General features: G+C 44.3%; 1 protein-coding gene, 1 long non-coding RNA gene, 2 other non-coding genes and 1 pseudogene across 5 annotated transcripts; 3 read left to right on the top strand and 2 right to left on the bottom strand.

Moving 5' to 3' along the window:
- The first annotated feature begins 16,095 nt into the window (after positions 1-16,095).
- On the top strand, positions 16,096-16,219 carry LOC124658618. The gene has a single exon (XR_006989326.1). It is a non-coding gene; the product is annotated as a small nucleolar RNA SNORD14 (small nucleolar RNA).
- Positions 16,220-16,713: 494 nt separating this feature from the next.
- Positions 16,714-16,810, top strand: LOC124658629. The gene has a single exon (XR_006989336.1). It is a non-coding gene; the product is annotated as a small nucleolar RNA SNORD96 family (small nucleolar RNA).
- A 6,503-nt stretch (positions 16,811-23,313) lies between these two features.
- LOC124654175 lies at positions 23,314-25,834 on the bottom strand. 2 transcript variants are annotated; one of them, XR_006988242.1, is made up of 5 exons: positions 25,710-25,834; positions 25,160-25,293; positions 24,584-24,647; positions 24,320-24,501; positions 23,314-23,673 (listed from the first exon to the last, which is right to left on the bottom strand). It is a non-coding gene; the product is annotated as an uncharacterized LOC124654175 (long non-coding RNA). The 2 variants fall into 2 exon arrangements; XR_006988241.1 differs by lacking the exon at positions 24,584-24,647.
- Positions 25,835-54,730: 28,896 nt separating this feature from the next.
- LOC124657521 lies at positions 54,731-56,337 on the bottom strand (annotated as a pseudogene).
- Positions 56,338-58,451: 2,114 nt separating this feature from the next.
- On the top strand, positions 58,452-60,227 carry LOC124654174 (probable flavin-containing monooxygenase 1). Its single transcript, XM_047193198.1, has one exon. It carries the CDS (start codon positions 58,452-58,454, stop codon positions 60,045-60,047), a length of 1,596 nt encoding a protein of 531 aa, XP_047049154.1. The 3' UTR covers positions 60,048-60,227.
- Positions 60,228-72,089: the final 11,862 nt, after the last annotated feature.

Genomic DNA, 72,089 nt, shown 5'->3' with positions numbered 1-72,089 from the left:
ACCAGGTCAGGTTAAGTTCTGTACCCATGCATGGCCAACTACACCAAATACATGCACGTACAAAGAAGCTAGCTTAGGGATACTCATGCAATCTAAAGTATATACTTCAAAATGTGTAAAAAATCTGAAAAAATATCTAGATGTACATCTTAACATTCTATGTTCAGACATTAAGTTTTGCAAAGAAATGATGTTTTTTTATGGGTTGTGTAAGAACGAAAATTTTCGGTTATCCAAAATAGCTAATCATGGGACATGTTTTTATCTTTTTATGTAGGCCACATAAAATGTCTTTTTCACGAACTTTTCTCAGTGAACATAGAATATCCAGATGTACACCGTGGATTTTATATTATTTTCTATGATATTTTAGAATAACTTTATAATGTCTTTTTTCACAAACTTTTGTCAGTGAACATAGAATATCCATGGATTTTTATCAGTTTTTTACATTTTAGAATAAATTGAAAATGCAATTTTCTTAATAGGTGCATTTAGAACTATGAGTCAAACTACCGAAACATTGAGACCTAGATTAGCTAATACTCGCGCCTAGCTAGCTTTACCGACACATGCATTACTAGTACTACTAGTTGTCATGCACAAACAAGCCATGTCCATGATGTTATCTCTCCATCTGGATCCTCTATTTTTCGGGCATGCAATGATTAACATCCAATTTAAATACTACTAGAGATTAGCAAACTCACAATAATAATAATAAAATATTTTTAAACTAAAATTAATTAATAAACAGAAAATCCCGATCATCACACCTACGATATATTATTTTCAGTACAAAATAAGAGACGGAAGAATTGATTGACCCATTGTAATCAATACTGTTAACAATGCCACATGATAATACAAACATATTGTACATGCCCAAATATCAAAAAAATATAACCGTTGATTTTATTTCTGAAATCATCATTTCATTCAAGGAAAAATTCAAACAATTTAGGAAAAAACATTTATTACTACTACATTGCCACACAGTAGCATGCATTACAATTAAGGTAAACAGTGTATATCGGAACCTGATGGTACGCAATCCATCGGCCTTCTCCCGGGACGGCTATCTCGTTCGATCATGGACTGGGCTTCCACCTAAATTTTCTTTCCCCTGTTAACCACACACGCTTGCCGAAAGAAATCCCGAAAATTTGTTCATATATAACTTCTCCCGATCCCTGCCTCCCCAATCAAATGGACCCCCAAATCATGTCGCGCCGCCGAGAGGGACCTTCGCCGGCGGATCGCTCGGTTCCCCTATCTCCCACATAGCCCCAATCAGTACCACCGTGCTGCTTCCTCCCCTGAAGGTCGTCACCTCCGCCTCCATCTGGTTCGTCTCGTGCAGCGGCAACATGCAAAATGCTTCACCCCGAGGAGATGTCGTCAGGGAGCCACTAACTAGTAGCCGGTGCAGGTGGTGTGAGAGGCATCTTAACCAAGCCGTGTAGGATACAATCCAGCTACACGGTCCAACGGGAAGGTACTAGCGACATAGGTCCCCATGTGTGCCTATTTTCTGAATTTTCTAAACACAAAATTCTTGTAATCCTTTACTATACGAAATAGTGAAATCAAATTGAACAACCGATTCATATACTGGCCATACAGGTTTCATTTGTAGGTTGTAGATATTTACGGGGTAATATCAGTAATGGTCATGATGCTAATAGCTATTTTTATGCTTCCATCATGTATGGCTTGTGATGTGTGTGAGATCCATATATTCTTGCTTCGTGTTTCCAATGTCTCTCAAGAATTATACAATGAGGAAGATGTGGTTCATATACATATACATTGGCAGCAAGCAGTGGTATGTTATACTTCTCAATTTTTAGTGCTTCCACATAGATTTTAATATGCTACATAGATTTTAATATACTTCCATGTTAACATGCTTATAAGGGATTATTCATATATTTGCTAACAAATGAATGTTTGCTTCAGCATATTATTCTACAATCTCTAGTGTCATGCTTCCGGTCTCTTTTGCAGCACAACCAGATTGTATGCTGGCTAAATTGAGGGAGATAGTGCATGGGCTTAGGGAATCTCGGAGGAAATTCATTATCAAGGTGAAGTGTTCTCCCCCGGCCCTAGCTCGTGATCTACAGACACATGGCACATCAATGACCGACTTTGTTGCCTCAGAAAGCTGTACAATCCCGTCAACAAGCGTTTATCGGGCGGCATTGGAGACGTCACTCCTTCAAAACCATCATTAGCAACAAAAGCATGTATGGATGTATGCATAGGTGACAATTCCATATATTAGCCGAGATGCACCCGACGGTTCAACATTAATTGGATCCAACAACACCCCACCATAGTAGTATACACACCATGTGTACACACACAATTTTTGGGGGCATTCCCACCCTCCGAGCCTCAATTTCCATAGAAACCCTAATCCAGTAGACCACGCGGTCTACAACATTGGCTCGGGCACCGGCAGCGGCTCCCCGATGAACTTATTCCTCCATTTTAGCTTGGTTAGGTCATAGGGGGAAAGTGGTGACAAGGATCAGCCCATATGCTCTCAAGGTTCCCTCCGTTTGGCCCCTCCCGAGAGTTCCGACCCCCTATACGTCTAGAACATTCCTAAGTGCCATCAGCGCATGTGCGTGTAGAGGACCCACCTGGGGGTTCAACATTGGATCCAACAACACCCCACCACACTAGTGTACACACCATGTGTTCGACACACAATTTTTGGGGCATTCCCACCCTTCGAGCCTCAATTTTCAAAGAAACCCTAATCCGGCCGACCGCGCGGTCTACAACATTGACCGGGCACCAGCGGTGGCTCCCGGTGGACTTATACCTACATTTGCTTTTCGTGGTCATAGGGGCATGTAGTGTCAAGGGTCAGCCCATGTTCTCACAAGGTTCCCTCCGGTTGGCCCCTCCCGGAAGTTCCCCATATACGTCGAGAACATGCCTAAGTGCCGTCAGCGCATGTGCATTGAGTCGGATTCACCTGGGGGTTCAACATTGGATCCAACAACACCCCATTATAATAGTGTACACACCACATGTTGACACACAATTTTTAGGGGCAATCCCATCCTCCGAGGCTTGATTTCCAGATAAACGCTAATCTATTGACCACACGGTCTAAAGCATTGACTGCGAACCACCGGCGGATCCCCGGTGGACTTATGGCTCCATTTGAGCTTGGTTCGGTCATACGAGCATGTGGTGACAAGGTTCAACCCATATGCTCTCAAGGTTACCTGCGGCTGGCCCCACCCGGGAGTTCCCCCTATACGTCTAGAAGATGGCTAATTGCCATCAGCGCATGTGCGTGTATCCGGACGCACCTCGGAGTTCAAGATTGGATCCAACAACAACTTACCACACTAGTGTACACAACATGTGTTCACACACAATTTTTGGAGGCATTCCCACCCTCCGAGGCTCGATTTTCAGAGAAACCCTAATCAGTTGACCGTGTGGTCTACGACATTGATTGGGCACAAGCGGCGGCTCCCCGGTGGACTTATGCCTCCATTTAAGCTTGCTTAGGTCATAGGGGCATGTGGTGACTGGGTCAGCCCATATGTTCTCAAGGTTCCCTCCGGCTGGTCCCTCCCGGGAGTCCCCCCTATACGTCCAGAACATGCCTAAGTGCCGCCTAGGGTATGTGCGTGTATCTGGACGCACCCAGGGGTTCAACATTGGATCCAACAACATCCTACCACACTAGTGTACACACCATGTGTTCACACACCGTTTTTGGGGGCATTCCCATCCTTCGAGGCTCGATTTCCAGAGGAACCCTAATCCATTGACCGCGAGGTCTAAAGCATTGACTGCAAACCACTGACGGATCCCCGGTGGACTTATGGCTCCATTTGAGCTTGGTTCGGTCATATGGGCATGTGGTGACAAGGTTCAACCCATATGCTCTCAATGTTCCCTACGGCTGGCCCCACCCGGGAGTTCCCCCTATGCGTCCGGAACATGCCTAATTGCCATCAGCGCATGTGCGTGTATTTGGACGCACGTGGGAGTTCAACATTGGATTCAACAACAACTTACCACACTAATGTACATAACATGTGTTCACACACAATTTTTGGGGGCATTCCCACCCTCCGAGGTTCGATTTCCAGAGAAACCCTAATCCGTTGACCGCGTGGTCTACAACATTGACTAGGCACCAGCGGCGGCTCCCCTGTGGACTTATGCCTCCATTTGAGCTTGGTTAGTTCATAGGGGCATATGGTGACAAGGGTCAGCACATATGCTATCAAGGTTCCCTCCGGCTGGCCCCTCCCGGCTGCCCTATACGTCCAGAACATGCACAGCCTCTCTGCCCTGACGGCGAGCTAACATCGTCAGGCCCGTGCCGATGGCAGTCGGCACATATTTCAGCCATGTGCCGACGGCAAAGCCGTCGGCATAGCTATTTTCTATTTTACCACATTAATTTTCGAAAAATCATAACTAAATAATTATAATTCATAAATATACAAATAATATATCAAAATTTTCAGAAAAATAAGTTCTATCTTGGAAAAAATATCAAACTTGGAATATTTAAAATATTTCAAAGAACCTTCTCAAAAATGAGCTATCATATCCGATGTTTTATGGCTTTCACACAGAACAACCAATGTTATGGATATAATTGTGGCATAGTTTGTGATAATGTGCTCATATTATGCACACATGTGCATCTTGGGATGTCTTACAATGTTGCAGGGAGGAAGTTTTCCATTTCATCGCACGAAAAAACATTTTTCATTTTTGAGGTGTCGAAAACGGGGTGTTTTGTGAAGCAACCACCAAATTAAAGTTTCACATTGGTACCAACACATTTTTCAAAAATACTAGACCACATAAGATGGACAATTTATTAACCGGTGTATCCGGAACCTTTCTTTCCACGCCTCATGAAAAAGACAAATTCCTACCGTATCGGTAGGAGGCCGACCAGATTTGAACTACAGGTACATGATATAATACTCAAGATTTTTTGTAAAAATCATTTTTAGATTCACAACATGCTATTTCATCGGAGATCCGGTGCAAGTTTGGCGAGCCTCAGCCCCGGGCAAAGGATCTTCATGCCCGCCGTTTTGAATATAGTTTGAAACGGGCATAAAAAATTCAAAAACGATCCAAACAATGTGAAACATTCGCGTGGTGTCATATTATGTGTCATAGTTGCAAGAAAAAATATTAAAGTTTGAAAATTGTGAACATCACAAAAAATCCTTCACAAAATGAGCTATCATGTTCGAGCTTTCATGACATTTAAGTCAAACGACCAATGTTATGGATAGAATCGCGGCATAGTTTGTGATAATGTGCCCATATTGTGCACACATGTGCATATTGGGATGTCTTACGATATTGCAGGAGGAAGTTTTCCATTTCATCGCACGAAAAAACTATTTTCCATTTTTGAGGTGCCGAAAACGGGGTGTTTTGTGAAGCAACCACCAAATTAAAAATTTACATAGGTACCAACACATTTTTAAAAAATACTAGACCAACTAAGATTGAAAATTTCTCAACCGGTGTATCTGGAACCTTTCCGTCCATCCCTCATGAAAAAGATAAATTCTTGCCGAATCGGTAGGAGGCCGACCAGATATGAACTACAGGTACATGATATATTGCTCAAGATTTTTTGTAAAAATTATTTTTAGATTCACAACATGCTATTTCATCAAGATCCGGTGCAAGTTTAGCGAGCCTCAGCCCCGGACAAAGGATCTTCATGCCCGCCGTTTTGAATATAGTTTGAAACGGGCATAAAAAATTTAAAAATGATCCAAACAATGTGAAACCTTCGCGTGCTGTCATATTATATGTCATAGTTGCAAGGAAAAATATTAAAGTTGGAAAATTGCAAACATCATAAAAAATCCTTCACAAAATGAGCTATCATGTTCGAGGTTTTATGACATTTATGTCAAATGACCAATGTTATGGATAGAATCGCGGCATAGTTTGTGATAATGTGCCTATATTATGCACACATGTGTATCTTGAGATGTCTTACGATGTTGCAGGAGGAAATTTCCCTTTTGATCGCGCGAAAAAGCCATTTTCCATTTTTGAGGTGCCGAAAACGCGATGTTTTGTGAAGCAACCACCAAATTAAAGTTTCACATTGGTACCAACATATTTTTAAAAAATACTAGACCACCTAAGATGGAAAATTTCCCAACCGATATATCTGAAACTTTTTCGTCCATCCCTCATGAAAAAGACAAATTCCTGCCAAATCGATAGGAGGCCGGCCAGATTTGAACTACTGGTACATGATCTATTGCTCATGATTTTTGGAAAAATTATTTTTAGATTCAAAATATGATATAGATGTCATATTTGGATTCCTCTCAATTTTCTAATAGATTTAGACATATTATTTGTCAAATTTTGATTTACAGATGTAAAGATATTAATTATTCCATATTAAATAAAAAAGAAAAAAATCATTTTATTTTCCATTTGAATTTAAGATTAATATACTTATTATTGTGGTTTATGTAGGTAATTGTTTGTAATTTAAAAAATAGTGATGTGCAACATCAAGTAATAAGGGTTAATAGTATTGATACGGTATTATTGTCAACAAGGTGTCATTTGTTTCATGGAATCTAGTCTAAATGGAACCGAGAAGTTAAGCGTGCTAGGGGTGGAGTAGTGTGAGGATGGGTGACTGACCAGGAAGTTTGACCATGAGTTAAATTTGACCTAATATTAAGTGTAGCTAGAGTTAAAATGGTACATGTGACTGGTTCGCGTAGTGTGGGCTCGTGGGGGAGGCTGGCTGGCTGGGAGTTGGGCGTCCAGCGGTGACCAACCCGTCTCCACAACATGTGTGGATAAAAATATATTTTCTAGCTACCGGTTATCATTTGGATTTATTTTTCTGAATTAAGGAGAGTGATTTTTTTTCTTAGTGAAAATTGATATACAACATCTCTCAGTTTTCAAGTATTAAACATGAAAAGGAAAGCTAGCACATTTTGTAGGGTTTAGGGTAATCATCATCTCGTAGGGAACAAACTCACTCACAACTTTATAAATAAAAGTAAAGTGAACCGTAAAACATCACGACTTAGTTTCACTTTCAAGTGGCCTAAATTATCCAATTTTGTGTAGTCTTCGTAAGGGTCGTGTCTACTGATCGTGTTTCCGGTTGTAATCTTGTTGGTAGTTCATGTGGGTGTGTCTTGTAAGCTATGTTCAACACCTTGTATCTTGTCGCCATTGAGGGCGTTATTAATTTAACGTCGCGCCTTTTTGACCTTTGATCTAAAAAAAAATATCCAGCAAAATCTAGCCTTTATTTGACAGACCAATAGGCCACATCATTTCCAACGAACTCCTCTTGGTTTGAGATACTACCCTAGATGAGAGCATCGTGGCACTCGCCATAACCCGCACAAGATTTCTTCGACCGGTGGCCGCTTGCTCCAGATGCAACACCGAAAATGATCGGAAAGGGTCTAGCCTCTATCGTATTTCTAACACGCTGGATGGTACAAAATCACATAAATGGCTGGACTTCTGATATTCAAAACGGCGGGCATGAAGATCCTTTGCCCGGGGCTGAGGCTCGCCAAACTTGCACTGGATCTCTGATGAAATAGCATGTTGTGAATCTAAAAATGATTTTTACAAAAAATCTTGAGTATTATATCATGTACCTGTAGTTCAAATCTGGTCGGCCTCCTACCGATACGGTAGGAATTTGTCTTTTTCATGAGGCGTGGAAAGAAAGGTTCCAGATACACCGGTTAATAAATTGTCCATCTTATGTGGTCTAGTATTTTTGAAAAATGTGTTGGTACCAATGTGAAACTTTAATTTGGTGGTTGCTTCACAAAACACCCCGTTTTCGACACCTCAAAAATGAAAAATGTTTTTTCGTGCGATGAAATGGAAAACTTCCTCCTGCAACATTGTAAGACATCCCAAGATGCACATGTGTGCATAATATGAGCACATTATCACAAACTATGCCACAATTATATCCATAACATTGGTTGTTCTGCGTGAAAGCCATAAAACATCGGATATGATAGCTCATTTTTGAGAAGGTTCTTTGAAATATTTTAAATATTCCAAGTTTGATATTTTTCCAAGATAGAACTTATTTTTCTGAAAATTTTGATATATTATTTGTATATTTATGAATTATAATTATTTAGTTATGATTTTTCGAAAATTAATGTGGTAAAATAGAAAATAGCTATGCCGACGGCTTTGCCGTCGGCACATGGCTGAAATATGTGCCGACTGCCATCGGCACGGGCCTGACGATGTTAGCTCGCCGTCAGGGCAGAGAGGCCGCTAGCACATGTGCGTGTATCTGGACGCACATGGGGGTTCAACATTGAATACAACAACACCCACCACACTAGTGTACACACCGTGTGTTCACAAACAATTTTTTGGAGGCATTTCCACCCTCCGAGGCTCGGTTTCCAGAGAAACACTAATCCGTTGACCGCGTGGTCTACGACATTAACTGGGCACAAGTGGCGGCTCCCTGGTAGACTCATTCCTCTATTTGAGTTTGGTTAGGTCATAATGGCATGTGGTTACAAGTGTAAACCCATGTGCTCTCAAGGTTCCCTCCGGCTGGCCCCTCCCGGGAGTTCCCCTTATGCGTCCAAAACATGCCTAAGTACCGTCAGCGCATGTTCTTGTATCCGGATGCACCCGGGGGTTCAACATTGGATCCAACAACACCCCACCACACTAGTGTACACAAAATGTGTTCACACACAATATTTGGGTGCATTCCCACCCTCTGAGGCTCGGTTTCTAGAGAAACCATAATCGACCGCTCTCAGTCTAAAGCATTGAATGGGCACCAGCGGCGGCTCCCCGGTGGACTTGTGCCTCCATTTGAGCTTGGTTAGGTCATAGGGGCATGTGGTGACAAGGGTCAACCCATATGCTCTCAAGGTTCCCTCCGGCTTGATCCTCCCGGAAGTCCTCCCATACCTTCAAAACATGCCTAAGTGCCATCAGCGCATGTGTAGATAGAAAACTACGATAAAAATAAGGATCACAAACATATTAAAGAACTAGACACACAATAACGATATACTTAAGAACTAGACCCACACACGAATCAAAACACTTAAATAACTAGACCCACACACGAACAAAACACTGAACACTCGATCGACACACGATGAGCTAGACACATATTAGATACACACCCGAACTCGACATTTAAATTACTCGACACACACATACTAATCATTTGTCGAAATCTTCCTCATCGATGGGGGTGTCCTCTGAAGCGGTAGTTGAGCAGATGTTCACCCACCGACCATCATAAGGGTCCTATGTTGATGCCTCTCCTTTGGCGTACTCCGCTTCATATTTGATCCTCCTCTGCCGCTTTCCCGCCCTCTTCGCTCTCCTCTCCACTAGCTTCTCCTTCAAGAATGCGCGGATAAGTGGACACACGGCCATGGCCGACAGTCTGTTTGCGTCGCGCATTGCACCCAATGCACGGACGGAGCGCAAAACAAAAAAATCGCAAAATAAAAAACAAAAAACAAAATCAATTAATTTAAACTAAAGTTCATTAAAATTAGCCCTAATTTGGGAAAATTTACACAAAAGAAAGCCCTTTCCAAGGCGGAGTGCGGGTCCGGAGGGCTCGCCGGCATGCACCGGCATGCGCAGGCGTGCCAACCCCGTCGCCTCCTCCTCCCGCTGCTCCATCGCAGCGGCCTCAAGCTTCGCCTCGTGCTTGCGGCGGAGGAGCCGCTCCTCCTCCCAGAGCGTGGCCTGACGCGTGGCCTCCTCCTGCCGCTGCGCCATGGTGAGGAACGTCCTTGCATCGACGTCCTCCTTGGCCTTCCTAGCCCCCTCCTCCAGTTCGGAAGCGTGCAGAACCTCGGCGAGGTGAGGCCATTTGGCCAGCTCCTCGAGGTCATTGACCTCACGGGACGCCGCGAGCGCGGCGTGCAACTTGGGGTCGTCGTCCTCCTCGAGCTGGGCCTATGGCGTGGCCACATGCTCATCGATGTAGAGCCACCTGGGCGGCGGCCTGCCCTCCTCGCCGGCGTGCGAGGCTGCGCGCGAGGCCTCGGCGTCGCCGAGCTGAAGAACGTGCGCCGACGCGTACCACCTTGAACCACATGTCCCAGTAGCGTCTGTTGTCGTTGTAGGCGGGGTCCTCCCGGAGGTCGCTGGGAGCTGCGCGCCGCCGCTGGATCCCCGCCAGGCGCGCGCCGCCGGTGGCCAGGATCGGCGGCACCGGAACCCGATCTTCGCTCAGGTGACAGCCGTGGGGAGGTGCATGTCGCCCCACAACATTGGGGCACTGGCCTCCGAGAAGATCTGCGCCACCACGACGGTGACGTAGATCCGATCGTGCACCGGCTGCGCCACCACGACGGTGACGTAGATCCGATCGCGCACCGGCGTCGGTGGCCCCATATCGAAAGTTGCCGGCGCGACTTGCCGGCTGCTGCCAGCCTCGTGGTCGTTCCCGCTCGGCTCGAACTCGCGCTTCAGGGCCATGTCGACGGAAGCTCGAGCGAGCGTGCGTGGGAAGTGGAAGTGGTAGTGGGGACTGGATAGGGACAGTCCGACTCCAAATCCAAATTTAATAAGACGCGCGGGCGCCGACAGGTGGGCCCTGGGAGACGAGTATGCCGGCGCTGGAGGACGTCGCGTGCCATCCGCGGTCACGCAAACCTGGCCCAGATTTAGGCCGGCTTTGCGTCGTTCCGGACACCGCGGCCATCCGCTTTTGGGATACGTCGTGGCGTTGGGCTGCGATTTTGTCCGTCTCGACCCATCCAGACGCGCGAGTGCGGGATGGGTCGTTGCGGTTGGAGATGGCCGTACGATGTGCATGCATGGATGGAGGAAGCGGATGAGGTCAACATGATATATATGGAGTTAACCAGGAGGGAGTTTCCCCACATATATGCATTATTCCATCCATCTCGTGGGTAGGAAACAAAATCCAGACTAAGGCAAGTCAATTAAACCAAATCAATTATAGCAATTCAAGTTAATTGAGGTCTGCCCCATGCATGCCGCTATTCTACTGCCAAAAAACCCAGCTCCAGCGATCGGATGGTTGCCGCTTCACCTCAAGCTTCGTCACGCGGATCGTGCCCTCATCCATCGTCTCTCCGCGTTCAACGCTCCTCCTCCTTGCTCGCAGGTACCCGCGCTTGCTCTCTATAAATTTCAACGCTTCTCTGCTCATCATCCTCCAGAAAATTTCGCCTCATCCTTCCTCCTGCCTCCACCACGAATTCCGTCCATCTTGTACCTGGTGCAGGTTTGCCGGCGAGACATGTGTGGCCTGGCATGGCGAGGACGGCCATGCCGGCAGACATGACGCATGCTGTGTGCTAGACATAGTGGTGAGGTCACACTAATGGCTGGCGCATCTCGATCGCCCTAAGAACTCAACTTTTCTTGATCTATCTATCTCGAGTACAATTTTGTTTGGGTAATAAGCTCCGTTCTTGTGGTACAGCGATCAGATATTTGGTGCTAGCTGCTGGAGGTGGGAACGGAGGTGCATGCATGTGGCTGTACAATCACTTGCCAAAAACATTCAAGTTCGTGTCTTTGCCTTGGATCTTATTCATCCCAATCCCAGCATTCATCGTCCAAAAAGTTTCTATTACAATTATGTTTAATTAGATAGGTATGTCCTCTCTGATCTATCTTTGTATGTCTCTTTCTCCATCGCACTTGTTGGTTTCTCTCAGTTGACTAGATTTGGTTTCCTACGTAGGTAGGAGATGGCATCGATGGACTTTGATGTCTGAACTTTGCACATCTAGTATGCCATAAACTGGAACAAGGGGCAAAATTGCACAGCTAGTAGATAACTGAACTTTGATGTCTGAACTTTGCAACTCTGAACCCGGCTGTCTCTCTTTGTATGAAGTAGGAAGTACATATTCTTGATCTCGGAATTCTTTGTATGAAATCAAGTTTCCATTGCAGCCAAACTATTTTATTATGCAGGTGTGGTATGCGATTACAATCTGTGCAATGGACTAGTTCTTGATCTCTGAATTTTATTATGCAGGTGTGGTAACCTGGGCTAACTAAACAAAACATTTTCTTGTGTAGGCCGGAGGTCCAGCCGAGTGCCTAGGAGAGCAGAGGTCAACCCATTCTCGTCCCGCGCGCGATCCACCGCCGATGCCGATCGTCGCCTCCGCTGCCGCGTCATCTCCCCCGACCCCTGCACCTTCTCCCCTCCACTCCGCCCACAATTTCAAGCTCACTCTCCACTATGCATCAGACCGACGGCCGCCACCCAAGACTCCACGATGGGGGAGGCGGTGCCGATGCGAGGAGGGAACCGCGGTGTTCCGTGGTCTCCACCCGGGCCGTCGTTTGCCACACTCAACGAGGAGCATCTCCTCGGAGGAGGTGACGGCGATGTTCAGTGGTCTGCAACTGGGCCGCCGCTAATGTTCGACGTCGGCGTCTTCCCGGCTGCCTCTTCGATGCCACTGTACCGGAACTCATCGACATCGGCATCCGAAGGTACTCAACTTAGGCGCGCTCTAATGTTTGGTTTTTTTTTTTGAGATCACTCTAATGTTTGGTTTTGTTCGTCAAGGTTTTACTGATAATACTGCTTAATACTGATTTGCAATTATATGGCTTATGCCTTCTCTAGTTGGTAACCATTGCAGCTGATATATACCTACTCTCAAAATTATGTAACCATTGCAGCTGATATGTGTAGTTGTCTTGTGTTGGCCGCACACATTTTTCCCCAGTAAACTTAGATAGCTGACCCCAACTTCTATATTACTAAATTTATTATTGATCGAATGGATTGCTGCCCAATGTATATATATGCTGCTTGTTTTTTATTTGTTCGTCAGCACTAGGTGTATTCAATCCAATTAACTCTTTAATTTCAATGCACAACTCTGTTTAAGCAGATGCCGCTTATTCTTATTTCTGTTAAACTTCACGTACACATACACAAGTTTATGTCATGAAGATATAATCCTGTCCTTTTGATTTATTCCTTCAGGTGTGGAGCCAAGAATTGGAGGCACAAGATTTTCTCAGTGCAATCAACTTCAGAATAACCATCAGACCTGAAGGGTTGAGTCCTTGTAAAAGCATCTCCCTCGTTGAAAGTCCTACCGTCTTGTCCTTAAATTCTAATGGGGTGTTTTTTGTTTTTAGGTTTCAATAGTAGGAGTAAATAGAAGCTCCGATATGGAGCAACACTCACCAACCGTCGGCTATCATGAGTGGTTACTTGGCTCAATGGTTCATTGTAATGGTATAGTGTAACTTTCCTATTATACTGGTGCTACCTTACGTTTTGAATTTATCTAAATTCCCATGGTATCTTGCAAAGGTCCCTCACTCTATTCCTCCTCAGTTTGTCAATCATATTCCATGTTCAGTCAGATAAGTTAGCTTGCTTTTTAATGGTTGATGAAGAATTTGAATTTTTCATATATAGGATAGTTGCTGCTACCATTACTTGGTTATTATCCGGGAGTAGTTGATAACTCCTAAGAATAAATTCAGTAAACTATTTTCAAAATTGTAATATCTGTTAGATCTTATATGTTATATTTCTGAAAAAAATGTGCAGAAACTGATGGATTTACTTTTGGGCCTGACAGTAGTACCAATGTTGAGCATCCAAATCTGAAATACTTATTCAGTACAGTAAAATACATTTTTCTATGGTATGTCCGTAGAGGTAGCACATTGAAAATTTTCAATGTTAATAGTAGGCAACTGGATGGGGTTCTGGTATGCTTATTATTTATAGAAAATGGGGACATCCACTATTATTTTCTTGACAAGTGAGACCCCATATTTGTTTCTTTAATTGTTAGTTTGTGCTCAAGGCTACATCGGAATTCTATGTCTATCCTTTAAGTGACTATGTGCGGTAATCTAGCTTCCAAACTAGAAATAGCTAGAGATGACAAAGAGCAGCAACAAGCCACATGCATGTAAGCAAGTATGTAGCTCATTAACTAGAGATGTGGTAATATATAGCCTAGTACTTATACAAGTATATGTTGTACTTTGTTGTTGTTTTTTCTTTCACTTTGCTGTTTATGTCTTGTGTGTTTGTCTTGTTGCTTCACCATTTTTGTATCAGTATTTGGCAGTATTAAAAAATACAATATACGTGATTTCTGGGTCTGCTCTAATTGCATCACGTGGTTTCTGAAGTGTTTCTGCTTCTCTTTTACTTCCATAATTTCAATGACTGGATATTGTGAGATGTGATACCACTATCTTGAGCATCCTTTTTTTAAAAGAGGAGCATCTTCTTGAATTCTATGTGCAGTACAAATAGGTACTGTGAAGAAAACATTTTCCTTATGTTATTGTTGCTTTTACCTCAAGCGTTGAGATTGCTTACTGTTACTGTACTAATGCTTTTATTATTAACATGCATGTTGAATTGTCCACATGTCCTGAATGCCACTGGAGCCCTTTTCTTTCCACTTTCTAACTTTTTTGCACATGAGTGTGTGTAAATTCTGTAGACCATGTAACAATATACAAATTTTATAAATACGATATTTATTTTAGATTTGTGTTATGTAGGAGTAGTTTACACTCTGGACTTTCTTTGATCATTCTTTGCCTAAAATACAAAGTTTGTGGTTGCAAGCAATAAATTCTGTAGGTACAAGCATGATTGGCTAGAACGAGGTAGTCACCTACATGACTCCACAATCTCTAAATTAATTTTGAGCCAGAAGCAATGTTTATTCCATAGTTTTGGCTATTTCCCTTGCTCACATTTTTCATTAGATGGAGACTTTGTTTGGTTGTATTCAAGTCTAAAAAGACTAATGCATCACGCATTGTAGCTTTGGGCGATCTGTTGTGCGGTGTGGGACAGATAGATTGAGTGGTATGAGCTACACTACTTGCCGACAGGTGGTGACCATGTACATCGAAGATCTTGCCGGCGCCACCACCATCTGACACGCCTTGCAGTTCTGGTCTTTCCGCTGCCACGACCAAGGTCAGAGAGGCACCCCCGTCCTTACCTAGCTGTTGGACGACCTGAGCTCAGGAAAGTGCTACTAATTTCATATCAATCTGTCAATCTGTCATTGAATTCCAGTTTTTGAATTAAAAACAAAGAACTTGTTTCACTATAAAGTTGTCACATGCCCCCTCTTCTAGAATCATTGATAACATCGCTGTCAGAATCTAACCAAATATGTTACTGTGACCAGGAAAGAATCATGGATCCTTTTGCAGTCCGGCATAAGGTTCTTTTTTTCCTTTTGTTTTCTTTTTATATCTGTTCGCATCCATGTAGGATGTTTGCCCATCTTTTTATATCTCTTTGTATCACGTGAGGAAACCTCAAAACAATCTCTGACACCTTCTAACAGTCTTCTTATCCTATGAATGGGAAGTCATTTATTAACAATGATTCTAAACGTGTCTACATTGTGCTCATGGTATGCATGTGTTGATCTGTTAGCAAATTTCTTGTTTTATGCTATCTATGGATTTAGAATTCTTCTGGTCATTTTATTGGTGGTCTTTTTTACATCATAGAGTTGTATAACAGAGTTGAGCCCATGAGGGATAGCTGCATGTTGAAATTACCATCAAAATTTGAAGTGACGATAATATTGATGTGGCTTTCTATGGTTAGTGTGGGGCACCGTTTTACACAATCTGCTATTTTATTAAATTTGTTCTTTTTATTAGCCATAAAGTTGCTTTTGTCACATGTTCTTCATTTGACCATAACCTTGTGAAGCTTTGTCTGGGTTGCAGTATCATTTCATTTGTTTAATTTGTTGTGTGTCACTTTGCGTCTTTCTTTGAGGAATTCTCTATGACTTTGCTTGCTTTTACTGGTAATCTATACATTATTCTAACATTGGTCTGATATTCCTTCTTTGATAGCCACAACCATTGCCATAGATTCATGATTGGGCCTACATATTAGTTTTCACCTGCTGATATGAACTGAAACCACACATGATTCATAGAGCCGATTATTGATTAAATTCCCTCTTGTTCATGCATATGTAATTTATATGTAGTTGATTTTCTACTGGGAAAAGATGGTGATGATGATGATAAATTTAATGCTTGTTTCTCAAAACATTTGCAGTTGCCACCTAAGAGCTTTCGCCTTGCCAGGATTGAGTACTAATGCTGCAAATGCCATCATCGGATGCCTGATCCTTTTATTTTCCCTAGTTCATTGTCCGTTTTGAATCAAATTTAGCACTTTTTATAGTATTTTCAATTGGATATTGCATTGCCAATGATGATGAAATCAAGGATGGTTTCTCAAAACATTGCAGTTGCCACTGCCATGCTAGGCCTAGCTAATGCAACTATATCCTTCTTTGGATGTCTGATGCAATTCTAGACATAGATATTTGTCTGTTCTTCTATTTGGCTTAATTTGCTTCACTGGATGATAATGTATGGCAGTGATGATAAAATTATGGCTTCTTTCTTAAAACTTTTGCAGTTGCCACCTATGAGCTTTCACTCAGCCATGATTGAGAACTAGTTGTTAGATTCTTCCTATTATGTAAGAGGGCATATTTGAGCTTATTGCTCATATTGTGGTTTTTTATATATTCAAATTAGTCCCCCCTCCCATTCTTTTTGGTCTTCATCGTGTTTATGTTTCTCATCTCTCTTTTTTATTGTGGATAGTAACTTGGCTGGACAATGATGAAAAACACTGACAAAACACAATATCTTTTGGTACTGATTGGTGCACTCAATGTGTTATGCTGTGTAATCTGCAATACTGAGTCTAGTTCCCCTGATATAAATTCAAAAATTTATTTGTTTGTTTTTGTGGTTCAAATTTGATTGGCAATGTCAAAATTATTTGTTTTGTTCATTATAGTCTAGTGATGAAATACTAACTAATCATACCATCTTTCTGGACTGAACGGTTGCTATGCGGTGATGCTATCATTCTGCAATTATGGGGCCAAATTGAACAACTTTCGGTGATCCACAAGTTGCGATTCTTTGATCACTTGACTATGTTTATTTTGTGGTTCTCACATTCCTTTGTCTTTGGCCATAATCTTGCTAATACATTTATTTTTTCTTGTGGAATGTGTTTTTCCTAGACAATGATGAGAAATATGAACACAGTACACCATCTTTCAGATATACATGAATGGTTTATGTTGTTGCACTCTCATGAGAAGTCATGACTTGACTTGTATATTGTGAAATTCATTTTTCTTTGTAATACGGTTATATCCAAAACATATAGTATATGTTTTCTTTAATGAAACTATGGATTTTCAGCTTAAGTTGGCCATGATGCTGCCTTTTCTACCACAGCTGGGGTTGTTTGCTCCACTCCAGTCATTCTGATTCAGGAGAAATTTGCTCTCACTCATAGCATACAAAGGTACTTGTCTGCTCAATTTATTTCTTTAGTACTCCAAAAAGTACGTAGAAGGGTTAAGTTCCACGTATGATAGCATGGCTTTAGTTGACTCTTGTATATTGGAATTTTATATTTTATCTCCTAAACTGAAAAATACTATAAGTAGCGGGCTCATTTTGAAATTTGGGTGTCAATTTTGTGCTCCTTGTAGACCTTTGGCGGCCCTTGACTATGACGTGTCTCCACTTGGCTGGTCGGTGGAGCCCTCATGCCTGAAACTCCGCCATGAGGCCCTCCCATTGATGTCGATCTCGAGCCCAGCAGCCCGGTGAGACCCTCCTACCCCTACCAAGAGGTTTTCGTCTCCTATCCTCCTTGCTATTTTTTCTGGATAATGAGGTTTTAATCCCTCTTTAGTTTCTCTGCATGTTGATATGTTTGGATGTTTGCAACTCCTAGTGTTACCTTAATTGATAAAATACTCCAATGCTGCTTCATCTTTCCTTTTTTATAAGCAGAACATAGAACTCCAGTAAAAGGTGCAAAAATACTTAAGTACATTCATGTTGATTTTTGATATCAAATTGTGATGCAAGTTTATTGTTTAGAAGCATGATCTGTGAATTTTAATATTGTTCATGCATCAATCGTGTTTCCTGTTATACTAGCTATATTAATCCTATATCATGTGATTAAATTAAATGATTATGCATTTAATTTAATTGTTTTTTCACTATTGGTTTGCATGAGTTATGGATCATTTTTTTTCTTATGTTACATCCCTTTTCTGGAAAGGATGAACGGACAAAAGATTCCAGTGAAGTCTAGTAGTTTCTCTTATGTTAACTTAATGCATGTTTGATGTATTCTTGACTCATCCTTATAACATAAAACTAGTGTTATGTTGATTTTTCATTACACCTAGTTACTGCAAGTGCGATTCTTAGTGACATGGAAATTTTTGGTGATGGGTGAATTCTTTTGTTGTCATATTATGATATTGTTTGGCTGGAGCATCTATGTAGAATGAAGGTCATGTTTTCCATGTACTAGCCAGGCATAGAATGTGGTCTTGGATGTGGGAGACCTAATAGGGAAGGTGGAGTATGGCAACATGTCTGGCATTGTCATAGGTAATGTTGAACCAAGAGCATGTAGAGTTGGACAATGAGCCCCCCCCCCCCAATCAAACTTGACTTCCATCGGAGTTGTGCTTCTGCTTCTTGGTAGATTGAGTTGGTTGTGCATAGTAGCAGGAAAATTCAGACATGGAAGAGCTCATGTATAGCAATAGCAGCGGCTTATGGTGTTGGTGCTGAATGGCTATGTCAGCTGAATGGTGGTCTATGCGTTGTCTTTAAAAGTAACTAGAGTACACGTAGATAAAAAGAATCATCATCGCAGAAAATCAAAAACATTGCAGTATTGTCACTAGACTGGCATATGCATACAAAAGATTTCAGACTGGGGGTCATCATGTGAGGAAAATATCAATTATTTCGGTGTTTTGAGACCAACCAATTCCTAGCCTATCAGGCAAGTGATTACAAGGTGATGTCTGATGGCTGATTACTGAGACTGCCTTGTATGAGCTTGCGGCTGATTGTTAACACTGAGTCAAACCACCTACATTTGCTCAAGTAGAACACACAAATCAGCAAGTCAATATCTACGAGTGAAATGAGAAGTCTATACTCGAGACCACCATCAGATCCCTTCAAGATGGAACTTTCAAAAGATCACACACTATTAAAAATAGTCCTTCATGTATTTATTATAATAGCACCTTGAGATTAGACATCCATTGTTAATTCAACTCTTGATGCTTCAGTATGTAAATAAGTCAAATGCTTCACTAGCCAGATGCATCTTGTAAAAATATATTTCAGATTCTTGACACTTTGACTAGCTAGACTGAAATTTTGCACTATTTTATTTCATCTACCCATATTGAATTAGCTAGTTCTCATCATCTCATGCTGCATGTACGTGCTTACTTATGTATTTTGAGTAGCTAGTGTTTTTCATGCATACATACATTTGTGTATCTGGGGGCGCTTTCTCAACTTCTTAATGTTGTTGCCATTGCTTGTTGCGCACCAATTAATAGAGTGGGACCCACCTGTGGTTTAGGTATTAGGGCATCTCCAACGCTACGACCCAAACGGACACGTTTTCGCGTCCGAATTTGGCTGTTTGGGTCGGCCTCCAAAGACACGGACAGACGAGGACGTCCGTGGTTTTTTTTATTCCCCAACGCACGGTGAGACCCAAATCACTGTTTCTTCTCCTCTTTGCTCCTAGTACTAGTTGGCAAGCTCTGCATCGGCTTAACGGACGCAGTCCCCGGCGAGCTCGGCGCCAGCGCGCAGCTCGACGTGCCCGGTCTGGACGAGCACCACGCCGGCGGCCAGCTCCGCCCAGCCCACGCCCGCGCCGCCCCCGGCTCGCCCCGCCCCCGCCCCGGCCTGTCCACGCCCGCGCCCCGCCCACGCCCGTGGCCGGCGCGGCGAGCCCCGCCCACGCCGGCGCCCGCCTCGGCGACCTCCGCCCGCGCCCGCCCACGCCCGCCCCGGCGACCTCCGCCCCGCCCACGCCCGCGCCCGTCGCGGCGAGCGCCGTCCCCGCCCGTGGCCGGCGCGGCGAGCCCCGCCCACGCCCGCGCCCGTCGCGGCGAGCGCCGCCCCGCCCGTGGCCGGCGCGGCGAGCCCCGCCCGTGCCCGCCCGGCGACCTTCGCCCCGCCCCGCCCAAGCCCGCGCCCGCCCCGGCGACCTCAGCCCCGCCCCGCCTAGCCCGTGCGCGCGCCCGTCGCGGCGAGTGCCGTCCGTGCCCGCCGCGGCCAGCTCCGCCCCGCCCGGCGAGCGCCGCCCCGCTCGTGGCCGACGCGGCGAGCCCCGCCTGTGCCCGGCCGTGGCTGTCCACGCGAGCCCAGCCCGTCCCCGTCCGTGCCCGCACTCCGTCGCGGCGAGCTCCGCCCACGGCGGAGTGGCTTGCGCGGCCGGCGTCCGTTCCCGCGCCCGTGCTCGCGGCGAGCTCCGCCCACACCCATGGCTCGCGCGGCCGGCGCCCGTGCCCGCGCCGTCGATGAGGTTTGTCGCCGAAGCTCTTTTTGGAAGCAGCAACTTCCGACATGGATGAAAAAAAGTGAGTAGTCGGCGCCGGGGTGCGGCCGGCGTGTGCAACGGCGACAGTTGGTCAGGCCGGTCAAAATCCGGTGGCTATTTCGGCCATCTCCATGGGAGAAAGAAAACAGAGGAGAGAGAAGATGTGGGGTCGGGCGGATATAAACGGATGTCCACAGCCGCACGAAGTCGTCCGGGAGGACGCAAAAGCCTCCCAAATTTAAGCCAGCTTTGGGTCGTGCCGGACCACATGGACAGTCCGTTTTGCATTTGGGTCTGCGCGTTGGGACGCGTTTTTACCCAAACGGACGCACGCGGTATCCGTTTTACCTTTTGCGTACCCGCGTTGGAGATGCCCTTATCTCCTCTTATTTAGGTTTGCAGCTAGTGTTCTCATCATCAGCCACTCTCTACAGTTGTCCCAAGGAAGTGCCCTGCAATAAAACCTTGCGGGCAAACAAAGGTACTTCCAGCCCGCCAGCAGTTGGACCTTGATTAGAAGATCAAACTATTGGGCTATGGCGAGGTGGCCGTTGACTCCTTCCCTTCCCTAGTGCAAACTAGTCACAACGGCAACACATTGACATGTTGTCCCAGTCCACCTCAGGTAAGTACAATATTTTTTTCTGTAATGGATGGCTCCCTAGTCATGATACATATACATGTTTCCTTCTAAGTGAATTGAGATGGTGAACAACATGCATGAAAAGTCTAGAGGGGTCTTCTTTCATAAACTTGTGTGTTGCCCTTCTATGTGCATCTATTGGCATCCTGATGTTTGTTGCTCTAATTTTTTGTCCATTATGCTGATACACCATGTACTTAATTATGATGGTAGTGGGATAGTCTGTTAGTGTAGTAAACTGTGATGATGTGTTGAGATATAAATTGTCTTAGTTCTTTCTAGTTGTTCTTTGCAGGTTCTTGCCTACCATTTCTTTTGTTCATGTGTGTAAGTGAATTCTTTATTTGTTCCATTTGTTGTGGCCTACCAAATGGTGTCACAAGATGGTGCTGTATCCGTAGGCCACCAGTAACGGTCTCCGTCGGTGGGAAGGGGACGTCGAGGAAGGAAGTGCATATGCAAGTAGCCAAATGATCAAGATCAGAAAGTTGTAATAGTGATATAGTTGTTTGCTTTGCCACCTAGAGTCAGAGTTGAATTGTATGGTTGAATGAGAGTTGTTGCGCCGTGTGCACTCATTGTTCACTTTTTTGTATCTATATAATCTGAATGTCTCAGAAGATGGATAGGCCATGGCAACTTTTTGAGCAGTATTAATTGGTAACTAAACTTGATATTGATCAACTAGTTTAACTGAAGCCTCTATTTCTTGGGGAAAATTCTGAAACTTGAGGCAATTGTTTGGGCCAGAAAGCACTTTGATCTAGATTGGTAGCTAACTAGCTAGCTTCACTCAGCGGGTTGATCAAACCACATGTAGCTGCAACTCGCGTGTACTGTCTGGAAAGAAAGTTAATAAAAAATGGGTAGGTAGCTTTGGGGCCTGCTGTATAGTATGCATGACAAATATATCTGCTTCTTCATCGAAATAAAGTTCTGAATTAGTGTGTGGCATGAATTGAAGTACTTGTGTCAAACTTGTGGTCATGTTGACAACTTAGCGGTACCTCTCGCCTCCATCTCCGGCAAGGTCATGTTGAGGAGCCAGCGCACCTAGCTAGCTAGTGTTGATAAATATAAGAAAGGATCGGTTGTAGAATCGCGGAAAAGTTAAATTGACGGCTTGGCAACACAAATATTTTATAACTATCTAAAAAAATCTGCCTCGATTTATTTTAAATTTCCGAGGAGTGGAGTGGACAACTAAGGCCTAGCGCTTATCGAACATTGCATTTACAGAGTACCATTTTTCCCATGTGTTTCTGACGAAGAGATAAGATTAACGTTTGAGAACTGAGTGCTAGCTCAGTGGCAAGGCTTGCGAGTGAGCAGTCAGCTCACCCGGGTTCGAGTCCCAACGGGACAGAATTAAACGGGGTATTATCTAGCGCGTATAAATTCGCTGCTGGAGAGGTCTCATCATCTATCTAACAATGTATAGTCAAGGGAGGGAATCTTCCCCCGTTGGTCAACGTTTTTTTTTAAGATTAACATAATCTGGGCAATCTAGACAAAAATTATTTCAAGAAAAGCGATACACTTATTTTTTGTAGCTTGTTGTTGTGGATGTATTGAGTTGTCAGCTACTTTGGTAGCCTGTGATTTTAGAAGAGTAATAATAATCCTCTAGAGAGATTTGCTAGATGGAGTGGAGAACATTATATTTGACAAGTACATAACAAAGAAAAAAAAAGAGTAGCTGATGGAAATAATTAGCTCTGGCGCCCTTTGAGGCAATGAGCGAAGTAGTAGGTAATATTTACCAATCCATAATTAACTTTCTCTCCTAGAATTATGCTAGTCGCTCCTCTTCTCAAAAGAGTAATTACAGCTGCAATTAATTGGATTGCCTATCTCAGCAAATACGGGAGGAATGTTTGTGTCTCTAGTGCCACCTCATCAATCCGTGGGAGTAGTCCATCTCCATCGCGTAAAGACACCAGATGGTAATTCCTCTCCTTCTTTTCAGCCTCAAAATTTGATCCCCTCTTTACTCCAACCTTGACTCTATATATATGAGGAAGAGCGAGTCTCCGCTTCACTATTGGGCATGAAAAAGGAGGCTGCTATTGCGCGCGGGCTGCTGAATCATCAGGACCGTCATTTCGACTGCGTGGACAGCTTTGGTCCTTTCTGAAGAGAACCGGGATCTCTGCTGGAACTTTTGATCGTTTTCCGAGACTGCTTTCCAAGGGAATCCACTATCCAGTACCGCCCGATTGCCATTGCTCCTGCTGCCGTCAGAAGCAGGCTCAAAGATTTGGAACTGGTTAAAGGTTCTACTGTATTGTCCTGGTATTTACATGATAATAATGAATCTGACCAAGCCAAAAGGAAGACCAAAAAAAGGAAGAGCATGGGAGGCACCCAAGACCCATAAAGTGCTCATCTGAGCTTAAGGAACGATGGTAGAGATGCGAATAGGTTGGGTTTACCAGTGATGTCATCGTTGCAGCTCATGTTCCTACTTGCTTGACAGCCAAGCTTGACACCCCTGTTCCTTCAGTACCAAGGTAGTTTCCTGGCCAGTTTGCAGACATGTAACACAAGTAAGTATGGTTAGTGAACATGCAGATGTTAACACGTAATGGAGGAAGCTAGAGGCCGTTGATCATGTGGCTAATATTTTTAGGACAGTCATTTTGACCCAACACTAAAAAAAACATTTTAGATGACTATCTGTGATGGTTACACTTGCTTGAAAGAGCAACATATTTGTCACAGTAGAGTAGCAAAAGATCTGAATTCATACTGTGCAGCCTTGTTGTTTTTCATTTGTTTGGATCTGAAGACATTACTCATCAGCATTTCTAAGTTTTGAGCGCAGGATTCTCTACTGAAAAACAATTAATCGATCAAAAACTTCACGAAAAATGTACAGTACAATGTCATAGCTGTTCTAAGGTATTGCTTTCGTCTTCCTAGGCAAAAATGTAGAATATTATATAATGGGCTAATATTTCTAGTTACGTTTACTAGTTTCTTAACTGGCAACCACCCTCAAAGACGTTCGCAATGCAGTAAAAATATGCAATACAGTACATACATGTGAGCAATAGAAACATGTGGAGTATAAAAAACCATTTAGTCAAATATTACAGAAGTGAACGTGCACTTGTTATTCAAACACTATAATTATTTTTGTTTGGAGCCTGTTATAATCGTACCTGTTCGATTTTTACAGCATAGCTGTGAAAGTTTATACCTCCCTCTTTCTGTTAGTTGATATTGCCATTCTCTTGTTGGGGACAAAGCAAATGTCAAATAGTGTTAGGAGCACTTTCTGATTAATGATCTCGCAAATTAACAAGGCAAAAAATCGTCTTCGTCTGTGCATGCTGGAATAATCCTGCAAATAAGCCATACAGATCCAACATTAGTAGAAAGTTCAAAATTATAATGATGGGACATCGGGCTGATGAGGATGACACCTCTGAATATACAGATGACCCTTAAAGAACCAATGATGCTGACTTTCCCTGCTGCAACCTCCTGCTAAATATGGACTCAACCTTACTTCATATATCAATGATCATTGTCTTGAGAGACGCGGCGACATTAAAAATCTCTACTAAGTTTTCACATTTAGATATGAACATATACTCTAGACTTGGCAGGAGTTGGCTCCTTTCTGATGTTGATGCCTCGGAAGGGGCTTGTGCAAATCCAGTCAGTTTATGAAAGCTGATAATAGATAACTTTCTCAAAGACACCTTGGAACTCTTTCTGATCACATGCTTCGTGCCAAAGACCAAGAAGCAAGTTGTTCATTTCTTGTCTTTTTGTTTTTGTATGCCAACTTAATCATAGGATCGACCTCACAACTAATCCCACTATTTAAGATGGAAAAAAGTGATAAGACTTGTGCACTTACTAATCAATTATGGGTATTGATAAAACATTCCTACTTAATTAAAATACATGTCAAATTTACATAGCAGGGTACAATTCCAAGGCATACTTCTATAAGGAAGAACCGAATAGGAGGAGAGGACATTGTGGTGCACCTATGATCCGCCTCCTCAGTCGTTGACAACGAGGAAGCCAGGAAGTCTATGACAAGCTTGGAGGGGACTACCTTCTCTGTTACGGCACTACAGCTCTGGCCGTCTGGCGTCCATCTCTCTTAGCACTTCCTGTTCTGCAAATTTGCAGAGTACATAATGTGTGAGCATAAAAAGGACAATGCTTATAAGAATGTACAAAAGCAGAATAAAAATTGTGGCAGCAAGGCTTCCCATTAATTTACTACCAGGCATGGTATAACCACCTCAAAGAAAGGAAGGAATGGTATAAGAATCCATCTTGTTAAACAATATAGTTCTTGTGCGTGTCAACTGATTAATTACACCTGACTATTTTCAGTTCTCAAAAGCTAAAAGTCAATCCTGTAAATGGCATAGAGCTAAAAACATTGATCCAGATATATCACCCCGATCTGCAGCAACTACAAATGCTTATACAAACTAACAACTGCAACCACAGTCTAGTGAAGGATGAATTCTCATACCCCTGAAAAAAAGGATGAATTCTCATAGTATGAGCATGTGGCTTTACCTGCTTTAGGTCTTTGTCAAATGAGCATGAATTCACATCTTGGAATTCAGATGAAGCTGAAACTTTAGAAGCTGTCTGCAGAGCAGCATCCAGAGAGGACGAAACAGATTCCAAGTGGTGCACAATCACCTCAACAAGGACACCTGACTCAAGAATCTCAACTATCTCCGACTCAAACTGGATTGGTAGTTGGTACTGAAAATGGCTGGGTGCATTTGTTGTGCTGGTACTGAGAATGCGGCGGCACAAGTAGTGCATAAGGCGCCAGTAAGAACAGTAACAGCCTGCCCGTCTGCTCAAGCAGTGCTCAAACTGATCCAGAGGATTGAATCCAGAGCAGAAGCGGTATCTTTACTGGAAGGTCCATGAGGACCATGACCACTCACGAGGAATCCCCATGCGGAGGGAGAGGGGTTGCGGAGGAGCGCACAATCGGCAGTTGGCGGCGGATGCAGAGGCGCCGGCTGGCGACGAGGGGGATCCAGGCGCGCGGTGGATGATGTCGATGGGAGTGGCTACCAGACGGTTTAGGATCTCACGCCGCAGGAAAGAGGGAGGGAGAGAGCTGCCAGGGCGCCGGGAACGGGGAAGAAGGACTGAAGGGGAGGGCTCATTTTGATTCTTATTTTAAAGATGTTCATCGAACAAATGAACTTCTGCCCTTTTGTATTTAGTCAAACAATATTCAAAATTAACTAAATTTATGGAAAAAATTATACATTATGGCAATAGTCTAGTATCACAAGATCCGTCCTCAACTGTAGCTTTATGTTATACCGATTTGATGTCATATATATTGCTAGCCTTTTTAATAAAATTGGTTAAGGTTTAACTTTTTTTTTACTTAGAACAAGAGATAGCATATTGTCCAGAAGGGTACATAAAAAATATATGTATGAAGCAATTTTGGTTAAGTGAGGGATCAAATATGTAGTCAACTTTATTTGATGGTAGTTTGGAGGATTAGAAATATGACTATTGCTTTCCAATTAGTTGTTTTTGCATTAATTGCGACTTCCTCAGTCTTAGTAAGTAAAAAAAAATATAAGACAGGTAGACAGAAAAGAGAAAACCTTTTTTTGTGATTCTGAAAAGGGATTTTTTTCTTTTGATGGCAAGTAAAAAAAGTGATGGTTCGTTGGACTGAGCTGTGAGACCCAAGTGGCCCAGTAGCGCAGCGGCCCGTTATCCTTCCACCGTTGGAAGCGGACAGTAATCGCTGCTCTGTGAAACCAGCCTCACGCTGTGCCTGCCACATTATGGGCCGTGAGACCGAGCTTTCGCACAGGCCCCAGCGGCCCACTACGCAACTTGGAACGGGCGGGCCAGCAGATGCACTGACCGGACCAGGCCCACAGCGCCAAGGCAACGTCCACACCACCTTAATGCCCCCGCTCGGGTTACAAGCTCTTGCTAGTGAGCTCGGCGATAACTCTGGTGGAGCTGGGTATTTAAGCTGGTCGGTTTCCACTTCGATTGGCGAGGTGGGACTAAACTAGCGAGGTGATCTGCGCGCGCACTCGCTGGGATACGTGGTTGTTTTGCTACGTGGGCTCTTTTTCTTGTGGCTTTGCCGTTTTGGGCTCAGAAACAAAGGCCACTCTACGAAGATTTGGGCTGGTGCCTGCTCACGGATTTCCGAACTGAATGCTTTATCTCCATCCTAAAAAAAAAAAGTGGAATTGTTGCCTCGCAGAGAGGCAAAGATGGAAAGGTATGGTCATTTAAAAAAAAGGATGAGCAATGTGCAACTGCTATATGCTTAGATGAGAACTGTAGAATCTCGTTCTAATGTATGCTTGAATTCATGGCTGAGATACTACAGCCGTAGAATTTGCAATATTTGATTAGTCATTTATTTGGCTCCCGATGCTGAATTTCGTTGCTTTCTTTGGACAACCCTTCCTTGGTAGACCATGTCATACGATCAGTCATGCATTATCGCGACCAAGCATCAGCTTATGGCCTAGACGAAACTGTGGTCTGGCACCATCACTTACTTACCTGTCCATCGGAACTGTTGACATTTAATCATGTACTAGATGGACCCTGCGCGCTCTGCTGCGCCGCCCTCTAATACCAGCGTTTAGTTTTTTGCTCTGTGGTTGTTCTTTTGTCGGCGTTAGGGGTGGGCATTCGGTCATGACCGAAAATTCGGTTTTTGTATTTCGGTCTATTTCAAATTCGGTCCAAAAAAATTAAAGACCGAAATATACTTGTTACTTTTACTACCCGACAAATTCGGGTACCCAATAATTCGGGTTCGGGTTCGGTCATGACCGAACAGTGTGGCCGACGTTGTCAACGTAAAACTTAGACATTATTTAGTAAAAGGTTGGCAACATTTTAGATGTTTTTTGGATGTTTTTTCATTGCATATATTATTATCAATTGGCACAAATAAATGTTCAACAATCTAAACAAAAATGTAACAATGCTAGAGAAGTTTATGAACATTCAATAATATCACATCTCACGCATATCACAAAATCTAAAGATTGGGACAATCTTACGTAAAATTCGGTCAGTTCGGTCTATTCGGTTACTCAAAACAAAATGACCGAATTGACCAAACTTAATTCGGTCTATAAAATTTTCTACCCAATATTTTATCGGTCATTTCGGTCTCGGTCTTTTCGGGTTCGGTCTCGGTCTTTTCGGTTTCGGTCTTCGGTCATCGGTTTTTTTGCCCACCGTGAGTCGGCGTGTACATTGTTTCGTTGCTCCTTCGCAGAAATGCAACTTGGTGGGTCCAAACACGTTTTGTTGGGCGATTGATGGTCGGTGCGTCTTTGCACGTTTGTGGGATGTGTCTTTTGTTAGCGGGTGATGTTTGTTGATCATGTGCATGTCACGTATGTAAGCGTTGAGGTGGCCGGTGATATGAGTGATATGAGTCTATGTAAATTCTGAACGCATTATAAATTGCTTAGCAACGGAACGGATTAGAATAATCATCAAGTGACCTTGTTAAGCTTCTAGTTGTAACCAAGCAGAGCGGCAGGACAGCTTGTTGGTGGGGCGACTACACTCATAGGGGCATGCTCACTCGATAATGGTGGGGCGTAGGTTTAGATGACTTGCAAGATGTCTCACGTTTTTGTACGGAGATGCATACTGATGTGTCTGGTGATTCCATTCATGTTCCAGCTACAAAAACGCTGAAGTATATTATGCTTGAGGGAGTACAACTTCTAGGTGACATATCTTCAGTGATGAGGGGAGAACGTTACGCTGAAGTATATGCTTGAGGGAGTACAACTTCTAGGTGACATATCTTCACTGGTGAGGGGAGAACGTGCCAAGTGTGCGTTTTTTGGCTAGTCCTGCAGTGTTGTGGAAGAGGCGGCGTTGTACAACTATTTGCACGTGTTTATGATGTGTTTTGCACACGTGGCTCTTATTGATGGGTGCGCATATCTTGATTTTTGTATTTTCCATACGCTGTTTGAGTTAATTTCTGAATGCCGGCGGTGAGTTTGGCACGTCCAAGAATTCAGCCTTTCTTAAAACGTGATGATCCAATGTGTTAGTATTTTCTTCTTTTATAGAGGTGGTCCTAGAGTATATACAGAGGTGATCACGGTTTAGTTGAGCATGATTGCATGGAATGCCTCTAAACAATATCTTTTTGAACCAACTTTCACAGTTCTAGGCATAGTTTTGGTTAAGCTGCAAGCTTTCGATCTTAGATTTACATCTGAACAGTTTACACTATGAAATACAATGCAATCTCCTATTTAAAGGTAAACCGTGGGGCAAACAACAAATTCTCACCAAGGCTATATGAAGATTTATAACGGACAGCTCTTCTACAGTGGTCATCTCAGCCCCATTTGATTTTTCACGGATAACCTCAATAGGGAAAAAATATTCCTACGGCTTATACAGCACATCACCGCTCGATTAGTAGGTAAAGAACCCACACATAGCTCCCCTGATGGCATACCAAGCTGCAGATTACCTGTCAAGCAAAGCAATCCCCAAAATATTTGTTTGAGACTTTGGACCGGTAGCTTGCTGAGAAACTTAGAACCGCTTCGGACACCTTAAACATCAATTGGTGACAACAGCCAATATACCTGCCAATATACCAATGGGATTTTGCATATAAATGGAAGAGTTGGCATTCATGCAAAAGCAACCATGGAACACTCCATAGAAGACTTAAAAAATGCCAAAGTTTCATTCATTTTTCTATATTGCCCAAAAGGTAAATCCTGTAATTGCCGCTACCAAGGATAATTTGGTGAAATTACCAAAAGGTACATTTTAACTGTAAAGACTAATCACTTGTTTTAACTTGACACGATATTAGTATTTTCCATACTTGACCTATTAAGAAACTCAAATAACATTTGTGGGCATACTCTAAACCATGAGAGTCCAACAACGATGATCACTATACTCAAGGTATTTCACGGAATATCAGATACTTTCAATTATCTGTTGTCAGATGCTTCTGAAAATTTGGGAGCTTCTTGTCTATACTCAGTACTCACATACCAAAATCTTTTTCTATACGAATTTGAGTTTGGAATTTTATTTCTGTCATGTGCAAACCATGTTCTGAACACCAAGTTGGATTATAGCATGGCAATTTCAGGGTATGAGAGCTGGCAGATTCCTAAATCGCTATGGCTAGAGTGGGCTCCAAAATTTGTACATGTGCTGGTGGCTGGTCATTTAGCTGAGCCTATGTTCTAATGGAACTGGTAGTGTTCCATCCCACTAAAAATTGGATAATTTCATAGCATCTACCAAGAACTCCCAATATGATTGCAATTATTCTGATAAACTGAAGACTACAAACACACTCAAATGTCCTTATGAACATATTACATTCAAATTTTAAATTTCAGTCACATGCAGATCATAGCAATAGCATATAGTCACCAAAGCCAGAATCGCCAGCTAGCACTATTTGTTCAATTTTTTTTTTTTGCATTGGTGAACGAATGGTCTAAAAGTAGGCTGCTTAGAATTTGGAAATGATAGAGCATATGTCGCTAGCATGTATGTACCTGCCCAGAATAGACTGTATTTCTTCTTAATCATCTCCAATAGGCGTGAGGCGCTGAATAAGGGTGGGGACGCGCCCCATGATGGCACCACTTCTTTAAGACTCTGAACATGGTTCGCCCCATGGATTTTGCTTCCAGCGGTCGCGGCAGTGCACCTAGATAAGGAGAGTGTCACGACACAGCCAAGAGACACAACCGTTGCCGTCACTATCACCTCATACCCACCATTTCCATCCCATCGCCAGAGAAGGCCGATTGTTGCTCTGAATTGAGAAACAAAGTAAATGGGGAGTCAAATTTTTGCACTAAAGCACAAATGGAAAAATGACAAAAATCTACAGTATACATAGAAGTCCAATTATTGCGTTGAATGAGAAATAAAGTAAATGGGAGTTAATTTTTTTTGCACCAAAGCACGGATGAAAAAACTATAAAACATATCGATCCTATGACTAAATATCGAAATTACATCAAATTGTGAGCACATCGAACCAGCTCTAGCTAGCAGGAGTGGTGGAAATATGTTTTCATCTCTATACATCCTCGAAAGATGCCGTTAAGCTTTTTGGCAAAGGGAATTCAATATATCTGAAATCACACACAACAATAGGTTTACTAAACATGAAAATATGTTGTTAGAATCAAACAATCAAACAAATGGCGATGAAGATGTCCCAGAATATAAAGGTTTCCCATTTTCTTTGTTTGTTTCAACTTGGAAAATTCTCCTAAAATTAGTAACATGGATTGTTTAAGACGTAGCAACGCAACAGGAAACGGTATTTTGATACACAAGTTAAAGATACAAAAGTTACTCCAAGGAGCTTTCTTGATTTAACATTTTCCAGTAAAAAGATAAGACATAAAATTGTTAAAAGCTGGGAAACATGCGTAGTTCCTTAATGAGATTACTTTAACACACCCTGAGGCTTAAGAAAAGAATCAAAAAAAGCTGTCTTCTTTCCTTCGTTCGGTGTATCCACCCGATCAATCGGGAATCCCATGGCAGGGACCCCTGTCTGTACCGCTGCGCAGTGAACTTATGTGAAAAGCTGAAGGAGAGTGGCAATGGGAGAACTTGACTTTTCACCCTTCTACCAGATATGGATAGCTTTCCAATTTGGGTTCAGAATTCATAGATGCACAAAAGAGACAAACTGAAGTAACTCGGTGGAACAAATTACACAAGCCCAACGACATCGAGCTCTAGCTCCTGGCAAGTGGCAACAATGAAACGGGTGTGATATTGATATGCATCTAAAAAGAAGCTCGCCGTCAGCTGCCTCGATCGGTAAGGGTGCAACTGGGGCAGGACTTCCCACTTGAGCTGCAATACATCCCTGCAAAATGAACACACTTAAAGCCACTGGCCAACATCATTAGCCCTAGAAGGTTCAGGCGGTCTAACTGCTTTATCTAGCGGGCATCGTGCTGATCCCGTATCTCTTTCTCGACAGGTTTGTCAAGAAGAAAAGCTTTCCTAGTAGAATCCCTTCACGATGGCACCACCAACTCGACGTGCATCAAGAGGAGGACTTCCTCGAAAGACCCGATCAGGAGAGCCCTACGTGGCGAGGAGGAGCTGTAACCATTTCACACAGGATCTAGTCGGCGTCTCCTGATGATATAAGGTCGACGCAAGCGCTGCTACCGTCTCCACATGGTGCCTATTCTACGGGGACCGTCGCTAGAGCTGCCATTCCTCCACCCTCTCGCTGAATCGCTGACGATATGTTTCTACACCGCCTCACTCCCGCGCTGAAAATTTTGTTTTCCACCGACAGGACTATGATCACTGGATGGAGAAATTTATAGCTGAAGATTATACTGGCTATTTTATTACTGCTAGTGTTTTCTCTTTACTTTGGAAAATCATTATGCATCTGGTTAACAATTTTCTATGTGCTTGATCTTCAAATATTTGCTACAGTTGTCAGAGTACTGTTTATTTTAGTCTGGGAAACATAGTATCATTCAGTTCAGCCCATATAAGATGGATTTAGACAATGCTATTATTTTGCAATTGATCTCTGAACACCTATGTCACATTGGTTACATGTATATTCAAATTCTCCCATGTACTCTTCTGATGTGCAAACTTTAAAGAGACCTATAAGCTGTAGCTGTACAGATAGTGCATTTTGTAGTAAGACTTGAATCAACCGGAATTCTGCTATTGTATGAGGAATGTACTCTGCTACCATTCAGCATTTACGTCAGAGCGTACCATTGTTCTGCTATTCCAATAAGGCGTTGTCTTCTGCCTGCCATCCCTGCGGCTGAGGATGAGCCAAGCTCCTGTTGAAGTCACCCCCTTGGCGTTGATTCCAGCTCACCCGCTCGGGCTGCACCCTTGGCTGCGCGAGCTCCCAGACTTGGACGGTCTTTGCATTGTCATAGACCATCAATTTGGGGTCGTCAGAGGCTGCCGCTCGACGCTCTCCAGGCGGTGACTCCGGCTCACCAGGCACCAGCGCAGGCTAGCTGTGCCAGTTCCCTGTCTGGGACGGTCGCGACCATCTTGGACGCCATCTCGAAGCCTCGCCGGCCGTCCGGCCAAAATCAAGAAGGAACGACGCAAACCGTCGCCATGGCCTCGGGCAGACGCGGCACGCCACGCGCTCCCTGTCTTCCGCCCGTCCCGCTGCGCCGCACCAACACCAGATGCAGTCCTCCGGCGGGAGCACGCCCCACGCGAAAGTGGGAGGGGAGGCGGGGCCGGGAGCACAGCCGTCACAGATTCGGTCTCCAAGGCCGTGCCGCCGTACGAATATCATGGACGCGGGTCTCTAGGCGGTGTTGGAGCAGTTCGATTACTCTTCAGCTGCACGCATCCAACCCTTCAGCTGCAATCTCGCCATCGCCGACTCCTTCTCCTTCCTCCTCCTAGCATACTCCGAGAACGCCGCCGACCTACTCGACCGACCACTCCATCTCGTCACTCGAATCCTCCTCTGCGCCTCCCCCCGTTTCTCTCGGCTCCGACGCGCGCCTGCTCTTCATCCCCTTGTCTGGCATCCTCCTCAAGCACGCCTTCGCCGCAAGATCTCGGTAGGGTGACGAACAGGCTCTGGATCCACGCCAGGGTGACGAACAGACTATTCGACGCCCTTAACTGCATCGATTTCGGTGTGGTCATAGATCTCGAGCCCTCCCAGCCAGCTGCCCTGCCGCCGTTGCGTGAGAGATGGGAGGAGAGGAGGATAGGTCAGGCCTTCCGGAGAGTGGGAGAAGAGAGGCCAGCTGCCCTGCCCTGCCGCTTGACCCAGGAACCGCCTTCGAACCGACAAGCCAGGTGCGGGCCCAGCGAAAGCGACCTGCCGAGCGATCAGGAGAGCTGCCAACCCTGGGAGCTTAGTGCTCTTTAGGGATTTCACTTTTTTAAACCGAGGCGAAAGTTTTCCTCAAAATATGTGTTCATCCCGCTTGTTATCGAGGAAAAAGTTTTGCCTCCCTTTATTAATTATAGGAGTGTTTACAAACCACAGCTAAAGAAGGCTAAATGAAACAGAAACATATACAACTACTCTCACGGCATGACCTAGCTCAAATGTTTAGCCCCGGTGATTGCCCATTTTTCAGCCTCATTTTTGATGATTAAGGCTGGCATGGAGCTAATACTCCCACAAACCTAACTGTTCACATCATCCCAGACAACCTTGCATTGCCAACCGTTACAAGTTTCCTCGCCAATCCAAAGAAAGGCTCGACGGCGCTTGTCAATGGCCTCGATCACACCAGCAGCCATGGCATGAGCAAGCATGGCGGAGAGAACATAGTTGAAAAGAAGCAGACGACCTCCACTAGGGAGAGAGCGTCCTCGCCAACCCGACATGCGCATATCGGTTTTGGCCATGATTGGGTTGAAGTCTGCAAAGCAGAGATTTTGCTTGGAGAGTGGAAGGCCGAGATAGGTTTGGGGGAAGGAGTAGATAGCGCAACCAAAGAAGGAGGCTATAAGAGAGGCCGTGGAGATATCAGTTTTTATTGGGACGAAGGTGCTCTTATGGAAGTTGATGGAGAGGCCAGTGGCAGCTGAGAAATCATCCAGAACTTCTTAAAGATTGATGACATGATGTGGAACAACCTAAATGATGATAAGAGCGTCGTCTGCATATTGCAGAACAAGGTAGGAAAGGTCACCAAAAAGAGGGTGGAGAAGCAAGCGCTGGCGCGAGGCAAGCATAGGCATTTTCTGCAACACATCAGCAACGATGTTGAAGAGGAAGGAGGTAGCGGATCACCCTATTGAAGTCCACAGTGACATTGGATCCATCGGCCGAGGATACCTTTACGGAGGACAGCAGTTTGGCTGGTAAGCTAGATTGAGAGTGTATGTGAGCGTCTGAGTTTGTACTGTGTTCCTCAAAAAAAAATAGTGCCCTGCCGTCGGCGGGCTTGGTGAAGCGTGGCAGCGAAACTTCCTGGTCGCCTGACTCGACAGATGATGTTGACGATCGACCGCCAACGGTCCTGAAAAAATAGATGTCGCGAGACGATGCGATCCTGCTTTCCCGACGAGGAAGCAGAAGCTCCCGAACATCATCTCCGTCGACTCCTCCAGATCAATATATGCATGCAAACAGGCGGGAGGGTGAGGAACAAAATCGGCGAGATCAGGCTGGACTCGTTTACCTCCGTCCATTGCGTTGCTTGCTGTTGATGATGATGTTGAAGATGCCATCGAGATCAGAACCTTGCAGCCTCCAATTCCCACAGACGGCACCAATTGACGAGGGATCAACCCGTCAATGCCTACAGATTGTAGACTTAGGGTTTCGTAAGAAGTAGAGGGCAAGTAGATCTCGAAGGTTCAGCCGAACAAAGATGCTCAACTCAAGATTACAGTGGCTCGAGTTACAATGATTTCGATCCCTTGTTTCTCCCTCAACTCCCCTTTATATAGGAGGTGGAGCCGAGGCTTTCCGTGTTGTATAAGTTACAAACTATCCGAGCCGTGTTGGGCCTTCTCTATATTGATACAAGGTTCCTATTACAACTCTACTTTCCTAACCCGAAGATCCTTAACCTTCTGGGCCTCCAGAGCTCCAAGTCCATGTGATTCATACTTTCTTATAGATCGAGGGTACTTTATTCCGCATGCCTGTTAGGTATACCTATGTCACCGTCCCCTCCATCCGAATATGAATCCCAAGCTGGAGCCTCGACGGAATCCCAGCAGCACATCCCCAAGACCACCTCACGCCGGAGCAGCTGTCGCAACATCGATTGGTCTGAGGATTTCCGGTGCCGATATTAATTCTTCCGTTGAACGCCGAGGTTAAGGCAAGTTCATGACGAACCCCTGTTTCTACTTGATTGTCATTGTGTGATTGATTGATTGATCTCATTCGATTTTAGATTCCCTTGTCCTATGGTTCGTTTATTCAGTTCTTTCAATTCAATTTACCTCTTTGATACGTCTCCAACGTATCGATAATTTCTTATGTTCCATGCTACTTTATTGATGATACCTACATGTTTTATGCACATTATATGTCATATTTATGCATTTTCTGGAACTAACCTATTAACAAGATGCCGAAGAGCCGATTCTTGTTTTCTGCTGTTTTTGGTTTCAGAAATCCTAGTAAAGAAATATTCTCGGAATTGGACGAAACTTTCGCCCGGGGTCCTATTTTTGCACGAAGCTTCCGGAAGACCGAAGACCTAACGAAGTGGGGCCACGAGGCGGCCAGGAGGGAGGCCGGCGCGGCCCAGGCCCCGGCCGCGCCGACCTGCCCCTCGGGCCCCTCGTGTGGCCCCTCGCGTTGACCTTCCGCCTACTTAAAGCTCCCGTCGCGAAACCCCCGGTACCGAGAGCCACGATACGGAAAACCTTACGGAGACGCCGCCGCCGCGAATCCCATCTCGGGGGATTCTGGAGATCGCCTCCGGCACCTCGCCGGAGAGGGGATTCATCTCCCGGAGGACTCTACACCGCCATGGTCGCCTCCGGAGTGATGAGTGAGTAGTTCACCCCTGGACCATGGGTCCATAGCAGTAGCTAGATGGTCGTCTTCTCCTTGTTGTGCTTCATTGTTAGATCTTGTGAGCTGCCTAACATGATCAAGATCATCTATATGTAATTCTATATGTTGTGTTTGTCGGGATCCGATGGATAGAGAGTACTATGATTATGGTGATTATCAATCTATTGTTCATGTGTTGTTTATGATCTTGCATGCTCTCCGTTTCTAGTAGAGGCTCTGGCCAAGTTTTTACTTTTAACTCCAAGAGGGAGTAATTATGCTCGATAGTGGGTTCATGCCTCCATTGAATCCGGGACGATGACGAGAAAGTTCTAAGGTTGTGGATGTGCTGTTGCCACTAGGGATAAAACATTGATGCTATGTCTAAGGATGTAGTTATTGATTACATTACGCACAATACTTAATGCAATTGTCTGTTGCTTTGCAACTTAATACTCGGAGGGGTTCGGACGATAACCTGAAGGTGGACTTTTTAGGCATAGATGCAGTTGGATGGCGGTCTATGTTCTTTGTCGTGATGCCCGGATTAAATCTCACTATATTTACCATGTCATGTATATGCATTGTTATGCCTTTCTCTATTTGTCAATTGCCCGACCGTAATTTGTTCACCCAACATGCTTTTATCTTATGGGAGAGACACCTCTAGTGAACCGTGGACCCCGGTCCTATTCTTTACATAGCATACATTCTACTTGTTTTACTGTTTTCTTTGCAAACATCTTCCACTCGATACGTTTAATCCTTTGTTACAGCAAGCCGGTGAGATTGACAACCTCACTCGTTTCGTTGGGGCAAAGTACTTTGGTTGTGTTGTGCAGGTTCCTAGTTGGCGCCGGAATCCCTGGTGTTGCGCCGCATCACATTTCGCGACCATCAACCTTCAACGTGCTTCTTGGCTCCTACTGGTTCGATTAAACCTTGGTTTCATACTGAGGGAAAACTTGCCACTGTGCGCATCATACCTTCCTCTTGGGGTTCCCAACGGACGTGTACATCTACGCGCATCAAGCACTTTTTATGGCGCCGTTGCCGGGGAGATCAAGACACGCTGCAAGGGGAGTCTCCACTTCTCAATCTCTTTACTTTGTTTTTGTCTTGCTTTATTTTATTTACTACTTTGTTTGCTGCACTAAATCAAAATACAAAAAAATTAGTTGCTAGTTTTACTTTATTTACTGTCTTGCTCTCTATATCGAAAACACAAAAAAAATTAGTTACTTATCTTTACTTTATTTGCCTAGTTTACTTTATTGCTGTTATCATGAGTAATCCTGAAGTTGAAGTTCGTTCTTTTAAGCAACAAGGTGGAGAAAGTTTTAAAGATGCTTGGTATAGAATTAGTAATGCTCATCAAAGGTGCATTAAGAAACACTCCACCACTATCCTTCTTAGGAACTTTTATGTTGGTTTGTCTAGTTGGAATAGATATGTTCTTGATACTCTTTCGGGAGGTAATTTCCTAGGTACCCCCGCTTTAGAAGCTAGTTGCATCATTGAGAGTCTAGTTGGAATACCACCTGTTAATGAAGTTAAAATTGAAATCTCTCTTGAAGATGTTATGAAAAAATTGGAAACCATAGAGAAAAACTTTCCAAGTGTTGAAGCTAAATTGGGAATGTTATTTGACAAAACTTATGAACTTGATAAATCCCTAGGAGGAATTAATGGAAGAATTAGTGTTATTCATGATAATCAAACCAATAGGATTGATGAACTTGAAAAAGCTATGGGAACCTTGGGATCAACCTTTTCTTCTCTCAAGTATAATGAGAAAGCTTATGTGGGTAAAGAGCAAAAATTCATGTATGCCTCTAAAGTGCCTAAACAAAAGAATTACTATAGGCCTAAAATTGCTAAAATCCCTAGCACCACCATAGAAAATTTAGATAATGGAGCACCTAAAGTACCCTCCGCATCAAGTTGTGTTTGCATGAAAAATAATGATGTTGATGCTGCTACTCTCGATGTTACTTGATTTGCACTTTCTGCGCCTAGCTGAAAGGCGTTAAAGAAAAGCGCTTATGGGAGACAACCCATGTTTTTACCTACAGCAATTTTTTGTTTTATTGAGTCTTGGAAGTTGTTTACTACTGTAGCAACCTCTCCTTATCATGTTTTTGTGCCAAGTAAAGTTTCTATGTCAAAGTTGGTATTATATTTGGGATCGCTGCGCAGAAACAGCATTGCTGTCTGTCACGAATCTGGGCACAATTCTCTGTAGAAAATTCGAAAAAATCTGCCAATTTACGAGCGTGATCCTCAGATATATACGCAACTTTCATTAGTTTTGAGTTTTTCCATTTGAGCAAGTCTGGTGCCATTTATAAATTCGTCTTTACGGACTGTTCTGTTTTTGACAGATTCTGCCTTTTATTTCGCATTGCCTCTTTTGCTATGTTGGATTTATTTCTTTGATCCATTAATGTCCAGTAGCATTATGCAATGTCCAGAAGTGAAAAGAATGATTGTGTCACCTCTGAATGAGTGAATTATTAATGATGCACTAACCCTCTAATGAGTTTGCTTGAAGTTTGGTGTGAAGGAAGTTTTCAAGGGTCAAGAGAGGAGAATGATATACTAAGATCAAGAGGAGTGAAAGCTCTAAGCTTGGGGATGCCCCCGTGGTTCATCCCTGCATATTTTAAGAAGACTCAAGCGTCTAAGCTTGGGGATGCCCAAGGCATCCCCTTCTTCATCGACAACATCATCGGGTTCCTCCCCGAAACTATATTTTTATTCGATCACATCCGGTGTTCTTTACTTGGAGCGTCGGTTTGTTTTCGTTTTTGTTTTTGTTTGAATAAAATGGATCCTAGCATTCACTTTGTGGGAGAGAGACACGCTCCGCTGTTGCATATGGACACATGTGTCCTTAGGCTTTACTCATAATGTTCAAGGCGAAGTCTCTTCTTCGTTAATTTGTTATATGGTTGGAATTGGAAAATGCTACATGTAGTAATTCTAAAAATGTCTTGGATAATGTGATACTTGGCAATTGTTGTGCTCATGTTTAAGCTCTTGCATCATATGCTTTGCACCCATTAATGAAGAAATACATAGAGCTTGCTAAAATTTGATTTGCATATTTGGTTTCTCTAAGGTCTAGATAATATCTAGTATTGAGTTTTGAACAACAAGGAAGACGAGTGTAGAGTCTTATAATGTTTACAATATGTCTTTTATGTGAGTCTTGCTGCACTTGTTCATCCTTGAGTTTGCTTCAAATAACCTTGCTAGCCTAAACCTTGTATCGAGAGGGAATACTTCTCATGCATCCAAAATCCTTGAGCCAATCACTATGCCATTTGTGTCCACCATACCTACCTACTACATGGTATTTACCCGCCATTCCAAAGTAAATTGCTTGAGTGCTACCTTTAAAATTCCATCATTCACCTTTGCAATATATAGCTCATGGGACAAAATAGCCTTAAAAACTATCGTAGTATTGAATATGTACTTATGCACTTTATATTTTATTAAGTTGCTTGTTGTGCGATAACCATGCTTCTGGGAACGCCATCAACTATTGTTGAATATCATGTGAGTTGCTATGCATGTCCGTCTTGTCTGAAGGTCTATCATTTTAGTGGTTGGAGCATGCAAAATTGTTAGAGAAGAACATTGGGCCGCTAACTAAAGCCATGAATCATGGTGGAAGTTTCAGTTTTGGACATATATCCTCAATCTCATATGAGAATAATAACTTTGCTACATGCTTATGCATTTAAGAGGAGTCCATTATCTGTTGTCCATGTTGTCCCGGTATGGATGTCTAAGTTGAGAATAATCAAAAGCGAGAAATCCGAAATGCGAGCATTCTCCTTGGACCTTTGTACAGGCGGCATGGAGGTACCCCTTTGTGACACTTGGTTGAAACATGGCATGCAAAGATCCGGTAGTCCAAGTTAAGTAGGACAAGGTGCGGGCACTATTAGTATACTATGCGTGAGGCTTGCAACTTGTAAGATATAATTTTCATAACTCATATGCTTTATTACTACCGTTGACAAAATTGTTTCATGTTTTCAAAATAAAAGCTCTAGCACAAATACAGCAATCGATGCTTTCCTCTGCGAAGGACCATTCTTTTACTTTTATTGTTGAGTCAGTTTACCTATCTCCTTCCACCTTAAGAAGCAAACACTTGTGTGAACTGTGCATTGATTCCTACATACTTGCATATTGCACTTGTTATATTACTTTATGTTGACAATATCCATGAGATATACATGTTATAAGTTGAAAGCAACCGCTGAAACTTAATCTTCCTATGTGTTGCTTCAACACCTTTACTTTGATTTATTGCTTTACGAGTTAACTCTTATGCAAGACTTATTGATGCTTGTCTTGAAGTACTATTCATGAAAAGTCTTTGCTATATGATTCAGTTGTTTACTCATGTCATTACCTTTGCTTTGATCGCTGCATTCATTACATATGTTTACAAATAGTATGATCAAGATTATGATGGCATGTCACTTCAGAAATTATCTTTGTTATCGTTTTACCTGCTCGGGACGAGCAGAACTAAGCTTTGGGATGCTGATACGTCTCCAACGTATCGATAATTTCTTATGTTCCATGCTACTTTATTGATGATACCTACATGTTTTATGCACATTATATGTCATATTTATGCATTTTCTGGAACTAACCTATTAACAAGATGCCGAAGAGCCGATTCGTTGTTTTCGCTGTTTTTGGTTTCGAAATCCTAGTAAAGAAATATTCTCGGAATTGGACGAAACTTTCGCCCGGGGTCCTATTTTTGCACGAAGCTTCCGAAGACCGAAGACCTAACGAAGTGGGGCCACGAGGCGGCCGGGAGGGAGGCCGGCGCGGCCCAGGCCCCGGCCGCGCCGACCTGCCCCCGGGCCCCTCGTGTGGCCCCTCGCGTTGACCTTCCGCCTACTTAAAGCTCCCGTCGCGAAACCCCCGGTACCGAGAGCCACGATACGGAAAACCTTACGGAGACGCCGCCGCCGCGAATCCCATCTCGGGGGATTACGGAGATCGCCTCCGGCACCCTGCCGGAGAGGGGATTCATCTCCCGGAGGACTCTACACCGCCATGGTCGCCTCCGGAGTGATGAGTGAGTAGTTCACCCCTGGACCATGGGTCCATAGCAGTAGCTAGATGGTCGTCTTCTCCTTGTTGTGCTTCATTGTTAGATCTTGTGAGCTGCCTAACATGATCAAGATCATCTATATGTAATTCTATATGTTGTGTTTGTCGGGATCCGATGGATAGAGAGTACTATGATTATGGTGATTATCAATCTATTGTTCATGTGTTGTTTATGATCTTGCATGCTCTCCGTTTCTAGTAGAGGCTCGGCCAAGTTTTTACTTTTAACTCCAAGAGGGAGTAATTATGCTCGATAGTGGGTTCATGCCTCCATTGAATCTGGGACGAGTGACGGAAAGTTCTAAGGTTGTGGATGTCTTGTTGCCACTAGGGATAAAACATTGATGCTATGTCTAAGGATGTAGTTATTGATTACATTACGCACAATACTTAATGCAATTGTCTGTTGCTTTGCAACTTAATACTGGAGGGGGTTCGGACGATAACCTGAAGGTGGACTTTTTAGGCATAGATGCAGTTGGATGGCGGTCTATGTTCTTTGTCGTGATGCCCGGATTAAATCTCACTATATTTACCATGTCATGTATATGCATTGTTATGCCTTTCTCTATTTGTCAATTGCCCGACTGTAATTTGTTCACCCAACATGCTTTTATCTTATGGGAGAGACACCTCTAGTGAACTGTGGACCCCGGTCCTATTCTTTACATAGCATACATTCTACTTGTTTTACTTGTTTTCTTTGCAAACATCTTCCACTCGATACGTTTAATCCTTTGTTACAGCAAGCCGGTGAGATTGACAACCTCACTGTTTCGTTGGGGCAAAGTACTTTGGTTGTGTTGTGCAGGTTCCTAGTTGGCGCCGGAATCCCTGGTGTTGCGCCGCATCACATTTCGCGACCATCAACCTTCAACGTGCTTCTTGGCTCCTACTGGTTCGATTAAACCTTGGTTTCATACTGAGGGAAAACTTGCCACTGTGCGCATCATACCTTCCTCTTGGGGTTCCCAACGGACGTGTACATCTACGCGCATCACTCTTCATGTTCAGAAACTTTGCACGTTCTTATTTTCACGACTAACTTGGTGAGAAACTGTTCACAAGTGGCTAGTTCCGTATTTAGTTCGGTGAGAACCATTTTCTTGTGGGCTAGTCCGATGGCTAATTCTTTTCATGTTAGTCCGTGAGAAACTGTTCCGAGCGGCTAGTTCCGAATTAAGTTCGGTGAGTACTGTTAGCTTGTGGGCTAGTCCGGGCGACATATTCAAACATTTGGTTTGAGACTTCAAGTTAACAACAAGGTTTTCAGTATTGTTCTATGGTTCATTATTCATGATTCTTCTTATGGTTCTAAGTGTACTTGCTGAGTATGTAAATACTCACTCTTGCGTTTTCATTTGGGTTTCAGGTACCAAATAAGCGACATGCATGGGAAGTGGGTGTAGCACATTTACCACACCACGTGATCACATATTTCTAGATAATTTCTAGTGAACATTCAAGCATATTAGTTCCGTATCCACTTATGTCTTTTGGAAGTACTTATTGTGAGCCTTTGGTTGCACAAATATTTATTCTTAACTACTAGTTGAATTGTGAGCTATGTTCTTGTCATTGGTCAAATATTTATAAATTGGTTGTCATGGATGTCCTTATAAATAAAGGAGGTGATGTCCAATTTTAGAATTATTCCAAAAATTGTGATATTGAGATAGGTAGCATCGCCATGTACGATAGAAATCTGGGATGTTACACTAGTTTCTGGTTTATGATTTTTTAAGATTTCTTTCATATATTTCCCATAACTAAACTAAAAAGTTGAACTGCCCAAGTAACATGGCCAATGATGAATTTTAAATGGGTTAGCCGTTCTCCTTTAACGTTATGCTGTCCAAGCACTTGTTCTCTTATGGTTCGTATCCATTTTTTATTTGTCACTTGTGATCTTTATGTGCTATATTTTTTTGCTGTTTTGCACTGCTAGACAAAACATTGCTTTTGTATGCACTACCACTTACTCTTGATGTGTATTGACATCCTGAAATTAATTAGATAAATTTTATTGGATATACTTTTTTTCTTATATTCATTTTTTGTATTAATAATTTCAGTTGTGCTCTCACAAAAATGAACTACCAGGTAATGAAATATTTTTTTTTCGAAATGGGGATAATACCCCAGCCTCTGCATCAAAATGATGCATATGGCTGCTTTATTATCTTATTAAAAGAGACTCCAGCGTTTACAGTTTATTACAACTCACTCATCGAGACTAAATTCGAGACTAAAATCAACCATCTAAATAAACAAAGAAGTTGTCTCCAAGAAAACATCAAAGATTTAATCTAAGCTGATGCCGCCAGCCACACTGGTTGTAAAAATCCCGTGCGACCATCTCCAGTCGGTTGCACCCAGACTCCATGGCAGCCCGATGATCCTCTGGTTGGAGATAAGACCACGTACGGATCCAATGAATAGCCAGAGAAATTACCTGCAAGAAAGGTTGAGGTTTCGGCTTGTTAAAAACCACTTCATTACGCACATTCCATATAGCCCAAATCAAAGCGCATACACCCACACGAATCTGCAGAATATATATGTTTCACATGGAGGTAATGAAATATATGTTTCCATCTTGCAGAATAATGTATTTTTTAGCAACCAATATATTCACAATTTTATAAAGTTCCTTCATTTTTCATAATTGTAGAGCTTGCCTTGCACCGATGAGATTTTGTCTACCTGGTTGGGCTAAATGGAAACTTACAGGTTACATGGAGGAAATGAATCATAACCAGTTGTAAAGTTGTTGACATTCGCTCGTGTGACTGCCCACGATATCGTGCAACGAATATGGAGGTCCTTGAGCTTGATATTGGTACTTCCTACAACATCTCAACACACCTATTGTCACTCAATATTCATATTAACTATATCGGAAAATATTTGTTCCAAATTTTGGTAGCCAATTTTCAGGTGTATTGACGGACGAGCAAAGGAGAGTTCAAGTAGTATGAGCAAGGGGGCCCCCCCCCCCCCCCCCCCCCCCCCCCCAAGTCCTACCATTTCTGTGATTTTGTACCATCCAGTGTGTTAGAAATACGATAGAGGCCAGATCCTTTCCTATCATTTCCGGTGTTGCATTTCGAGCAAGCGGCCCGAAGAAGTCTTGTGCAGGTTCTGGCGAGTGGAAAGATGCTCTCGTCTAGGGTAGTATCTCAAACCAAGTTAGCTGCACAAAGAGATTATCAATGGTCGGTTAGACGGGAATCCGCCTGAATAATCTTTATGCGTGTCACAGAGCCCAACACTTGCACTCTCGAGTCAAGAGTGACTTGGCGATTACAGGTGCTATGCACACAAGGTTAGCCGTGGAGTTCCAGCTGGACACATTCGTCCATGGAATCAGAGTTGGGTGGGCTAACTTGTTTTTGCATGCAAAGTTAGCCCCTTGATATCAAAACATATTCAGCATATGTGAAGACCTTAAATTGCTAAAAATATGTTACCCAAGGCGGATGAATCATTTAGTCTTTTACCTTTCATAATGATTCATAACCTCTACGTCTGATGTTTGTAAATAGTGGTATAAATATGTAATGGTACCATCCATAGTTGTTGATTCCCGGATACTCCCTCCATCCCAAAATGTAAGCCATCTAAGTATTAGTTAAAAGTAAACGTTTTCTAAGTTTTACCAAGATTAGACACAAAAATATGAAGAATTAGAATACTGAATCAATGTCAATAGATTCACCGTAAAGTATATTTTCTTAATGTGTCCATCAATATCGTAGATGTAGATATTTTTTCTTAAATATTTGGTCAAAATTAGTAAGACTGGACTTTTAACTAATCCTTAGGTGCCTTACATTCTGGGACATAAGTAATACTAATGTAGGCATAACTTCGTTTATTGTCTTTTACAGTTATTCGGTAATAGCATTTCCGACAATGGTCAATTTGTTGTAGGTATAACAATATATCCGATAATTCAAATCCTTGAGAAAGTTCATCTTAGGAACTCCTAGACCATTTCGTCCTATCAATGGAATTAGGAAACCAATAACATATGCCAAACTTCTGGAGCTGGAACTTTATCCAACTTTGTTGTCGAATGCAAGAAATTCTGGAATGGGCGATATCCGGTTGCAGGTAATTAGATCTCTCATCTTTTAATCTTGTCTAAAATTGATATGTATTCTGACAAACATTATACATAATATTGTTTTTTAATGGTACTAAACTTGAATCTTGTACATGCTTATGAGTGCTATGATACGGTATCTACCTACTCTAATCTTCTCTTTCCTCCTTAATTAGTTGCCACATCAGCATTTTTGTTTGACCAATGTGCATGATACTAGCTATGCTACTAGCACTATGGCTAGCCTTAGGCATTCAGACGAGTGGTTCTCCTGTTTGTTGTAATTCAATCAAGTGGTTCTTTTGTTTTTGTAAAATTTAAAACAATGTACTCCATATTTTGAGACTACAGTGAAATTGAGTATATGAGTGTATATGTGTATCAAATAATTTTTTTTGGAAAAGTGTAAGTTTGTGTTATATCAATTTTGTTGTTAGAAAATAATAAATATATATTAGTGAAATATATAGAGTGATATTTAGAGAGTTTTCCATATTAATACAAACCCAATGATATTTATTAAAGAACTATATAAATGGACATATATATATATCGCCCATACTTTGTTGGACAAGAAAATAGAAAAATGAGAAAGGAATGCTCCCTAGATTTTCAGGCAAGTCGTAGGGTTGTTTTTATACGAAATTTTGGAACCAGTAGAAAAATATTATTTATGCACTAGCTGCAAATTTGTTTGAATTCATATTTTAATAAAAGGGTTTGAAATTTATGCGCACACCATCATTAGCAGTATGTGGTATTAAAAGTGCAGCGAAGGGTTTGCGATCTAATCTTATTAGAAAATTATGTTGATTATGAATATGATAAAATTTGACCAACACAGATGGTTCCCTATAGCGTTTGAAAACTTGTTTCTCCCGATGCAACGCACGGGCACTTTTGCTAGTCAATCCCTATGTGTGATATTAGCAAACCAGACCACTGGATTGACATCGGACATGTATCGTACGTTCACATGAATTTATGTATGCATAGAGGTTCCGGTCAAGAAAAGAATTTCCAAGGTAGATAGGGAGTGAGAAGCAATCTGATGGGTGGCCGTTTATCGGTTCTCGGATCCAAGATCGCAATACAGCTCATCGCCTGTTGCTGATCGTTTGTATTATTCAAAAAATCGGAAGCAACCCCATTTCCACAAAGAAGGACCCTATGCGAAGGTAGATAGGGAGTGAGTGTTGCATAATGAAACATTTACTGTATGATGCAGGCTCTCGCTAAGAAGGACCCTATGCGAAGAAAAGTACTGCGAGTAAAATGTTGCTTGTTGGATCTAAAGCCAGAAAATTTTCTTCAACAAGGATAAATGATTCTTGATATCAATAAAGAGCCTATTACATGGTTCCTTCATATTGAGAATGCTCGCCAAAAGTAGGATAACTCAATATTGGGGGAGGGGGGGGGGGGGGGGGCCCCCTGAACCTGCCGTTGACTTTTTGTGACCCAGCTTGGAAGAGTTCAGACAATCAAAAGCCAACTCTTGCAGGTTTCTCCATATCTCCCAAGAACAAAGGAACTACTCATACATGAAGGAGATCAATATCATAACAATATGAATATGAAGGTACGATTGCATACAAGTGGAAATCCTAATAAGGTTCGGATCACAACCAAGTAGACAAAGGGGATTGAAGATGTAGACATTGCTGATGATGGAGATCGATGTGTTGCCCTTCAAGATCCTCCTTCTCCTTCTCCTCTTCAGCGTGTTGATGGATATGGTGATGGAGGCGGCGGCGCGGCGGAACGGCGGAGCAGCAGCCCCTTAGGGCGTGGATGAAGTGGTCCTCTCCTTGCCTCCTCCCCTCTTTATATAGACGCTGGAGGTCGGTTTCGGGAACTGGCGGAGCCTGGTACAGCCGTACGGTACGGACGGGTCTGCCCGTACCGATGGTCGCTAAAGCTACTGGGTGCTTTCGTATTTTAGATGCCATTTGTTCATACGAACTCCGATTTGGATGTTCTCTGGCTCGTTGAACTCGTATGGACGAGGTCTACAACACCATGGCATTAGATCTTAAATATAAGATGTTATAAAATATCACTTTTCCCACACCTCATATGGTTAAATTTTGTGTCTGTAATTATCCCACGTTGTGCCCTCTTGGTCCCTTTTGCTCCCTTTTTGCATCATCTTCAATAACACCTGAATAAATGTCAAAGATAAGGGAAACATAATAAAATCCTACTAAAACTACTAAATATATGAAACTCTTACAAAAATAAACAAGGACTCGTAAGTATGCAAAATAGGCATAGGTGTATCTAGCTGGAGCATGAAATGAGTAACAATATGAGTAATAGTATACTTAAAAACCTCAGTAAAATAGTGCTAAATTTCAAGCTATCAACTTCCCAAGCTTAGCTGTTACTCGCCCTCGAGTGACAAACTAAAAAAAGAATAATAGCGAGAAATGAAATTGGGTAGAAAAACTCACAATATGAGGTGATATCCTATACTTCCCCAAGCTAGAAGTAAGATGTAACATAATCATACAAGGAAGCACCAATTCAGTTGTGTTAGTCCATAAGAGAGCACTTACAACTTCTAGGCCTCGTGTCAAAAGTAAATCTACGTTGAAATAAAACTTGGGATCCTCCTATTGCTCTTTTTTATGTCCGTATATTAAGAGTAATATATCATGTTAAAAGAACCATAACAATAGAGTGTTCCATTAACACCACATCAATAAATCAAGGTTATCAAAACACTTACTATCTATTCATTGTCTTTCAAGAATAGTCATCTAATAGTAGCGAGACCATGTCAATACTCGAGAAGTGATACTTTTGGATTCCTTTGACAGTTTGCGAGCAAAAGTCATGAATGACCTTTTAGTAAGGATTGCGACAATCCTGGGGTTAGTGGAGTTGCTCGCATCCCAAGAGTGTGCACAACAGTCATGTTGATATGCGTAAATCAATATCATACATTAATTCATGTGTTGACACGTGTAAAGCTATATCTTGTATTTATTCACAACCTTACATCTTGGCATGTGCTCCAGCTACCACTAAGTTTCAATTCTATCAAACAACTCATATCAAGAGTGATAACAAATCTATCATCATATCTACGGGGTTGAATATCTTCATGGTTGAACTCTTAAGAGCTCGAGCATAGGCGCGCAATTCTCCTACCTGGCCTCCTCTTCGACCTCTACATCGTTGTCGACTCTGCCATGTGGTACACCTAGTACCACCAGGACGTCTTGCTCGACAAGCGGCGAAAGGAGGGGTTCCTCGGCGACAAGGAGGAGTCATCGCGACGGCCGCGTACGCCTCCTCATCCGTCACCTTCGATGCAGGACGACTGTGACGACTTCGTCGCTAGTGTCTTCAACGCGATCTAGATGGTACAACAGGAGGGCAAGCAAATCGAGCTGCCATAGGAGCTGACCGAGAATGAGGCGACCAGGCTAGCCCTCCTCATGTCAGATATGCCAAAGCCGCCACCGCCAATGCCCCGGTACGCCGTCAACCTCATGCCGCCTGGCCTGGTGGAGGAAGAGGCTTTCAACCTGGCGTTGTAGGACTCGGTGCCGCCTCATCCGCCGCCTCCACCATCGCAGGTACCAGCGGCTGCTCCACCTTTCGCACAGGCATTTGCTCCACCGGTCCCCAACTGGCCATGGAACATCCCGGACTCCGTCGACCTGTCACACATGTGCCAACTAAGATGAAGCATAGTCTATCCTTTTTAAATTTTTGTGTTTTTATTTTCAATGAAAAAAGTCTGTGTAAACAGTAAAATGCCGCTGGGGCACCTCAAACTCAAATGAACAGCCATGACCGAAAGGCTATTTTTACGTCCATGGACCGACGTAAACGAACACGCGCGGTCAATTTTAGAGTTTGAAATGGGTTGGGTTGCTGGAGATGCCCTAACTTTTTTTTAGCAGAAGGTAGGTTCTTTATTTAGGGGCAAATAATGGTACAAGATCCGGAGGGTTTATAAGCCACAGGCGGCGCCCAAAGTTTTGAGAAATAGCACTTCTAGCTAATACATGGGCATCTCCATTACTCTCCCTACCTTCATGTTGAAAACTCACAAATTGGAACAATTTACAACGTTTATAACCTCCAAACAATCTGAAACAACCTGAATGTGTGTAATCCCCAGATCTTCCGCAAGGGAGAGGGTTTCTGCACATGCCATAGCTTCCAGCGTAGCCGGATGAGATATATCATTAATCGTTCTAGTCGAAGCACCTAGAAATAAGCCCATAGCATCTCTTGCAATTGCACTTATGGATCCATGGTCTTCATTGCGAGCTACTGCACCATCCACATTGAGATCTTCTCTGGGGTGACGGGGAGGCTTCACCCAACTCAGATAAATAATGTAACACAAAATCATACGTGCTAATAGGACTTTGGAAAACCCCCTCATGAATCGTTTTTCGACTAGCTGTCCAAACTGCCCATAATGTGACTAGCAACTTAGTGAATTTTGAATGATCCAACGTATCACGCATATCAAAAAACCACTGCTTAGCCATGGGACATGTATTCATCACCATATGCTCGGTGATCTCCTCATCTACCAAAGCCCATACACATCTATCCATATTGCAATCCAATAAAGAGTGTCTCCACGAGTCGGCAGAAGCATTGCAAATTTGACATTCAGACCGAAGAGCCATATTTCTTGAGTGCAAAACATCAGCCGCTAGTAGACTGTTATGCGTCAGTCTCCATGCAAACACTCGAATCTTAGAAGGTACTTTTGTTTTCCATAACATGGTCCAATTCTTGGCTTCATCTACTGAGTTCGAGAATGATGTCCGCTGATCCAACCAATCTTCTCGCTTCTTTTTTGTGGTAATCAACATACGGTAAGCGGAACGAACACTGAAGTAGCCGTTGCGTTCGAAACTCCAAGCCCACCTATCTTCCCGACTAACAAAGCTCAAGGGGATTTTTACGATTTCATGTACGTCCATTGGCAAGAACTCTGCATTAAGAACTTCCTCCCTCCAACATGCAGCAGTATGATCGATCAGCTCATACACCATTTTGCGTTCAGAGCCTCCTTGGCTTGTGATCGGCCGCAAGAACTCTTGCCTAGGAATCCAATTTTGCTCCCAGATCAAAGTATCCTTACCATCACCAATACATTTAATGGTGCCTTGCTGCAAGATACCTTTACCTTCATGAATAGCTCGCCACACTTGTCATGGAGAGCCCCCTAATTATGCGTCCAAAAAAACTACAATTCGGAAAGTAGATGGCCTTGAGAACTCTTGGCGTCCAAGAAGGCAACAATTGGTGTCCGGCCTGCTAGTATGGGCCTTGCCCGTGGGTGCACGCAGATTCGGTGATTCCTTGCCCGTGAGAGCCAATCACGACCAACGATTGTTCTAAAAAAAACAAAAACAAAATCACGACCAACGATTAGGCAGTACTAGGTACAAGGTACTATGACGTACGTCCAACCGCTAGGGCTTTATATACGCAATAATAATCCAGAATCGGTCTAATGGATAATGGCCTGGCGGCTCCAAAGTTTATCTAGTCCAGATCAATTTTGACATCTTTGGACGCGAAGAAGAGATGGAGTCGCCGACGATCTCGACCGAGCAAGTAGTGGAGGAGCACGACTTGCTCGTTGGCAGGCTTTCGGCTGGGTTTGCGGCGTGCTTCCTCGGTTTCTTCGTCTTCTCCGTTCTGATATGCACGGAGGTGATCCCCCGCGTCACCACATTCGACAGGATCTTCTGGGCCGTCGTTGGGGCGGTCTCTTTGCTCATCGCCATCTTCCTCGTCTGCGTGATTCTAGTAGCAAGGCTCCCCCTTCTTCGACCGCCGCCACCGGACGACCAACAACACGCGCGCCACCTGCTACTGCGCTATATTGCGCTTCCACTTGTAGTCTACACTGACGACGGTGTGTTTATTATGTGTGTTTTTCAAGCTGTTGACCAATCCTGGTGCGACTGTATGAGCACTGGATTTGGTAGTGTGTGATCGAGTGCGTCGTCTACACCTAAGGTGCGAGGTTGCAAAGTCACAGCCAAATTTGAAATATTCACTGGAACCAAATTTCAGTACATCATGTAGCCAAATCTGGTGGCACTAGCTTTAACGATGAGACAATTTCAGTTTGTGTGGTTTACTCATTACTCCAGATGTCAGCCAAATGCAAATTCTTGCAAGTGTCCGCTGAACCACGTAGTACCTGAAGAATGGAAATATCTGATATTTCTGATAATGCCGATCGCATATCTACAGAGTCATCTGTAAGTCTTTCTAACTGTCCATAACTGGGCTCTGAATCCAACAGATCAAAAGTGCCATGAACGTAATCAAGCACAGCGCAGTTTCAGGCCGAGCGTGAATGGGTAGCAAAACAAAGAGATGCCAGGCAGGATGATAATATATAGGGACTGCCTAGGGAGCAGTCGACTGATATTATCTTACGTCTCAGTCGACGCTCTAAGCCTCTAATTCTCTCCGTGTCTAGTAAGTTTGTGTCCTCTTGTACGGTTTTTTCCGGGCTCGTGAAGTTAAGTAATCGGGAAGCAGGAGAAAAAAGGCGCTGGTTTGTAAAGGCCGATTGGATACGATTTTGCTTAGTGGCCCACGTGAAGCAGTGAAAATGTCGCAGACATCTATATGCACGTACAATCCTTCTAATTAGATTCTCCATTTATTTATGAAGCAACTACAAAGTCGATCACTAGCTAGCTAAAAACCGGATGGAGTTGCTCACTTCATGTGAAAAGTACAAACTCATGTCGAATATTATTTGCTAGTTGCACATTTCTTAATAAAAGTGCAACTCATCTGCTAGTTGTACATTTCTTTAGAAAAATGCAACTCATATCAAATAGTATTTGCTAGTTCCATGTTTCTCAAGAAAAGTGCAACTCATATCGAATGCTATTTGCTAGTTGCACGTTTCTCAAGAAAAGTGCAACTCATATCGAATACCTTTGCTAGTTGCACGTTTCTTAAGAAAAGTGCAACTCATAACGAGTATTATTTGCATGTTTCTTAAGAAAAGTGCAACTCATATCTAATATTATTTGCTAATTGCACGTTTCTTAAAAAAAGTGCAACTCTTATCGAATATTATTTGCTAGTTGCACATTTCTTTAGAAAAGTGCAACTCATATCGAATACTATTTGTTAGTTGCACATTTCTTAAGAATCATGCAGCTCATATCCAATACTATTTGCTAGTTGGACGTTTCTTAAGAATAGGGCAACTCCTATCGAATAGTATTAGCTAGTTGCACGTTTCTTAAGAAAAATGCAACTCAGGTCGAATATTATTTGCTAGTTCCATGTTTCTTACTCCCTCTCTCACAGTTTATTAGGCGTGCCCGTACCCCTAGGTCGCAAATTTGATCAAGTTAGCGTTAGTTATATGATATAAAAATTATATCATTCGAAAGTTTAGATTTTTTATTTTCTAATGATATAATTTTTGCATTATATAATTAGCGACCTAGGGATACGGGGAAGACTAATAAACTATGACGGAGGGAGTAAGAATAGTGCAACTTATATTGAATATTATTTGCTAGTTGCACGATTCTTAAGAATAGTGCAACTCATATTGAATATTATTAGCTAGTTGCGGTTTCTTAAGAAAAGTACAACTCTTATGGAAAATAATTTCCAATTGCACATTTTTGAGAAAAAAATGCAAATTAATATCAAAACCTGTTGGAGTTACATATTTATTTAGAAAAGTGCAGCTCATTTTGAAAATCGATTTTCAATTGCACATTTTCATAGAAAAGTGCAACTAGTATCAGAAACTAGTTAGAGTTGCGCATTTCTTCAAAAAAACGCAACTCACACTGAAAATTAGTTGCTAGTTGATTATCATGACACCGAGAAAGTTCACGGTTTTAAAAAGAAAGAATCACATACTTGAATATATTCACATGTTCGAAGAAAAAACATGAGCTCAAACCATTCATTTTATTACCCACAAAGTAGAAAATAAAATAAACAAAACAGACAAAAAAGAATAAAGGAAAAAAGAAACAAAGAATAAAAATGAAAAAGTAGAGTCTTGGCGACAAGTCTCTAGTGACATGCTGAGATATACAGATGACTAACCAGAGCACACAATGAATGACACCCAGAACAAAAAAAAAGCAAAAAAAAAAAGTAAAAGGCCTTGAAATCAGTTATATGATCCACACCTATGAGGCCCACTCTACGTCCCTGCCCAAAGAGCCCAAACTCTACCAGGCTCAGCGTATGCTAAAAAAAAAAAAAAAAAAATACCAGGCTCAGCTGCCGCATGACACGCGTCGGTCGGGAATTATTGTGCTAAGCATCTAGCGGTGAAATCATTGTGGAACAGATCGACTGAGACTTAACAGAAAATCAGTCGACTGTGACTTAGCAAATCCGTAATATATATCAAGGGCTCACTCTGGAAGGCCAGGACTGACCTGGTGTTCAACGGTAAAAGCTACACCGCGGAGTTGATCATCCGTAGGTCATGCGAGGACCTGGCTGTTTAGCGATGGCTCTTCAAAGTTGAAGACCGGCTGCCTCTAGACTTCCTCCGATCCTTCTTTCTCTCATGTAACATGTAACTGAAATTGTAATCGCTATCTCTCCCCGCCCACTTGCTGATAACTGTTGCACTGTAAATTTTTATAAGAACTGACTGCCAAGTCACTTCGAGGGTAATACAAACGGTGGCGAGTAAACCCCCATCATCTCTATCTCTACGATCTAAAAAGGAAGAACTGGTTTTGTTATCTCGGGTCACAGGATATCGGCGTAGTCGACCGCGCCGTAGGGCTGGAACCACTCGGCAATGAGCCCCTTCTTCCTCCTCGGCTCGCACCCCATGTCGCGACACATCTCGTCGTTGTACCACAGGTTCACCGCGCCAATGCACGGCCTCCACGAGGTCTGCCCCTCCCCGCCGCCCCCGCTCCTCCGCGCGTAGTACCTCCCCCACTCCACGCAGCTCTCCTCCATCCGCCGCACGCTCGGCAGCCGGAACGCGCCGTCCAGCAGCCGCGCCACCCACTTGGCCGCCATCTCGCACGAGTATATGTTGTTCAGCCCCTCCGCGTAGCCCACCACCGCCATCTGCGCGATCCGCGGGTGCACGCACTCCCGGTACAGCGCAACGGCCGTGTCCGCCTCGCCCGCGATGATTATGTCCTTCACCCGCCGCGACGCGAACATGTCCCGGAGTTTCTGGTCGCCGCGGAAGCCGGTGGCCAGGACCACCACGTCGGCCGGCACGACGCGCTGCTTCTCGCCGCCGCCGTCGAGCACTAGGCCGTCCGTGCAGAAGCTGAAGGACTTGCACCTCGCGAAGACGACGCTGCCTTCCTTCACCCTGTCGTAGAACCCGTACGGGAGCATGGACACGAGGCACGACGAGATGGACCTCGCGAACCCGTGCCCGGGCACCATGCCGTGCTCCCGCATCGGGATCTCCCTCCGGTACCACGCCCCCGTCGCCGCTGATATCGCCCACGCCAGTGGCGCCAGCAGCGCGGCCAGGAGGCGCGAGGCGGCGCCGGCGCCGGGCCTGGGGACCATCAGCTCCGCGAAGCGGTTCATGTAGAGGTACGCGATGTTCACCGTCCCCCACACGTCCGTGCCGTGGAGCAGCCACTGCGGGTTCCGGCACACCATCGTGCACGGCCGCCCCGCGCCGTTGGCCTCGGCGCACTCGGCGGCGATCTCGAAGGCCGTCTTGCTGCCGCCCACGACGGCCACGCGCTTGCCCTTCACCAGCGCCGCGGCGTCTGCGTCGGCCATGTCAGACAGCTCCATGGAGTGGAGCACCCGGCCCCGGAACGCCTCCGGGCCACCGTCCGCCGGGAACGCCGGGATGTTGGGCACGCCGCCAAACCTGCCGATGCAGAGGATCAGGAAGTCGAACTCGTGCACCTGCGATGTCTCGACTCCATGTTGGCGCACCGTGAGGCGCCACACGCCCGTGCCGTCGCCGAACGCCTCGCCGTTGCCGGCCCACCGCTCCCACCCGTCCGCCGCATCCTCCGGCTCGGCGCCGACGTACTCCGCGGCGACGACCTTGCTCCGGAACCTGACGCACTCGTCGACGCCGAAGCGGCGCGCGTAGGCTGCCAGGTAGTCAACGACCTGGTCGTGGCGCGGGAACACGTCGGCATTCTCCGGCCACGGGAAGTCGGAGTAGCGGTATGCGACGGAGGGCGTCTGGAGCCTGGTGGAGGCGAGCGTGCGCGTCCATAGCCCGCCCACGGACTCCCCGGCGGCCCGGCCTCGAACACCACCGGCCGGAACCCGCGAGATAGCAGGTGCTTGCACGCCGCCAGGCCGCTCGTGCCGGCGCCCACGATGGCCACCCGCTTCGCCCTGTGATCCATTGCTAAAATGCTCTTCTTTTTTTTCTAGCTGATTTGGAGATCTGTACACTGCTGTCTGCTAGTCATGGTTTTTGGCGGGGTCGCTGGCAAATATTGTATGCAGTGGCGCGGATCACGCGCAACATTTTATAATTGGAAATGAATCAACTTGACGGGGTCCCTAGTAAAATGAATCAACATTTATAAGTGCAGTGCCGTTCGTTGGCTGCTTCTTACTCACTCCCTTCCTTTCTTTATAGATTTTTGGCATATGCTGAATATAAGACTGTAGCTTGGCTTTTTTCAATTACCCCCTCTACCAGTCAACTCTCACATGACATGCATGAAAAAAATCCATATAAAATAGGAAATAATTAGTTGAGATTCCTAAGACATGACCCCAATAATTGCTTAGATTTAGGAAGCAATGTTTTTCTTTCCTTAATTAAACCTGACTGCACATATATGGAGAATCAAATAGAGAGATTTGTGGGATTTGTTACGGTAAGTTAAGAAGTTATCGATTCCCTAATTTTACTCCGATCTCAAATCCTTCAGCCAGGGAATCTTGTGTAAATAATACTCTTGCGCTAATTTCCGTGCCAAAAAATATAAGCACTATAAAATAGAACGGAAGGAGTACTAGTTTTGTTAGACGTGCGCGTTTTCTAGTAAGCTTGACGGTGAAAATTACGATGACCAGCATAGAAATAAAAAGTCCACCGTGGTCCAGTCAACCACAGTCGGTGCGGGTGGAAGAAACCCACGTCTAAGTTATATCTCTCTCATGTCTACCACGAGCTACCATCCATGATCGCTAAGCGTGTACGATCGAATCTAGGACATATGATCCGGCGTTGCCGCTTTAGCTTCAAAGACGTGAGCCTTCCGTTCAAGCCATAGTGATCGGATGACAAGCATGACGATGGTCATGGCCGGTGATGGCGGTGTCTAGCACTGTCACCTTGTTGAAGGCATTGCCTTTGAAGTTGGCATCTTCCCACTCATGCTGCTCTGGAAAAAATCTTCGAATCAAATCCCGGATCGAATGATGTCGGCACTTTCGGCATTGATCGCCCTCATGAGGACATTGTTTTTCAAGCAGTTGTTGGATGGTGGAGGCAAGAGGTGGAGCGGTGTGTATCTTCCTCGTCGGCAGCGAGTTTCGACGGCGTGGTCTAGCGGGTACATGGTGTCGGATGTGGCGTGATGATCTCACACATGAGTGGTGCTGTCTACCGTCATGTGGTATCAATGGTGGTCCTAGCAAGGTCAATATATTGATCCTTGTCCTGGAGATCGGGAGTACGAGTACGAGTACGTGTTGATCCTCATGGTCCGTTGGACTGGTTTGGGCTCCCTCTTAGTGTAGCCTCCAGTTTTAGATGATGCACATAGGTGTGAGATCTTGCTCTGACTTGGCCTCCCCTTCATTAAGCTTGTTGGTGTTGCGACAAACTGCCGCTAGTTAGTTTGCTTGGGATTGATATTTGTATTCTCTTTGTAAGGCTCCATTGAATAATTCTAATAAAAAAACGTGTGCAGCATTTTAATTAATACAAAGGTTGAGGGTAGAGCCTCTATTTCGGAAAAGAAAAATGTTCATATCCTCAATAAATTTACAGGTATCTTCTTTGTTGAGTTAGACAAGTGAATAACCAAGTGCTGAGAGTTGCATCAAATTTGGCCAAAATTGTGCACTTCTTACACCATGATTTTGGAGGCAGTGATGCGCCATTTGTTGCGACTATGATTTAAAAAAAAAGTGTACCAAGAATTAGCGAAACCATAAAAAATAAGTTTGCCAGTCTGCAAGTCCCAACGGTGTCACTTTAGACAATTCGACATGGCAAATGACCTAGCTCTGCCTAGTGCTGCCACGAGCTCACTGGCTTCAGCAGTGACCGATACGTGCACAGTACTCCCAGTTAGTTCCGCCACCAAGCTGCCAGTGTTGCAACAAGTGCCCTCATAAAACACCGCACATGACATGATCCCCCGCAGGACAAGAATTATTTGCACAGTTCAAAAAAAAAACAATATTTGCAGAGTCAATCATCGATCTTCCAATCAACCATCGATCGTGGTTACAATCCATCAAAGAAGAAACAGCTAGCATCGATCGACCGCTCGCGATGGAGCACAGGGCGAAGCGGGTGGCGGTCGTGGGCGCCGGCACGAGCGGGCTGGCGGCGTGCAAGCACCTCCTGGCGCGCGGGTTCCGGCCGGTGGTGTTCGAGGCCGGGGAGTCCGTGGGCGGGCTGTGGACGCGTACGCTCGCCTCCACCAGGCTCCAGTCCCCCGCCGCCGGATACCGCTACTCCGACTTCCCGTGGCCGGACTCCGCCGACGCGTTCCCGCGCCACGACCAGGTCGTTGACTACCTCGCCGCCTACGCGCGCCGCTTCGGCGTCGACGAGTGCGTCAGGTTCCGCAGCACCGTCGTCGCCGCCGAGTACGTTGGTGCCGAGCCGGAGGACGCGGCAAACCGGTGGGAGCGCTGGGCCAGCAACGGCGAGGCGTTCGGCGATGGCACGGGCGTCTGGCGCCTCACCGTGCGCCAACACGGCGGCAGCCAGAAGGAGCCGGAGACGGAGACGCACGAGTTCGACTTTCTGATCCTCTCCATCGGCAGGGTTAGCGGCGTGCCCAACATACCGTCGTCGTTCCCGGCCAACGGCGGCCCAGAGGCGTTTCGGGGGCAGGTGCTCCACTCCATGGAGCTCTCCAACATGGAAGACGCGAACGCCGCTGCGCTGTTGAAGGGCAAGCGCGTGGCCGTCGTGGGCGCCGGCAAGACGGCCTACGAAATCGCCACGGAGTGCGCAGAGGCCAACGGCGCGGGGCTGCCGTGCACTATGGTGTGCCGGAACCCGCGGATGCTGCTGAACCGCCCGGACGTGTGGGGCAAGGTCAGCATCGCGTACCTCTACATGAACCGCTTCGCCGAGCTCATGGTCCCCAAGCCTGGCGCCGGCGCCGCCTCCCGCCTCATCGCCGCGCTGCTCGCGCCGTTGGCCTGGGCGATATCGGCGGCGACGGGGGCGTGGTACCGGAGGGAGATCCCCATGCGGAAGTACGGGATGGAACCCGGGCAAGGGTTCGCGAGGTGCGTGTCGTCGTGCCTCATCTCCATGCTGCCCGACGGGTTCTACGACAGGGTGAAGGAAGGCAGCGTCGTCCTCGCCAGGTCCAAAGCATTCAGCTTCTGCGCCGACGGCCTAGTGCTCGACGGCGGCGGCGAGAAGCAGCGCGTCGTGCCGGCCGACGTGGTGATCCTGGCCACCGGCTTCCGCGGCGACCAGAAGCTGAGGGACATGTTCGTGTCGCCGCGGGTGAAGGACATCATCGCCGGCGCGCCGCTGTACAGGGAGTGCGTGCACCCGCGGGTCGCGCAGATGGCGGTGCTGGGCTACGCGGAGGGGCTCAACAACATATACGCCGCCGAGATGGCGGCCAAGTGGGTGGCGCGGCTGCTGGACGGCGCGTTCCGGCTGCCGAGCGTGCGGCGGATGGAGGAGAGCTGCGCGGAGTGGGGGAAATACTACGCGCGGAGGAGCGGGGGCGGCGGGGAGGGCCAGAGCGCGTGGAGGCCGTGCATCGGCGCCGTGAACCTGTGGTACAACGACGAGCTTTGCCGCGACATGGGGTGCGAGCACAGGAGGAAGAAGGGGTTACTCGCCGAGTGGTTCCAGCCCTACGGGGCTGTCGACTACGCCGACATTCTGTGAGCGGGAGAGAATGGATGTGCCTGCCATCGGTGGCGATCTGCCTAGTGAAAGACCAATGTTTAGATTTGTTTTCCATTTCAAGCACCGGTTGTTGAACCCAAAAAAAGTAAGAACACCATAAAGTAAGTATTATGTGGTTGTCCAGTTCGTATTTTGAAGTAGTCAAAACCGGTTAAATCATCCAAGTTTTTAAAGTTTAGTATTGCGGCTACAAACCAGGTGGTAAGCACAACTGGGGTCCAACGACCTGTGTACTTCTTGTGCAAAGTACTATCACCCTTAAAACAGCGGTATCCACAATACCATAAGCTACCATACAGAGTTTTTATGATAGCAAGGAAGTTGCGCCACTACTTTTCGGAGCATCCGGTTGTACTGGTCAACGAAGAACCCCTGTCGAATATTTTCATCAATCCAGAGGCAACTGGATGTGTCTCCCTTTGGCGAATAGAGTTTTCCCCTCGGGACATCACGTATGTGAAGCGCAAGGCCATCAAATCCCAAGTATTGCCTGACATCACGGCAGAGTGGATGGGGCTCCAGAGTAAAGGACACCCAGATCTATCGAGTACCTGGACAATGTACTTTGACGGGTCCAAGCGGCTTGAGGGCGCACGAGCAGGTGTGGTGTTGAACCGAAAAAAATAAGAACACCATAGAGTAAGTATTATGCGGTTGTCCAATTTGTATTTCGAAGTTGCCAAAATCGGTGAAATCATCAAGTTTTTAAAGTTGGGCACCAGAGATATTTCGATCGTCATCACAATATCTGAAATTTGAAGAAATAGTAAAAACACAGAAATTGAATTTAGTTTAAATATAATCTGAATCTAACCTGAAATTCAAAATAAAATATTATTGTGCTTATTACATATACATATTTTGTTGTTGAGCTTTTATCCCTTAGGTGATTTTGTGGGGTGTTTATGATGATGTGGCGTTGCTCTCTCTCATCTCCTGGTCTTCACATCCCTTCTTCACTCTCGCCATCTTTCCTCCCTTTCCTACCCCCACCCCCACAATTGACTCGAATTTAGTACACTTTATACTAAATTTGAGTCAATTAAAAAAGGACGGAGGAATACTTACTAATAATAGATCGAAGAATGCAACTCTACCGTGCATGAGCGCATGCAATGGCCCGCACACATACAACCGATTAGAAGATGCTACCACACAAATTAATTGTCTTTCTAGACAAGGTTGATGTCGTCTCTTGTAATCATTCTTTAAAAAGTTGTATTGTTTCTTTGCACCCACTGGCCCATGTGCTAAGAAACAATGTGAAGCTACAGAATTGTACGAAACCACACTGAAGCATTTGTTGAAAGTGCATCGCGGCATACACGACATGTTTGGAACAGTCATATTTTTAAATTCTGAACGAAATATATGTGAAATAAAACAAAATACACTAAAATAAAATACTAGACTAATGGAGGGTAAAGCCACATGGCATGATTCCAGCCCTCCCTGGCATAGTATCCTGTCCTTCCCACGCCATCTACAATATTTTGGTCTTCCTTGCAGTACATGTCGATGTGGTCACCACAGTTCAATGTGACCGAGTACACCACGTCACGAGGACATTCTTTTGCCCGAGAATGGGTATATTTAGAGTAATAGATATGATTCCTCTCCAAACCGCGGCGCTCGATGCTCACCGGCACGTGCACCGCCTTCGACCAAGTTGGCCCGACGAAAAGTGCGTAATCGCCAAAATTTCTCGCCTCTACCCACTTATGCATGTAAGCCTCGCTGGCACCGACATGGACAAGCTTGAAGACCTTGAAGAAAAAATCAAGGTTGGGCAACCAACGGGTTCTCACTACTATCGACAGCGTTCCGTGTAGCTCGATGATGTGGCTAGCGTACGACTCGCGACCATTGTAACAACTCGGGCCTTTACGCCTTCGGATGGCCAACTGGTGGACGGTCGTAAAGGCCGCCACGCCGTTTTCTCCGGAGAAGATGATCTTGCAGTTGTTGTGATGCAGGAACCAGAATCTGCTGGGAGAGCCTATGGAGGAAACCTCGCTCTGCTGCGGGGAGAGCGGCTCCTGGTGGCCCGAGAAGAGGTTCACGATGACGAGCTCGTGGCCTCTTGTTGGCCGCCAGCTTGCTGTGCTGGGTACGCGGAAGGCCCAGCTGTCGGCCAGGCAGAAATTTTGGGCCGAAAGTGTGAGCGCGCGACCAAGTGGCCCACCTCACGAGTCACGTCTCAGGCTCCTTCCTACCCCCAGCCCCTGCTCCGCCGCCTCCAATTCTCCCCTCCTTCCCTCCGCCCTGACAGGAGGGGATGGCCCCGCCGCCCTCCGACCACCCCCTGCCACCAGCTGCTCGCCGCCGCCTCCCTCTTGTCCCGGCTGGTCCCCGCGCTCCCGCGTGAGCCCCAGGCGCCGGTGCTGCTCGCGTTCGCCGTCGGGGACGCCCGCGTGCGCCGGCGAGCTGCCGGGTCAGCCGGAGACGGGTCCGACGGTCGAGCCCGGGACGAAGGCGACCTTGACGACCCTCCACAGCGAAAGTGACCGATATGCGGCCCTCTCCCGCTCGGCGGCCTCGCTGCGCCGACGGCCCCAAGCTCCGCCTCTTCGTCTCCATTAAAGGTTGCAGCTTTCTCTCTTTTTCCTCCTGCCTATATCAAATGTTGAACATAGCTTATATCAAATGTTAGTCATTATGGCAAAGGAAATCTGATTGCTTGGCAGTATAATACATTACTTGTTAACTGTTAAATATGTATGTAGGAAGGAGAGAAAGTAGCCTTTGAAGTGGAGCTTTGTATGTGCCTAATGCGCTAGTGTTAATTGTCTGAATTGGAGCGTATTATATGTTTGCTGTCCAGTTTTGAGTGTCCAAAAGAAGGGTCAAGGTCGTGGAGAAATTTTGACTTGGTACTGGATTAGCTAGTAAGAAACTATATTTCTTCGAAACTTGAGTCTGATGAGGGCTGGGATTGTGCATTTAAAACGTGTCGTTGAGGTGTGCAACTTTTGGTTGCTTGCTGTATTTGACCTTATATTTTGATTGCTTGGCAGTATCTGTTAGTTGTATCAAATGTTGAATATGTAGGAAGGAGAGAAAGTAGGTTTTGTATTGATGGAAATTTGCTTCACTAAAATAAAAACTTGCTGTGTGCATAGGCAGTACGTGTGTATGAATGGATTGTTTGCTCCTTATTATGCCAACAATGTGCTGAAAACCTGTACGCGTCCAGGTTCAAACCATATCCGTGGATGAGGAGCTGAAGGGCGCGAAGCATGGGTACCTTGAGGCTTTGTCGGAGGGGAACCGGGAGGAGGCGGATGTCACGGCAACATCCACAAGCGGAGTGGGGAGGCGCTCCGGTGGTTGCAAATTGACTACGAGGTTCCCGTAAGAGCAGCCACTCCTGCCTACTAGATTGCCTCTGCTACCATTGTACTATCTTTGGTTCAGTACATGTTGCCATGCATGTTTGCTTCGTCTGTGTTGCTTGGTTATGAATGTGTAGTGGGCAAGCAATCTTGTCTTTCATCTCGTGTTCCAAGAGCGAATTGATCGGCCCTGTTTAGGTTCAGTTGTGGTAGATGCGCCATAAGTGATTTCTTTTGTTCTATTGCCTATGGATATGGTCACTGCCTATTTGTTCTGGTTCAGTACTATAGTCACTGAAATCTTATTCTTGGGATCATTTGGTTAGCCTTATTTCGTAATGTTCAATAAGGTTTATATGCGTGTTTAAATTTGTGTCCATGTTTAGGGGACTTAACCAATGTCAACCTTAAACTAGATATTTATGAGATATGTGTTTGTGTCTGTGTGCTACCACCTACCAGTTTGCTTCTTTCTAGTTCTTTCTTTTGTTTGGGTTTTGTTGGCTGGGACTGTAATCCTTTACAGAAACCCGTCTAAGAATGCACTGAGTGGCAGGAGATCAAACCTTCTTTGTTGCCATCCATACTTTCTCCCAGTGCTGGTCACTTTCATTCCCTGGCTAGGGCATTCGATAGCATGTAATGTGATGTGTCTTGAGTGCTTTGATAATCTAATACTTGCTGGAAGTAATCTGATAGTAGGATAATTCTTGCGTCTGAGAAATTTTGAGTGACAATGAACCATAAGAAATTTCTATATGCATATGTTTTTTTTTTGTATGTACTCATATATGGATAGTTTCTGCAGATTTCATTGGCCTTGTTCTTTTGATGGTCACTTATTTGCAATAGATAGAGATGCACGAGTATTCAGTCTGATGCAGAAGTTGTATTTGAAGTTTACTTTTGTGCAATAGATAGAGGTGCACCAGTATTCAGTCTCATATATGGATAGTTTCTGCAGATTTCATTGACTTGGTTCAGTACATGTTGCCATGCATGTTTGCTTTGTGTGTTGCTGGGTTATGAATGAGGAGTGGGCAAGCAATCTTGTCTTTCATCTCGTGTTCCAAGAGCGAATCAATCTGCCCTGTTTAGTTTCAGTTGTGGTAGATCCGTTATAATTGATTTCTCTGTGTTATTGTTCTATTGCCTATGGATATGATCACTGCTTATTTGTTCTGGTTCAGTAGAAATCTCATTCTTTTGATCATTTGGCCAGCCTTATTACTTAATGTTTAATAAGGATTATATGCGTGTTTAATAAGGTTTAGTTGACTTGATCAAGGTAAGCCTTAAACTGGTTCAGGAGTAGTTCTTTTGTTTGTTTGTTTGGGTTTTGTTGGCTGGGACTGTATCCCGTTCCAGAAACCTGTCTAAGAATGCAGCGAATGGCAGGAGATGAAACCTTCTTAGTTGCCATGTATACTTTGTCCCAATTCTGGTCACTTTCATTCCCATGCCAGGGCATTCTAGAGCATGTAATGTGATGTGTCTGTCTGTGAATTTTCTAATCTGATACTTGCTGGAATCTGATACTAGGATTTTTCCTGGCGTTTGAGAAATTCTGATGGACAATGAAACATAGGAAATTCGATATGGATATGCTCTTTTATTGTATGTACTTTCTGCATATTCCATCGGCTTTGTTTCTTTCGATGGTCACTTAGTTGCAAGAGATAGAGATGCACGAGTATTCAGTGTGATGCATAAGTTGTATTTGAGATTTACTTTTGTGCATAGCAGTAGCTTAATCACCCTATCTTTTCTAATACACGGACTTCCTTCTAATACGCCAGGCGTACAGGTATGTGCGGTGTGCCTGCTGCTGGGATGGAGTTGGCGGCCAGTTTCAACGTGCCGTGACCACCGACGCTATGACGCCGCCTTCCTGTCCTGGGATGGGATTGCGCTGCCGCCTAAGAATGCAGTGGATGGCAGGAGGTGAAACCTTCTTAGTTGCCATCCATACTTTGTCCCAGTACTGGTCAGTTTCATTCCCATGCCAGGGCAGTCGAGAGCACGTAATCTGATGTGTGTGTGAGTGCTATGACGCCGCCTTGCTGTATGTAACTCTCCTTGGATGGGATTGCTCTGCTGGTTTGCAGCAGCGTTCGTTGGTGTTTTGCTGTTTTGGGTGCGGCGGAATTCGGAGTCGAGCTTTTTGTGTGTTTGCCGTATTATTCACTAGTGTCGAATTGGAGCGTATGATATATGTATGTTTGGTGTGCAGGTTTGAGTGTCCCAAAAAAAAGTAAAAAAATGGGCAAGGTCTTGCAGAGATTTTGATTTTGTACTGGATTAGTTAGTGAGAAGAAATATTGTTAGAAACTTGGGTTGTGAGGAAAAGCGGCATATATTTGGGATGTGCAAGGTTTGGCTGATTGATAGTATATATTTGACTAGCATACTGCCCGTGCTTCGCTACGGAAGCACATTAATAATACTGGCAAACAAATGACCTGACTGTTTGAACATATTTCAAGAATTTATGACGAGGTCACATGCTCTATTAGAAATGTATGTGAATGTATGATATTTTCTTACAACTATAATGTGATCCTAAACAAATAATAATGAATCCATTTTTTCCAAATCACCGGCACCTTAGACAATTTATAATGGACCTATTTGTTTTGTTATCGCTAGCACCCAAAATTCGCTAACAGGTCAACTGAAATTTTTGACATATACACATGAGAACATGCAAAAAATCTCCTAATGGTGGACCTTGGGCGAGACCTGAAACACGAGGCAAGGACAAAGGAACTACTGCACACAGATCTGAACAGATATATGCAAATGACTCAATAATTTTACGTAAGTCCCTGCTAGGCTGCTTATCGGTTTGATCAGTTTTGTATTCCGTCAACAGATTTCAATGAAAGCACACAACTTGATCATGCTCCTGAAAATTTCAGATTAGCAATATAATCGTCTCCGCGACCATGCCATGCGCATCTACACTCCAATCAGCAAGGTGCTCTGCTTCAGATTTGATGGCGCGTCCCAGGCACGCGTGGGGGCAGCAAGGGGCTCCGAGCAGGCGTCATCGCTACAGTAGTAGCAGATTTTAGTGGAGGCTCCATGCCAGCGTGACCTAACTACTAGCTGTTGACCTTCTCTAACCCTTGTCAGTCAGCGCCGATCAGGCCATCACAAGTGAGGAAACAAACGAAGCCGTGATCAAGTTGTAGAACCAGGGGTGGGAGCTTGGGAGCCGTGATCGATCTGGAGTTGGATTTGTTTCGTGCGTTGGAAACAAACGAAGCCGTGATCTACCTGGAGTCGTTAGGAAGCACCGACGGATGATACACCTATTGCAAACTGAACGACTCGATGGGAATTTCGAGATTCCGATCTAACAAAAACACTTTAGCATGCTGGGCCTAGGAGAAAAATTATTTGACCCGTTTGTGACACCAGCCAGCCACCTATTGCAATTTAATAGTAAAGAAGATTTGTTTTAGTTGAAATTTGACTAAAAAAATTGAAACGGCATATATTTGGGAAAAAAACAAGCGTTTATTTGTTTCGTTGGTTGCAAGGGAGAAAAAAGAGCGGTGATGGAGCTCGTCAGGTTCATTGTTAGTCTAAGCGGTGATGGAGCCTCATTAATTAACGCTTTTAATGGAGGATGACTTTGGTTGGAAGTAGGCACGCACGCTGCAATTTGGACAAAAATAACCTTTGCACGAAACTATTTCAACAAATACACCTTCCGTGAAACTATTTTACAAGAGTAACCCTTTTTAGCCGTGCCTGTATGCAGGACGTGACAGACCACGGTGTGGCGCCGTAGTGCTCGACGCAGCAGGTGTGCCAGCGTGGCACCATGGGACCCAGGACTCGACAGTGTGGCGCCCCACGCTAGGGCGTTGCACCTACAGCCGCGGCGCCAAGCTCCAGGGCGCGGCACATCCTGCTTCTGACTTCAGCCGTAGTACCATGCAAATTACTGCTACTACTCCGTATCATAATCACGTATCATGATCACGAATGATGCACGTGATCATGATACAGAGTAGTAGCAGTAATTTGCATGGTACTAGGGCTGAAGTCAGAAGCAACAGGTGTGCCGCGCCCTAGTGCTCGGCGCCGCAGCTGTAGGTGCAACGCCCCAGCGTGTGGGGCGCCACACTTTCGAGTTCTGGGTCCCGCGCTGCCACGTTGGCACACCTGTCGCGCCGAGCTTTACGACGCAATACTGTGGTCTGTCACGCCCCGCGTACATGCACGACTAAAGAGGGTTATTTTTGTGAAATTGTTTCGCTGAAGGTTTATTTGTTGAAATAGTTTTGTGTAAAGGTTACTTTTGTCGAAATTACCCACCACGCACCGGTAATCGAGGGAGGGTGATGCATGAAGAGACCCTGGGAGCAATACTTTGGTGAATTGAATGCGGAGGATTGGTATGCGAGCGGACGCAACAATCACCCTTGATTCCAGCGGTGATTAAATAAGGAGATGGAGTAGTACTAGGACTAGCCATAATGGGAGTATCATAGGTAGTATTATGCATGTCATGTAGCCAAAAATCTTATGTGGCACGTCAATTAATGAGGAGAGATGTGAGAGTAGTATCATAGGTAGATACTGTATCATAACACGTAAACCTAGAAATTTTAGTGGCAAATACATCATGTACACATATTTACATTGAGATTTTACAAAACATTAAATATGATAGAGCTATGATACTAATTCATGATACTATGCATTGTAAATGGTGTATCATAAACTAGTATCATATATATGATAGTAGTCTATGATACTTCTAATTGTGATTAGTCTAGTAAATGGTTTGGTTACTGTGCGCGTGAGAAAATGAAGAACAGCTAGCTGTAGGTGATCGATTAGCGTGATGCGTCCAACACACGCGCATTGGCGAGCGCATTTTGGTCATGCCTCCGCCGGGTCTCATCTCCATGCTCCCGGACGGGTTCTATTCTACGACACAGTGAATGAAGAGCGAAGAGAGAATTTATTTTACGGAAAAAACAGACGTTCCTTAATGAATTTCTGGATCCCACGCATCACGCTCTCTGATTTTTTGGCGCAATAATTTCGTTTCTGGCTGACTGCCGTACGCATGCACAACCAATCAACCCACCGTTTTCCTTGTAAATTGCTGCCGGGAAAGAACAACAAACGCCTCCGATCCTGATTATTGAGGTCCGCATAAATGACGCCGAGGGGTATTCTAGGAAGAAACCCGTGAAACTATGCGCACGCGCCTCATTTTGTGGCCAAATTTTAGAAGAAGAAAAATGAATTACGCCCTATCAATAAAACCAGAGGAGGGCTTTACCATAGCCACCCGGCCCCTAATTTTCCCATGTTTACACCACAAGTTGAACCAAACGCATGCAGATGCAGTTCCCCGCCCTCACAATAATTACAAATTGCGAATGAATTCCACGGCCGGTCGAATATTATTTCAACACTTCAAACACACGTAAATCCCTAAAGAAGCAGGACCAAACCACGCCTAAGCCGGAACGTCCAGGTCACGCCAAGAGTGTCGTGCCTAGACTCAAGCGTGGCCATAAAAATACCACTTATTTACCCAATAACCTTATGTAGTACAACGCCTGCACCAAATCAATGGAAGCCCAAACCCATGGCGTCGTTGTGTGGCTCTCCACATATATGGCTCAGTTTGAGGCTGGCCCCGCTGCCGAACCTCGTCACTTCAAGGCCTCTATGAGTATTCCACATTGTCGCGATCTCGTGGATCAGGATGTTCACGCACTTCGCAAGGTTAATACTTGGCGATTGGTTCCTCCGAAGACTCGTGTTAGTATCCAAATGACTACGAGTTGGTCTTGAAGGTGAAGAAACATGCCGATGGTTGTACTGAAAGGTACAAGGCTTATCTGGTTGCTAGAGGCTTCAAACTGCGCTATGGTCTTGACTATAAGAACACATTTGGTCATCCTTTGTCAAGCCAACCAGTATTGGCCTTTTGATCTCGCTTGTTGACACTTGAGGATTGTCATTTCGCCAATTGGATGTGCAGATTGCTTTTATATCCATGGAGTCTTGGGAAAACATGTCTATATATGTCAACCTCTTGGGTTTGTTTATCATGTCTGTCCTTAGCATTTTCATCACCTTATCAAGGTTATTTATGGTCTTAAACAAGTGTCTCGTGCTTGGCATGCTCACCTTGTTTCCGCCCTTCGTTCATGGGTTTGTTACGCCTACAGCTGACGCTCCTAAGGTGACTATGTGCCTACTGATGTATATATTGATGCTACTATTCTTGTCAGTTCTTCAATGGATGCAGCTGATTTCTTGGTTTTTTTCCTTGGCCTCGAGTTTACTCACTTGACTCTCACCTAGCAAAAGTATTCTCTGGATCTTCTTCGTTACGATGGTATGATCAAGTGTAACACTGCTACTACTTCTATGTCTCGTACTTATAGGTTATCTGATTTTCATTTTGCTCCTCTCACATCTGATGATGCTACTGAGTACCGCAACATTGTTGGTGGTCTTCAGTATTTGACAAACACACATCCGGATATATCTAATGCACTTAACCGTGTTTTCAGTTTCTTCAGGCCCCTCGAGATACCCATTGCTCAGTTGTGAAGCGCATCTTGCACTATGCCCGTTTAACCGCTTCTTATGGTTACTCTCTGCCTTTTCCGATGCGGACTAGGGTGTCAGTTCGGATGATCGGTGATCCACATGGTGGGGGTAGGGGGTATGCAGTGATATTTGGTCCTAACTTGATCGTCTCGAATGCTCGCAAACAAGTGACGATGTCTCGTAGTAGTACTGAAGCCGAGTATAAAGCAGTTGCTAACACCACAACTAAACTCATTTGACTTGAGTCTTTGCTTGCAGAGTTGGGGATCTCCCAACATCGGTCTCCAGTTCTTTGGTGTGACAAAATCGGTGCTGCATACTTTTTATCTAGTCCAATATTTTATGTCCGGACGAAAAACATGAAAGTTAACCATCATCTTGTAAGGGAATGTGTGGCTGAGAAGCTATTCAAATCAAGTTCAACTCGCTGACATCTACATGAAGCCATTGTCACTATCTTAGTTTGAGGGATGTAGACGCGGTCTTAACATGTTGGATTCTTCGGAACAAGGTTAAGATCGTGGGAGTGTCTATAGATAGCTTCCGTATATATCTCGCATACCTTCATTTGTACTTCTGATATACCATATATATAATGAGATATCCAAACCCTAATGGGTGTTGAACGGTTGCTTAAACTATTGTTTGTGTGTGGTGACGTGGTGTGGTGCAGCCACAACGACAACTAGCTAGTTATTGAAATCGAACGACACATGAGCGCTAGCTAAAATATCTGCCATTTGCCGCTGCCCGCTAGCTTGACCCCTTTGACGCTGCTTTTGACCTAGCTCTTGCCTTCATGCAGCAAGCACATTCACGTAGCAGCATTGCCGACTATGACTGGCCAAGTTGCACCCACCTCCTGGGCTCTATTTTTTTGCTTTGATTTAGCTCGCCCCAATATCAAGCCAAATTGCAACCCTCGTGATCAAATACTTCAACACCAGGTCAGGTTAAGTTCTGTACCCATGCATGGCCAACTACACCAAATACATGCACGTACAAAGCCGCTAGCTTAGGGATAGTCCACTTTGGTTCATAGCTGTAGATGCGCATGCAATCTAAAGTATATACTTCAAAATGTGTATAAAATCTGAAAAAATATCTAGATGTACATCTTAACATTCTATGTTCAGACATTAAGTTTTGCAAAGAAATGATGTTTTTTATGGGTTGTGTAAGAACGACAATTTTCGGTTATCCAAAATAGCTAATCATGGGACATGTTTTTATCTTTTTATGTAGGCCACATAAAATGTCTTTTTCACGAACTTTTCTCAGTGAACATAGAATATCCAGATGTACACCGTGGATTTTATATTATTTTCTATGATATTTTAGAATAACTTTATAATGTCTTTTTTTCACAAACTTTTGTCAGCGAACATAATATCCATGGATATTTATCAGTTCTTTTTACATTTTAGAATAAATTGAAAATGCAATTTTCTTAATAGGTGCATTTAGAACTATGAGTCAAACTACCAAAACATTGAGACCTAGATTAGCTAATACTCGCGCCTAGCTAGCTTTACCGACACATGCATTACTAGTACTAGTAGTTGTCATGCACAAACAAGCCATGTCCATGATGTTATCTCTCCATCTGGATCCTCTATTTTTTCGGGCATGCAATGATTAACATCCAATTTAAATACTAGAGATTAGCAAACTCACAATAATAATAATAAAATATTTTTAAACTAAAATTAATTAATAAACAGAAAATCCCGATCATCACACCTACGATAGTATTTTCAGTACAAAATAAGAGACGGAAGAATTGATTGACCCATTATAATCAATACTTTTAACAATGCCACATGATAATACAAAAAATACTGTACATGCCCAAATATAAAAAAAAACCGTGATTTTATTTCTGAAATCATCATTTCATTCAAGGAAAGATTCAAACAATTTAGCAAAAAACATTTATTACTACTACTACATTGCCACACAGTAGCATGCATTACAATTAAGGTAAACAGTGTATATCAGAACCCGATGGTACGCTATCCATTGGCCTTCTCCAGGGACGGCTATCTCGTTCGATCACGGACTGGGCTTCCACCTAAATTTTCTT

The sequence above is a fragment of the Lolium rigidum genome, chromosome 5 (genome assembly GCF_022539505.1).
Source record: "Lolium rigidum isolate FL_2022 chromosome 5, APGP_CSIRO_Lrig_0.1, whole genome shotgun sequence".
NCBI lineage: Eukaryota > Viridiplantae > Streptophyta > Magnoliopsida > Poales > Poaceae > Lolium > Lolium rigidum.
The sequence above is the reverse complement of the archived record's forward strand: the minus strand, read 5'-3'. Positions and strand labels throughout refer to the sequence as shown.

Excerpts from the sequence above, each read along its gene's own strand:
- LOC124654174 (XM_047193198.1), top strand. The coding sequence starts at position 58,452 with ATGGAGCACAGGGCGAAGCGGGTGGCGGTCGTGGGCGCCGGCACGAGC.